We start from the raw sequence: 67,286 nt of genomic DNA on the forward strand, positions 1-67,286 counted from the left end.
AAATCTATCCTCTTTCTCAGATAAAATATTGTATACATGAAACAAGAACAGGATGCCATTAAAAAGTGACAAGCAGAAAATACAATAGAACTCTTGAGAAATAAAAATAAAAGAGCACAGATAAAATTCTCACTAGAAGAGTTGGAAAAGTTCAGAAAACCAGAGAACCACCCAGAAGGTGTAATATCTGAACAATAAGAGTTCCCCCACCTCAAGAAAAAGAGGGAAGGAAATATCAAATAATTACAAAAAACCTCCCAGAACTGAGGGACAAGCTTTTTTTTTTTTTTTTTTTCTGATTGGAGGGGCCCACCCACTGCTCAGCATAGTGGTTAAAAATGAATCCACACCAGAATGAAACTTCAGGACACTGAAGACAAAGAGATGATCTTGAAAGTTCCCAAAGAAAAGAAACAGATCTCTTAAAATGGATCAGGACAGAATGTAACATAGATGAAAATGGAACAAGTGCCTCAGAAATCCCAAAGAGGGACTTCTTTGGTGGTCCAGTGGGTAAGAATCCATCTTCCAATTCAGGGGATGAGGGTTTGAGCCCTGGTTGGGGAACTAAGATCCCACATGCCGCTTGACTGCAACTAGAGAAAGCCCACACTTTGCACCAAAGATCCAGCACAGCCAAAAAAAATTTTTTTAAGAAAAAAAAGGTAAAAAAAAAAAAAATATGAAGGAAAGATTCCAATCTAGAATTCAACACCAAGCCAAACTACCAGTCAAGTGGGAGGGTAGAATAAAGACATATTCAGACATGTAAGTTCTCCAAATTTTCCATTCTAAGTATCTTTATTCAGGAAGCTACCAGAGGATGTGCTCCATCAAAAAAAAAAAAAAAGGGGGGGGGGGGGGGGTGATGTTGATGGTGGTGGTTTAACCATGAAAGAGTTTAGAAAATACAGGAGAGGGGCGAAGAGACTCCCCAGGATGCTCGAAAAGGGAGATTCCAGGAGGAAAGTGGAGACCAGACTGCTGACTCCCAGCCACCTGTTCATCTTCAGACGTACCCCTTTCCCCCAGCACTTCCCCAGGGCCCAGCACGGCACCCGCCAATGCCCTAGGGGTATATGTGGGAATGAATGAGAGAGGCTTCAGGCCCATGGCAATGTGGTGGCAGAAAAGGCCTTTCACTACCTCCATTGCCATCTGTGCCCACAGAAGCCATAATCAGCCTCCTCCAGCAGGGCCGAAACTGCTACTCTCTCTTCCCCAAGGGGGCGGGGCAGAGAACCCACTGGGGCTCAACCTTATCATTCCAGAAAAGGGCCCTTGGCCCTCCCTCACCCATGCACTTCCCAGGCTCTTCTCCTCCCCAGGCCTCCCTACTGTCTCAGCGCAATGCCCTTGATGGGAAGGGGCTGAAGAGAGCAGTCAGATGTGATTAGAGCCAGTTATTCTGTCAGCCTGACTCTGGTTCCCTGTAAGTCTCAGGGACCAAGGGAAAAGCAGACAGACCTGGGGGCTGTGGCAATACACAGTGGGCGCTCTTCATTCAACCTTAGATGCCTCTGGAAGTAGCAAGGTTACTTCCAGCACTATTTGTCACCAAACTCCTGCAAATAATGTCACTGAATGACCTTTGTGTGTGTGTGCTAAGTCGCTTCAGTCATGTCTGACTCCATGAGACCCTACGGACTGTAACCCACCAGGCTCCTTTGTCCATGGGATTCTCCAGCCAAGAATACTGGAGTGGGTTGCCATGCCCTCCTTCAGGGGATCTTCCCGACCCAAGGATCAAACTGGTTTCTCTTAGATCTTCTGCATTGGTAGGTGGGTTCTTTACCACTAGCACGACCACCAAATGACCTTTTTCATCTTGCAAATTGGAGAGGGAAATGGTAATGATCCTCACTGCTGAAAGAGATGAAATGGTACAGTATTATTCACTACAGTACTGTTGGTATTATCAAAAGAAAGGAAAAAACCTAAGCGCCCATCAACAGGGGCTAAATACATCATTTCTGACACAGAAATGTCATGAGCTATTATGCAGTCATAAAAATGAATGTGGATTGGCAAATCTTTGTGAACTGAAATGGAAGGAGTTAAGATATATGTTAAGTAAAAGGTAGTAAAGTGTGGAACAGTGTATATGGGATGCTACAATTTGATTAAGGGAAACAGCTCTATACTTGCTTGAAAATTATATAGAGAATATTACTAGAAGAAGACGTATGAAGTTGGTAATTTTTTGCCTCTAAGAAGAAAACTGGGGTGGCAAGGGATGGGGAGGGGTAGCATGAGATGACTTTTCGCTAAATTATCTTGACTTTCTAAATTTTGTATCATATGCACATATTAATTCCATATACAAAAATAAGCTGAATTTTAATTTTTTATCTTATTTTTTGGCTTCATCCTTTTTTTTTTAAAATTAAGCTGAATTTTTTAAATGGCATCTACAACTCATGGATCTTGAGGTGTTCCAACTCCCTCCTGGGTTATTTGTTTGTTTGACCCATGCCTCTTGGAATGCAGAATCTTAGCTCCCCAACCAGGGATTGCTTCCCTGCAGTGGAAGCATGGAGTTTTAACCAGTGGATTGTCATAAAGTCCCTCCTTCCTGTTCTATGATGGCTGAAGTTCTCTCCCCTGAGGGCTAAGGAGCTACTGCCACCATAATTTTTGGAAGAGCAGAGAAAAGAACCCAGGAATGCAGCTCCCGAGCCCCTTCCACATGTGGGGTCATATGTCCCTCAGCAGAGACCACTGCAGTACCTTCCTGGGACCTGGCAAGTATAAGCCCCTCCACATCCATGCTGCCTTCAGATGAAGCTTCTGGAATTTCACCTCTGCTCATGCATCTCTCCTACCTAAACCCTTTAATAGCTCCCACTGTCAACCAATTACACTCTGAGGAGTTGGGCCCAGGGATTAGTATTTTTTAATTCTTCAAGTGACACTAATGTACAGCTCAAGTGGGAAGCCATGGCCTTGGAACAGTGCTGTCCTTGGACTGCTGTGATAATGAAAATGTTCTATATTTGTGTTGTCCAGTACAGCCGGCAATAGCCATATGAGGCCACTGAACACTTAAAGAGTGCCTCATATGACTGAGGAAGGGAACATTTAATTTTAATCAATCAAAGTTTAAATAGATATGTGAAAAGAATAGCTTTAGAAAATGAATTCCAATGATTTTCACTTTTAAAAAACAGAATCTAGGTGTTCCCTGGTAGTCTAGTGGTTAGGATCTGGGCTTTCACTGCCATGGCCCAGATTCAGTCCCTGGTTGGGGCACTGAGATCCTGCAAACTGCATGATGGCCACAAAAAATAAAAAAAAATAAACAACAAAAAACAGAATCCTTTTTTAAAAATATTTTTATTATTCTAGATATTAAATGTACAGAAGAGTTATACAACATAAGCATTTTAAAGAAAATAATTAATATAATTAATAATAATACAAATATAATATATTAACAGCTAATATCTGGGATACCTGAATATTCATTGGAAGACTGATGCTGAAGTTGAAACTCCAATACTTTGGCCACCTGATGGGAAGAACTGACTCACTGGAAAAGACCTTGATGCTGGGAAAGATTAAAGGCGGGAGGAGAAGGGGATGACAGAGGATGAGATGGTTGGATGGCATCACTGACTCAATGGGCATGAGTTTGAGTAAACTCTGGGATTTGGTGATGGACAGGGAGGCCTGGTGTGCTGCAGTCCATGGGGTTGCAAAGAGCTGGGCAGGACTGAGTGACTGAACTGACTGAACTGAATACCTGGGAGTTCCCTGGTGGTTAGGGCTCTGCACGGCCACGGTTGACGGCAGGGCTTCAGTCCCTGGCCGGGGAATTAAGATCCCACAAGCCTGTCCTAAGCATTTACGAATATCAACGTATTAATTGATTTATCAACATCCCCCTTTACAGATGTGAAAACTGAGGCCAGAAGGGCTGAGTCACTTGTGGCGGGTCACGCGGTAAGTGAATGGTGGAGTGGGACTCAAATCCAGGTAAACGGGTTTCCAGGCCCATGTGAACACCCACACCTATTGGAGCAGTGCCAGTTTTACCAGTGCATAAGGCTGGTATCTAGAAGCTCACTACAAAGGAACCCATTTTCTTGAACTAAATATTATTCAAAATCTCATAGAAATACAGTGGCAGGTGATTTTATCAAGCACTTACCATGTTCCTGGGCTCTATTCAAAGCACTTTAAAATACATTAAATTCATTCACTCTTCACCACAACTCCTTTTTACAGACCATTTTACAGAGATGCAAACTGAGACTGGGGGCAGTTAAGTAGTTTTCCTAAGACATCGTATGTCACAATGGTGAAACAGGTACTTAGACTTTGTTATCTTGGGCTTTTTTTTTTTTTAATCTCAAGACTCTTAACCACTCTGACTCATTGTAAAATGCATAAAAGCATGGATTTTTTTTTTTTTTTTTACTTTGGGTGGTACCAGTGAGAAGGGGCAACGGAGGCAGTTTTGAAAACCACTGGGCTGAACTATTCATCTTCCTCTCCTCCATTTTCCAGAAGGGGTAACCAGGGCCAAGCAGAGGTAATGGGAGCAGGTCACACAGTGTTGAGGGCTGGGACAGAAGCCAAACCCCTCGACTCTCTTTTAGGAGTTAAAGGGAAGGAAACTGACATTTCCTTTGAACCTAATGAGCAGGTAAGGTTTTCACTCAGATGATCTCCGTTTCTTTTCACAACCACCCCATAAAGGTAGCTATTTGTATTAGTATTTTTGCAGTAGAAGAACATTTTTTTTTTTTTTAAGAAGAACATTTTGTTTAGAAATTCTAGTTAAGTCATTTGTTAAAAGCAAGTCTCAAACCCAGGTCCCTTCACATGCAAAAACAATTTCCCCTAGACCACATTACCTTCCTCTAGTATTCTAAGCTTCACAACCCTACTGTTGTACAGTTCCTCCTTCTGTCTGACATGGTCAAAAATAAGTCCCCCACCATCTCCCTGACTTTGCTCCTCCAGATTCATTTCAGAACTCTAGAGCCAGATCAGCACCCACAAGTCTTCTCTGCCCTAGGGCCCCAAGTCCACTGACTTCTTTCTTGACCTTCCTCCCACACAAATGTAGAACCAAGCACCAGCGTCAAAAGAACCATTTCACGGAGACATCTGTGAACTGGCTCCAAACTGAGCTAGCCATCTGGGGGCCGTGACCCTGTGTTTTGGACCTTACTAATCAAACAGAGGTTTAAACCAGCAGCAGCACCTGGGGTGATGAAACAGAAATGCAGGCAACCCCAAACCTACCTAGTTAGAATCTGCTTTTTAAGAGGCTCCCCAGGTGATTCATTTGCACGTTGAATTCTGCAAAGCACTAAGTTAGACCTGAATCCCAGGGGATGCAGGCTTACACCCGCCCCTGTAACTGACCCTCTTCAGCTCTTGGCTTGGTTGTTAGAGGCAGCTGTGAATTGGTTGATGATGTTATTGTAAGGAGAACTTGGATATTAAATTGCAACCAAGGCCTGGGAGATTATTGCAACAAAGGGAACTCTGGTTGTTTTATTTCAACCAGCATCTGCATGGTGGGCTGAATAACAGGCCCAAGAGATTTGCTGCAGAATAAGAATTTAAGAAGCCTTATTGCTATCTCCACACAACAAAGTGGAGAAATGGATAGGAGTCTGGCTTGAACTAAACTGGGGTGAGCTAAATTGGAAAATAGTTTAAAAACGCATTGGTTGCACTGAAACAGCATATTTATAATACTGGCCTGGACACTAAAAGGAAACCAACTGTGACACTGGATTTACTGAAATATCTCTAAGAACTTGTGACAAGATTCTCTTCTAATAACAATAAGAATAACAAAGAAAGGTATTAGACTGACAGAATCTGGCCTATCACACTGACTGCATTTCAAACTGGAATGCATGGTAGAGTAAACACTAACTGGGACCTAGCTGCTCTGTTGCAACAAGTTTGGATTTGCTATTGAAACAAATCGACAAGTCTGTGGGCCCTGGAATGCCTGTGGACAGGGCCTGGGGGACTCCTATCATAAGGGTGGATTATGCTGAGAGGCCATACTTCATAAAGGCAAAACTTGTGAAATGCATTGTATAAGGACAACCAACTGATAGGAAGGACCACAGGGAACAAGGTCAGGCCTTGGCTAATGATAAGCAGCCATCCCATGTCAGTGAGTTGGCAGGAAAGTAATGTGATCCCATCTCAAGTTGAGGAAACTGAGGCTTAGGGAGATGTTCAGAGGGTAGCACAATTCTCACTGCTAGTGAACAGCATGATAGGATGTGGCCCTGGACCTGGGCCTTTTGGCTTCATCTTGCAGTTCTTTATCAGGGAGATTCTGCATATGCTTTGAAGTAGGATCAGGAAATTGTGGGAAGAAAAACTCACATATTTTCTCTCTTCAAACCTATAATATTTTGTTGCAAAATTTTAAGAATCTAGACAATACTATAAGATCCAAATATCTTATTTCTAAGTTACCACAGGTGTCTGGGATTTCGGCAAATCCAAGATCAATACAGTGACAGCAAAATAAAGATGTAATTATGGCAAAATCTTGTTTGGTTTAATGATAAAACCCGAATCCAAGTCTTGGCTCTGTCATTTCTTAATATATAACTTAAGCTGAAATGTAGTCTCTGGAATCCAGCAAAATCACTCTTGTCCTTTAAGGCCCAACTCAAAGTCAACACCTTTGTAAAACCTTCGCAGATTCTCCCAGACTCTCACCTCCACCTGCGCCTCCCCAAGAGAGGTAGTGACTTCACGCTTCATCGAAGTGGGATTGGGATTTATTGGCATTCTACTGTCTATTCCCACTAGAACGGAGCTCATCTTTGCAGGTTCAGCTGGTGGTGAAGCCCAGATCTCTTTTGCCAGAAAGTACATAAAGAACAGAGTTCTATCTAACGCACACGGAACGTGGCCACTTTGCGCCACAAGCGCTCCGAAATCTCCTTGCTAACAAATTCCACAAAGGCCGTGGTAGGGCGCAATGCCCGACATTTCAGGGGACACCCCGCTGACTGTAAGCCCGTCGAGGCCCAGGCCGAACTTCTCTGAGCTCAGTGGCGCCGTACCTAGCCCTCGCCCCAGCGCCCAGCATGCAGCCACGCAGCGGGTACGGAGCTAACAGTCACCGATAGGGATGGAGCTGAGGGAGAAGAGGCACGACGCCTAAACTTGGCTGCGCTGAAGCCGCGGTTGGGAGCGCCCCGTGGGCCCGGGGGAGGGGCGCCAGGCCGCTCCGTCCAGCCGGGCGCCAGCTCCTCCCGGGCGCGCGGGCGGGCCGGCACCCACCGACAGCGGGCACACAAAGCCTACTCGGCTCGCTCGGCGATCGGCTCCTCACGCCTGTGCCGCCGCGCGCCGCCAGGCGGCTCCAGGTTGGGCGGCGGGCAGTGGCAGGCACAGGGCGTCTAGAAGCTGCACGCATCAAACCACCGCGGGAGGGAGCGCGGAGGGGGGAGGAGGAGGAGTGGGAAAAGGAGGAGGGAGGAGGAGTGGGGACCGGGCGGGGGGTGGAGGAAGAGGCCTCGCGCAGCGGAGGGAGCAATTGAATTTCAAACACAAACAACTGCACAAGCGCGCACCCTTCGTACCGGAGCGTTGCCCCAGATCCGCGCCCGCCCCGTCCGTGCGGCGCGCGGGCGGAGTCGCCGTGGCCGCGCCGGAGCCCGGGCCGGGGGCCACCATCGAGGCGGGGGCCGCGCGAGGGCCGGAGCGGAGCGGCGCCGCTACCGCCGCACGCGCAAACTTGGGCTCGCGCTTTCCGGCCCGGCGCGGAGCCCGGGGCGCCCGGAGCCCCGCCATGTCGCGATCCAACCGGCAGAAGGAGTACAAATGCGGGGACCTGGTGTTCGCCAAGATGAAGGGCTACCCACACTGGCCGGCCCGGGTGAGCAGCGCGGCCCGCCGCCTCCTATCCACCTCCAGGCTTGGGTTGCATAACACCCGGGAGGGCACGAGCGCTCCGCGCGGAGGGGTTGGGAGTGGGGGCAGGGGGCTTCTGAGTCCCGGAGTCTTGGCCAAGCGACTCCAAACCCACCCGCCGGTTATATAATGGTGGAGGCGGGGTGGTGGGGCGGCGGCGGCGGCGGCGAACACCTGGCCACACGGCGTCCGCGCGTAGTGGCGTGTGCGCGGCGTGGGGAACCGAGAGCGCCGGTCACTTTCCGGCCCCCGGCTCCGCGTGCTCAGTTCCGCCCCCAGCCCCCATACTCCCAGCGGTTTCGGGCGCGCTGCACGGGCCAGTCGTGTAACTCCTCCCACCCCCCCAAGCGCCGCCGCTACCCCCCTCAGGGACCCCCTTAGAGACCCCCAGTTTCTTCACTGATTGTTACCCCTGGTTCAAACTCTCCTCTTCCTAGATTAGATGGTTAAGCAGGATCTCAGCCCAGAAAAGGATAAACGGAGGCGGAGTTCGCTTCTACAAAACTTTGGTTTGGGGCATCCGTAAGAGATCTGAAGCTGAGAGGGTCGAGGAATCGTTGTGGCGGGGGCGGAAGAAGAGGGAATCTGTCTGGTTTGGAAATCACCCGCTAGTACCCTTCACTCCTCACCCCACGAAAATACTCCTTCGTGTGCTGCCAACTCAAGACTTGGTGTTGAGGGTGGCAGGGCCCTTGTGGGATTGAGAAGTCCAGCCCGGGCTGCCCTCCCTGTGAGTGGAGGTGGAGGGAACCCGAGTTGCTTCTCCTCCCCATTTCTTAAGCCTCTCCCGCCAGAACGGTCCAGTCTGCCATGTGGTTGATTCTGCCCGCCAATATGAGGCGCCCCACCACCTCCGCCCAGCACCTGGCCAGGTGGGAGGGTGGGGCCCAAAAGCCCAGCCTGGTGCATTCATCATGTTTCCCCTAAGAACTGAGACAGGTGAAGTAATAGTATGGGAGGTTGCCAGAGGTTGTTGGAGGAGGTTGGGGGTGTCACAAGGGACAGTGCCTCCGGAAACTTATTTCAAAGTTGGTGTAGGGCCTTTGGGTTTGGTCCTAGAGTATAGGACTCCTGAAGAGTGAAATCCAAGGGTAGAGAGAAGTAGAGGGAAGGAGTCTTCGGGGTGAGGGGGCCAAGTGCAGAGCTGTGTTATTGGCTGTGGGTTGCTCTTTTCTGTGTGAGTCTGTCTCCATTTGGGCCAGACCCTGCTCTGAGGAAAGTTGGTCCAGGCCCCCCTGGGTCCTGTTCAGAGTGTGCAGACCAGCTTTGGGGCCAGTCTGAGAAAATCCAGGAGACCCTCACTCTGTACCCTCTCCTCAGGAATGTGCCTAATCCCATTATGCCTTGAGCTCCTTGTTCCTGGAAACTTCTGGATGTCTGGCCTCTGGAGTGGGAGTGAAGTCCAGAGTGAAGCAGGGCTCTCCCAACTTCCAAGGCCTCCTAGGGGACTTGGGTGGTGGCGGCGGCGGGGGTTAGTGTGAGCAAGTAGCCACGGCCAGCTGTGTGTGCATGTCTGTGTGTGGTGTGTGAACACTCATGTACTTTACCCTGCACCTTTGATCCATCTGGCTTCTTGGTTCAGATGCCAGGGTCCTGATGAGCAGGGCAAGAACTGAACCCAGGTCTCTACTGCTCCTACCTCCTGGGGTAGAGCCCAGAGACTGGGGAGGGGGCTCAGCTGGAATGTGGGTTGCAGAGGACCCCTTGCTGCAAAGAGGGGAGGGCCCCATATGGACACATACTGGCCCATATGAAGAAGACCTTCGGGTTTCTGGTGGCCTTGGAGTAAGGGCAGCACCTGGGGCTGGGAATGCTATTTCTTCTTCATCCCGGGCCTCTAGGACAGGGGGGCAGCCTGTTGCTCTGTTGAGGGCTGGACCCTTTAGATAAAGTTAGTGTTGGAGGGAGACCAGACTGGATCCTAAAGAGATAGGACCCCACCCTTTGCCTGTGCTCTGGGTCTTGATTATGAAAATTAGAGGGAGTGGTACATCCAAGGTTGTTATGTTCCAAATACATTCTCCTTGAATGCCAAAAGAGCAGACAAATTGGAGTCTCCTTACCATCCTTGGATGCTGTCTTAGTCTATAGAGTGGCAGAGCCTGAAGGGGGTCTGGCTCTTCCTGAGATGGTGGAGGAATAGAGGAGCCTTGCTAACCGTTCCATATAATAGGCAACCAGCGCCCTCAGCCATAGTGAAGGCAACTGTGTGGACTTTTCTTAGGCCCTGCTTCTGGGGAGGGTGACTGACTCTGGGTGAGACTGGAACAGCCCAGTGCTTGCAGAGTCCAGCCAGAGGGACCACGTGGCAGGCAAGACCTGCCTGGAAGGATGGTGTGACTCCATCTTAACCTTCTCCTTTCCTCTTCCTTCTGCCTAACTTCCCCAGGGGATCTCCAAGCACTTAACAATTAACCTCCAAGACTCAGGGATTTTTCCCCTTAGGTTCCTTCCTCCTTTCTCCACTTCCTGTTTCACAGTCCCGGAAAACCTGCGCAGCCAGAGGGCCTCACCCATCTTTCCTCCCTCTGCCCCTCCCCCACGTCCAGGCACCACCTTTTTTTCTGCCTCTCCAGCTTGCCACACTTTCCTGGCCCCAACTGTCTCCTGCCCCAGGTTTTCCGGTTCCTGGGTCAGGTCAGGCCTGGGCCCTGGGTGTGGTGGTCAGAACCCTGGGTGGCAGTCAGTGTGGGCTTAGCCTTCTCTGCTGCCTTCCTGTGTGCTGAGCCGGGCGCCCCTGGGCCTGGATTGCGTATGAGGCTGGGGGAGAAAAAGTGGTTAATCTTTTCTCACCACTCCTCACCTGGGAACTTAAGACCTTAGAAGGTGTCCATGGGCTCTGGCAGGATGGGACTTCCGTGCGCAGGCCCGTCTGTAGGAGCCAGGCAGAGGCAGTAGGCAGGCATGGGAGTGGAAGAGCCCCAGGCAGGGGGAAGTAACTTGCCAGGATTCCTAGAATGGCTGGGAAGGAGCAGAGCCCCCTCCCCTGTTGGCCAGGGGAGGAGGTGCAGTGGGGTCTCCAGCACTTCTCTGGCCCCACCCTGACCCACTTAGCCTTGACTCACTTGTTCTGAGTCACAGTCTGGATATAAAGGCACCGCCTGGGAGACACATGTCTATACTGGGGGTACAGGCCTCCCCTGAGACCTCATATCCTCTATGTTGTGGATGAAGAACTGCCTTTCACTTCCAAATGCAAGATAAGACATTTCCTTTGTGGCTTGAAGGATGAAGGGTCCACTGGAGAAGGAATGTCTCCCCTTTTGGGGGTGAGGGGTTGGAAATTCCATTAAGTGAAAAGAGCACTGCTCTCCTGGCCCTTCCCCACAGGTGCCTACTCTCAAGGTCAGATGGGGTGGGGGTGGCATTACCCTTTTGGGGGTAGATGCCCATCTGCCCAGGTCCTTGACCTCCCTCTTTCCTCTCAACCCACCCTTTATTTTGCTAGAAGTCAGCAGGGTGGGTATATGTGGTGTGTCTCATTCTATTTTTAATTCCCATCCATTCTTTTGTTTCTCCCCCGCCCCTGAGGCTGGGCAGCTGGTGGCCTCCTGGATCCCATCACAGTGTTCGGCTACCTCTCTCTTTGAGTTTGTTTCCCACGGGAAAGAGACTGAAGGTCGGAGCGCCGCTTTGCCTGGTCTCAGCTCCTTGAGAGAACCTCGTGGGTGTCTCCTGTTTCTGACCCCTTTGCTCACCCGACCCCCTTTCCTGGGCCTCAGTTTCTCCCCTTTCATCACATGTTTCCTATGAGCCTGTTACTGCCTAGCTCAAGTGTGGTGCTGAAAACATGGAGCCCAGATGAGTTCCTAACTGGGACCCTTAGATATCCCCCATCCCCCACCCCAAGTTCTCTTTCCTGATGCACAAAGATCCACGGAGAAGAGGCCTAGGAAAGGGCTTCTGTTATTATTGTCTTATGCCTGTCTCCTGGGATTTCTGAGCCCTGGAGCCTCTCATTTTATTTTTTGTTCCCCCCTCTGAGAGGAGGGTGGGGAACTAGCTGGCAACAGGACCCAGGTGTCCTGGTGGAGGCAGCTCCTCCTCCGCCCACACCCCAGCTCTGGCTTCCTGAGCAGGGCCCCGGCCCTCAGCCCTGACTGGGGTTTCAGGCACAGCCAGGGACCCAGGTGCCAGACTCCAGGCTTGGGGGTGGGGTGTGAGTTAGTGTCCCCTCCTGCCCAATCTGGAGAGAGGGCCTGGGGGGGGAGGAGCAGTCACATTCCTGGTTGCTGAGTGGCCCCGGGGGCGGGGTTGGGTTGTCATGGCGATGGGGATTGAGCTGGGGTGGGGGGACAGCATGCCTTTCCACCCCCTGCTCTCCCACCCCTGTGTGTCTGGGTGGCGGGGAGGGCGCAGCTTGTGCTGGGCCTTCCTGGGGGGGGAGGGGCTGGACCTCTGTCCCCAGAGGCCACAGGGCAAGGGGGGAGGTGCTCAGGAGCCTGAAGACTCCATGTCTGGAGCAAGATGCCCCTCAGACTCTTGCCCAGCTTCCACCCCCTCTCCTGGGTGTGTGTCAGCTTATTTCCATCCCCCCAGCCTCCCTGTCTCCCCAAGCCCCTAGTCAGACACACTGTTCTACTCTCTGAGTGTTTAATCACTGCCTTGGCCTTTCTCTCTTTCCTATCTGCGCCTGGGGCCCCAGTCAACATGGCCACCTGGCCTCTGTCCGGCGGGAAGCCAGGCCGCTGGGGCCGCTGCAAGTGTTGCTGGGAGTTGTAGTTCTCCTCTCCCAACTCAGCTTGGCCTGGGCTTCTAGGGCCTGATCGGGGAGAAGCTGTGTAGGCCACCGCATCTCACTATTTCCCTGGCCTTCTCCGTCATTCTGCACCTTCTCCATCACAGCATCCCTCACCCCCTAGGGACATTTGAGGCAGAGGATCAAGTCAGGAGCTCTGTTTCTGAAATCTGGCCCTCCCTAACTTGTCCTGTCATTTTGGGTAAATCACTTTTCTGAGCTTCAGTTTCCTTGTCTGTAAAATGAGAGTCTGTATCACGCGACTTTCAAAAAGAGTTGCCCAGCATTCTTTGGGGGAGCTGTTACTGCTGGGTAATACTAAGTAGGCAGCCTCTTGGCCTCACCGCTTCACTTTCAGTCAGAGCAGTCTGTTTTTTGTCTGTTTCATAGTCATCCAGTGACTCTATTGTGTACCCACTGTGTGCTAGGCGCTGTGCTGGACACATGAACAGACTTCTCTGATCTTGGGGAAGGTATAGTCCACATAGACATTAATATTGGAATTGTAAAAAGCACTGTGAAGGAGACGTGCTGAGAGTTTTATCTGGGAAACCGAACAGATTGGGAGAGATGGGGAAGCTTTCTGGAGGAAGTGATGATGGGCCTGAGGTCGGAAGGCTGATCAGGAGTTAGTATAGACGACTGAGATCAGTGTGGCTGGAGCAGAGAGCAGGATGACAGTGTTCTGGGAGAAGATGATGATAGCAAACATATACGTGGGACAGACCACTTTATGGTCATTTAAGCCTTACAGCCCTTGGACTGTGACACTCTCCATTTTACAGATGAGAAAACTGAGGTTCTGTAAGTTGCCCAAGGTCATACAAATACTAGTGGCAGCACTGGAATTCAGACCTTGACATTATGGATAATGGTGAACGGGTGGTCCCTAGAATCCTGAAAAGCCACTAGCAGGGAGAAAGAATGCTCAGACTCGCACTTGGAAAGGCTCCCCCTGGTGGCAGCATGGAGAATGGGTTGTAGTGAGCCAAGAATGGAGGCTGTGGTTTCCGTCCAGGCCAGAGGCGTGACAGTGGGTGGACCGGCCAGGGTGATGGCAGAGACATGGAGCCTTCTGGACGGGATCTGTTGAGGGATGCTGTTTGGTTTGTGAAGGAGAGGGAGGATTTCTGCTGGCCTTTTGTGTCTGACTTCCTCTGAACAAAGTCCCACTGCTAAAAATGGTTTAGAAACCCCCTTGGTGAACTCCTGGGTCCCTCTCAGTCTGATTTTTCACATATGTGCCTTAGAGGTCAGCCCCCGCAGCCTATCCTCTGGCCCCCAGTTCTTGACCGTAGGACTCCAGCTCATGCTCCCTTTCCTCATTTTGCTCTCAGATTGACGAGATGCCGGAGGCTGCCGTGAAATCAACAGCCAACAAATACCAAGTCTTTTTTTTCGGGACCCACGAGACGTGAGTGAGGGGGCAGAAATGGTAGGGAGGGCCGGCTGGGGGGAAGAGCGGTGGTGACACCACCCCTTGCCTGTGGGGCTGCACAGCTCAGATGCAGTGAGGGGCTCGAGAGCACAGTCTCCCATCTCTCACCAGGGCATTCCTGGGCCCCAAAGACCTCTTCCCTTACGAGGAGTCCAAGGAGAAGTTTGGCAAGCCCAACAAGAGGAAAGGGTTCAGCGAGGGGCTGTGGGAGATCGAGAACAACCCCACCGTCAAGGCTTCTGGCTACCAGGTGAGCTGCCGGCCGCCCCCAGAGACCCCCCCCCGCTCTTTGGAAAGCAGGTGTGGCCATAGGTGTGATCACACAGGACCCACGTGTGATGCTTAGTCTTCATGAACAGGGGGACTCAGAAACCAACACCAGGGCTTTCAGAGTAGGCGCTCATGGGGTGAGGGGTGGGGGGCTTCCTGCAAGAGGGCATGGGGCTATGGGTGTGCGATGTAGCTGTGGTGAGGGGCCACTTGTTAGACAGCGCCTGGGAGGGGCAAGAACAGGACCGAGGCGGTAAGTGGGGGCAGGCCTTCGGCGGGCCCAGAGTCAGTAAAAGACGTGGCCTTAACTCTTTCCACAAAGGCTTCCAGGAGGAGGTGCTCGTGAGCCGGGCAGGATGAGGCGGGAGGGTGGGGGGCGGGGGTTGGCGGGGAAAGGGTCCCAGCTCCCTTTGGGAGAAGTTGACCCGAGGTTTTGCCTCCTGCTCCAGCCCTCCCCCCTCCTGCACAGAGCCCTGCCTGCCCGGCCAGTGGGTTTACCCCGGGGCTAATCCGACAGAGGTGGGTCTCAAATCACTTGTGAGACTGGGCACCTGGGTGGGGGCGGGGGAGAGGCGGGCGAAGGAAGGAGTGAGTGGCCGAGGGAGGGGTCTGGGGAGGGGGCCCTGCGCGGCAGCCGCTGGTGCCACTCAGCCTGCGCCGTCTCCACCGCAGTCCTCCCAGAAAAAGAGCTGTGTGGAAGAGCCCGAAGCCGAGCCCGAAGCCACTGAGGGTGACGGCGACAAGAAGGGGAACGCCGAGGGAAGCAGCGATGAGGAAGGGAAGCTAGTCATTGACGAGCCAACCAAGGAGAAGAACGAGAAGGGAGCGCTGAAGAGGAGAGCGGGGGACCTGCTGGAGGTAACTGCCCCCTACCTGGGCTCCCAGAAGCAAGGCTCCTAGTCTTGAGGAGAGAAGTTACTGCTTTCTCAGGGAGTGTCCAGTCTGAGAGACTCAGCCCCTAGTCCTGGGGGGGAGTCCCTCCTGAGAAGATGGGCTGCAGGAGACAGTAGAGCTGGCAGAGTGCTGGGCTGCCCGGGAAGGAGCCTCTGGGGAAAGGGGGGAGGCTGGCATTCTCCCCGCCTTGCCTCAGCCGTCCCTCATCTCTGCCTATCTGGCGCAGGACTCCCCCAAACGTCCTAAGGAAGCAGAAGACCCTGAAGGCGAGGAGAAGGAGGGGGCCGCCTTGGAGGGTGAGAGGCCCCTCCCAGTGGAGGCAGAGAAGAACAGTACCCCATCTGAGCCCGGCTCTGGCCGGGGGCCTCCTCCGGAGGAAGAAGAGGAGGAAGAAGAGGAAGAGGCTGCCAAGGAAGACTCGGAGGCCCCGGGCATGAGAGATCACGAGAGGTGAGTGAGCCCCCTGCCCCTTGGCAGCTGGGCTGGGAGGGCCCAGCCCTCTGCTGAGAGGAGGAGGAGGAGGGCTTGCAGCAGTCAGCCTCTCGGGAGGCAGGGCGGGGCTCTCCCAGGAGAATGGCGCTGGCTGGGGCCTGGCCAGGCCAAGGCCACACCATTAACCCTTCTCCCCTCCAACCCTCCCCCGCAGCCTGTAGCCACCAATGTTTCAAGAGGAGCCCCCGCCCCGTTCCTGCTGCTGTCTGGGTGCTACTGGGGAAACTGGCCATGGCCTCCAAACTGGGAACCCCTTCCCCACCCCAATCCACTTTCCTTTTCCCACTCACTCTCCCCTTCTGAGCTCAGACCCTGGAGATTGACCCCGATGGGACAGGCCACATGGCTCTCACCTCAGTGTCCCCACACACCTGTGACCTGAGTCAGGTCCATGTCTTCTGCTCTGTGGGATGAGATGAGGCCATTGTGTCCCTCCCTGCCTGGAGTTGTTTCCCAGTATACTTGTTAGGGCCTGGACCGGCTATTTCCATCTCCTGACACCCCTCGCCCCCTTCCCCGGGCATTCTAGATGTCTAGGTTGGCTGGGATCAGGGCTATGAATGGAAGGGATGGAGAATAAATAGCAGGGTGGGCTTCTGGGGTCTGGGAGGGGCAATCTTCAAATTGGGGTGGGGGGTTGGGTAAGAGGATGACATCTCCCTGAGCTCCTGTCCCTTCCTCCCACACCTATTATCCCAGCTGCCTGGATTCAGGGAAAGTGGGACAGCTGGGGTGGGGGTGGGGGGTGTGGGGAGTGGGAGAGGCGCTCCCTTCCGTAAATCTTTGATTGACAGTGCCCAATTGTCTCACTTATGCAGACCCCAGGTGTTATGGGAGTTACAGTTTATCATCAAAAGATTTGGGGTCTTCCAAGTTCTTTGGGTCAAGGACCTGAGATCTGAAGGACTGACTTCACCTAGCTTGGGTGGGAGTGTTGAGGAGTATCCATCCCCCTTTAGATCTCAGGCCAGAGATGGGATGCCCTGGGGAGACCCTTAGCTACCCTTTCCCTCTTCTCACAGTGCTCAAGGCCAGCCTACAGTCACACACGTCACCCAGACATAAAGGAAAAGACACATTTTTTAGGAAATGTTTTTAATAAAAGAAAATTAAAAAAAAAAATTTTAAAGACCCCCCCATCCCTTTGTGTGCCCCCCACTCTTGCCCCCATTTCTGAGGTGCACTGGGAGGCTCCCCTTCTGTTTGGGGCTTGATGACTTTTCTTGTTGTAGTTGGAGCTTTGGTGTTCCTGCTGATGTCATTTCCCATCCACACACCCCCGACCTGGTCCACTCAGTGTTGTCACCAGATCCGATTTGTAACCCACTGAGAGGCCAGAGGGAAATAATCGCCCTCTCCCAACCTCTTTCTAGTGGTTTCTTTGCCTCTTTGGTTTCTTGTCTCTTTCACCCTTGCCCCTCTCCCTTGGGCTCTGATGAAAAATTGCTGACTGTAGCTTTGGAAGTTTAGCTCTGAAAACCGTAGATGATTTCAGTTCTAGGAAAATAAAACCCATTGATTACTACATTGGATTTTGACTGGTTCTTTGGAGGTGTGTGGGTTAACTGATGGTGCAGGGGAGTGGGGAAAGAGACTACAAATGGTTTCCAAATTCACTTCTCAGATTCAGGTAAGGGGTGCCAGCTTCCTCCATCCTCAGTCTGTTAGAAATACCTAAAATTCACATAGAATTTCACTCTTGAGAGTCTGGAGATCAAACCAGTCAATCCTAAAGGAAATCAACCCTGAATATTCATTGGAAAAGACGCTGATGCTGGGAAAGATTGAAGGCAAAAGGAGAAGGGCATGAGTATGAGATGGTTAGGTAGCATCACTGACTCAGTGAACATGCATTTGAGCAAACTCTGGGAGATAGTGGAGGACAGAGGATCCTGGCATGCTATAGTCCGTGGGGTCGCAGAGTCAGACATGACTTGAGACTGAACAACAGCGAAATTTCCACATGAGGGCAAAGTCACAGAATACTGCGCCCAGTACTCTGGTTCTGCCCAGCCAGTTTAACATAGTTTCCCCCTAAGCACCTGGGAAAGTTTTTTTTAAGTTTGCACAAGAAGTGGGTTCACAATGGCCAGGAAAGGGAGGGTTGAGTCTGGTTGTAGAAACAACTTGGACGCTCAAGGGCAAAGCTAGGGATGCCTGCTACCGATAACTGTTGAAGGATGAGGAGGTCCACAGCATGGAATCCTCCCAATACTCCTGAATTAAGTGGAATGGCTGGATTTCATCCTCTCTGTTTCTTCCAGTCTGACATTTTGTGACTAGTTCATCCACTGGCACCGAAAGGCCCAGGTTTCATCCCTTTAGAAAGCCTATGACAACTTTGGTCCTCTTCCTTGGCCGCCTGCAGCAGAGAAGGGCGGGCGGGGAGAGTACTGACTGTGGTCTCACTAGAAGGGGAGGCCCTCTGCTTTGAAGAAGCCGCAATCACCTAGAAAATGGAGCCACGGTCCCTGGTAACTACAATTCCCAGCGGCCTCCACATAGAGCACGTGCAGGAATGTGCCTGGCGCCGCAGCCTATCCGACTTTGCCTTCAACTCCCGACGTGCTTCACGGTGCTCTTACGCTTCCTCGATTTCCTACCCGGTCAAATTTCCTGCTTCCCGCTTGCTTCGTAGCGGTGGACTACAACTCCCAGCATGCAGAGAGGCTAGATTGGTTGTTGAGCGTCCATTGTACAATTAGACTACGGTTCCCAGAAATCTGAGGGCTGGAGTTGGGCGGGGCGTAGGTCCCACGTGCCTACGGGACCCGCGGAGGCCCGCGGATCAGCGGGAAGCGGAGGTGAGGATTTCGTGAACCAGAGGTTTCGGCATCTCTGGGCTGTTCGGGGAGGTGGGAACGGGATGGTCCTTTGCCCCGGCATGGCTCAATTGCTTCGTCTGGGGTCTCCAAACATCGGAAGCTCGGAGCGGCTGGGTGCTGAAGACCTCTGGGGGCTGATCATTACCCGCACCTAGGATGGGATTGGCGGTGGAAGCAGTCTTTAGAGCTGGGGCCTGAGGGATCACTACCTACACAACAGTTCCCCCTAGAGCGTGCAGTGGAATTCCCACTGCGGAAGGTCACCAGCCTCTCCAGGGCTTGGAGAGAAAGAAGGAAAAGACCTAAGGGGGCTGGCTTCTGGGATCGCCTCTCTGAGCTTCAGATCTAGAACGGCTGAGACTAAGGGACGTCTTGTGGCAATCACGCAGGAGACTCAGGTCTTGAGATTCGCGCTGCTACTATCAAGCTGTGTGAACTAGGTCAAGTCACCAGCTCGCAGGGCCTTGGTTTCCTCGTCTCTTGTCAACCTCCCCCAAACAGCAGTATGACGATCAAATGCCAGGAATAGTAAGGTTCCTAACCTTAGATCTGTCACGTAGTGGTGCTCCCTAAGCATTTTTTTATTTTGAATGAACGAACCCTGCGGCCTTTAACTTCAGTTCAGTTCAGTCGCTCAGTCGTGTCCGACTCTTTGCGACCCCATGAGGTGGCACGTTAGGTCTCCCTGTCCGTCACCAACTCCCGGAGTTTACCCAAACTCATGTCCATTGAGTCAGTGATGTCATCTAACCATCTCATCCTCTGTCGTCCCCTTCTCCTCCTGCCTTCAATTTTTCCCAACATCGGGGTCTTTTCAAATGAGTCAGCTCTTCGCATCAAGTGGCCAAAATATTGGAGTTTCAGCTTCTACATCAGTCCTTCTGATGAACACCCAGGACTGATTTCCTTTAGGTTGGCATGGTTGGATCTCCTTGTAGTCCAAGGGACTTGCCGGAGTCTTCTCCAACACCAAAGTTCAAAAGCATCAATTCTTCTGAGCTCATCTTACTTTATAGCCCAACTCTCACATCCATACCTGACTACTAGAAAAACCATAGCCTTGACTAGACGAACCTTTGTCGACAAAGCAATGTCTCTGCTTTTTAATATGCTGTCTAAGTTGGTCATAACTTTCCTTCCAAGGAGTAAATGTCTTTTAGTTTCATGGCTGCAGTCACCATCTGCAGGGATTTTGGAGCCCAAGAAAATTAAGTCTCTCACTGTTTCCACTGTTTCCCCATCTAATTGCCATGAAGTGATGGGTCCAGATGCCATGATCTTAGTTTTCTGAATGTTAAGCTTTAAGCCAACTTTTTCACTCTCCTCTTTCACTTTCATCAAGAGGCGCTTTAGTTCTTCTTCACTTTCTGCCATAAGGGTAGTGTCATCTGCATATCTGAGGTTATTGATATTTCTCCTGGCAATCTTGATTCCAGCTTGTGCTTCATCCAGCCCAGTGTTTCTCATGATGTACTCTGCATATAAGTTAAATAAGCAGGGTGACAATATACAGCCTTGATGTACTCCTTTCCTGATTTGGAACCAGTCTGTTGTTCCGTGTCCAGTTCTAACTGTTGCTTCCTGACCTGCATACAGGTTTCTCAAGAGGCAGGTCAGGTGGTCTGGTATTCCCATCTCTTTCAGAATTTTCCACAGTTTATTGTGATCCACACAGTCAAAGGCTTTGGCATAGTCAATAAAGCAGAAATAGATGTTTTTCTGGAACTCTCTTGCTTTCTCGATGATCCAGCAAATGTTGGCAATTTGGTCTCTGGTTCCTCTGCCTTTTCTAAAACCAGTTTGAACATCTGGAAGTTCACGTTTCACGTATTGCTGAAGCCTGGCTTGGAGAATTTTGAGCATTACTTTACTAGCGTGTGAGATGAGTGCAATTGTGCGGTAGTTTGAGCATTCTTTGGCATTGCCTTTCTTTGGAATTGGAATGAAAACTGACCTTTTCCAGTCCTGTGGCCTCTGCTTTATCCAGCATTAATTAAAAACAGTATTAGGTCTTTTGTTTACCATATTGAGAAGTATAGAGAAGAAAAATGACCCAATATCTCAGTATTCAGATAAACCAGTTGATATATATTTTTAAATGTATGTAGTTAGAAAATGCAAATGTTTTGGAAAGGAACAGCCCTCCCAAACTGCCTCTTCCCTGTTTCCTTCTGGTAAATATTTATGCCTATGTCAGAATATGTATTTTTAAATTTACCCAGAAAGGATAATACTATCCACATAATTCTGTCTTGCTTTCTTAAAATATTAGAAGTAACTTGAATGACAGAAACAGCTCTGTAAAATTTTATGGATAATGGAACTGAAGCTCAGAAGACAAGGGTCCCAGAATGAGTTGATGGTGGAGCAGAGACTAGATCTCAGGTCCTCTGACTACCCAGTCCAGAGCTTTTAATGTCGTCGTAGTGAACTCTAATGGTTCTTTGAGTTAGGCTTCATTCTTAGCTATGGAGCAAGGTTAATGGTACCTCCTTTGTCAGTTGTCCTTGGGGTTAAATGAGATGACACATGAACACACTTAGCATGGCCACTGGAAGGTAGCAGGTGCCCACTGGGTTAGTCCATTTTCCTTCAAGAACTGGGAAGCTTAGAGTTCATACTCAGTTTGAAATTGTAGGTCTCCGACAGTCTTGCTCTGGATCTTTTTCCTTTAGAAAAGAAACTATCTCAGGGGGAAGTGATTGTTTCCTGATTGAGATTAGGAACTGGAAGTCTTATAGGGCCAGGGGAGCCCGGCAGCTTACAGTCTATGGGGTTGCAAAGAGTTTGGACATGACTGAGCAACTGTGCATGCACATAGGGACATCTTAATCCCAATTTTTATCTCTACTACCTGTTTGTCTTACCCTATAATTGCCTGGTTTTTGGACTTATGCCAGTGTTTTCTTTACATCTTGCTGTTGGTGTATTTATTGAAAGACTTTTTATTGAGCACCTAATACTTGCCAAGGGTTTCCCAGGTGGTTCAGTGGTAAAGAATCCACCTGCCAATGCAGGAGACTCGGGTTCAATCCCTGGGTCAGAAAGATTCCCCTGGAGAAGGAAATGGCAACCCACTCTAGTATTCTTACCTGGGAAATCCCATGGACAGAGGATCTTGGCTGGCTACAATCCATGGGGTCACAAGAGTCAGACACAACTGAGCGACTAAACAATAGGTGCCAGACCCTACTAGGATCTTCTAGATTGAGGGGCGATCTAGATAACATGGTCCTGGCCTCAGTGAACTTTTTTGGACTTTGAAGTCAGGTATCTGTGGGTTTGAATGCCGATTCTCCCACATAGTAACTTTATGACCATTGACAAGTCACTTAATTATCTGAGTCTATATCATCATCTGTAATAGTGAAGATAGAATCTTATGAGGATTCAGTAGGATGAAGTCCATTGAGCCATGGAATAGGTGCTTAAAAAGATGTTTCTTCCCTTGTTTCTTTGCCCTCTTTTTTTTTTTTCTTTGCCCTCTTGTTTCTGTCTACCTCAGAGCTGACTAGGAAGATTTCTGGGTCTTTCGCTGGCCAGGGGACTTCTCACAGCCTCCAGCCATGCGGCTCTCTGCTCTGCTGGCCTTGGCATCTAAGGTCACCCTGCCTCCCAACTACCGCTATGGGATGAGCCGCCCAGGCTCCTTGGCAGATAAAAGGAAGAACCCTCCAGGGACCAGGCGGCGCCGGGTGGCTGTGGAGCCCATCCCTGAGGAAGACTGGCATCTGTTCTGTGGAGACAGGGTGAGAGTCTCAGACAGGGTTGGGTGGTGGAGTGCTCCCGGGCAAGGATCTCCCTCCCTACCCTCGTTATCTTCCCACAGGTAGAGATCCTAGAAGGCAAGGACGCCGGGAAGCAAGGCAAAGTGGTTCAAGTTATCCGGCAGCGAAACTGGGTGGTTGTCGAGGGACTGAATACAGTAAGTAAAGAGTGAGGGTGGTGATGCTCAGGAAGCCTGTGCCATCCGTCCATCTATTAAAAGCGGCACGGGGAGGGCGGAGACTGGCTGAGGGGATGGTGCGACAACCGAGCCTCTGAACCTTTTTTTCACCTTGAACTGAATGCTCTGAGTTGTGGTAGACAAACCGCCTTCACATCCCTTGGTTTCTGATAGCCACCCTCCCCCGCTCTTTTGGACAGCATTACCGCTATGTTGGCAAGACTGTGGATTTCCGGGGAACCATGGTCCCCAGCGAAGCACCCTTGCTCCACAACCAAGTCAAACTTGTGGATCCTATGGACAGGCAAGCATAAGGGGCTCTGGTCAGAGGGTTTCCTGCCTTCTGTTGGCAAGTTGTTGGCCATATTTATCCAAAGGGAATGGTGGGTTGGATGTGCTGGAAATTGAGAGGGGCCATCTCATGGACATGACCCCCTGTAGGAAGCCCCAATCGGGGGGTAGCAGAGAAATAAGATGGTGACTTTGGGGCTGGAAGATAACAGGGAGACCTGCTCCCTGGAGGTCTCACTTCTTCTATCTACTAGGAAACCCACTGAAGTGGAGTGGAGATTCACTGAGGCAGGAGAGCGAGTACGAGTGTCCACAAGATCAGGAAGGATCATCCCGAAACCTGATGTTCCCAGAGCTGATGGCATCGTCCCTGAAACATGGATTGGTGAGGCTGGGTGAGGGGCAGGAAAAAGAGTGGGAGTGGGAGTAAGAGATGTTAAGAAGCCCACCCATCTTCCTTCCTCCGGTTCAACAGATGGCCCCAAAGACACATCAGTAGAAGATGCTCTAGAAAAAACCTATGTGCCTCGTCTAAAGACACTGGAGGAGGAGGTGATGGAGGCGATGGGGATCCAGGAGACTCGGAGACACAAGAAAGTCTATTGGTATTGAGTCTGGGGGAGCCACTTCTCTCCTCCTTGTCTTAGCCTTGAACGTTGTGACCACCTCTTCTTCAGACGCTAATAAAGAGCCTTGGGTCCTCTGTCTTCTGGTAAGACTTGCACCCCGACCCCTGTTTCAGGGGCTGAAGGAGGGAGCGTCTGTCCTGATGTCATGACAAAACCTGGATGGAAGTTAACAATCTTAAGGGGGTCCTCCCACAGGGCAGGGCCTGCAGATTTCTCGGATGGAGATCGAAGGGCGAGAGCTTCCCCTCACAGAGACCTCTGAATAACAGGGCGCTGCCTATTAGGAAGACCGCAGGGACTGGGAGCATGAGACCTAAATTAGAACCTCAGCAGGATTCAGTAGGGAGGGTGCTGGTCTGTCCTGTATACCTAATAAAATGGTAGACAAGCACAGACTTCAATTTTTTAATAAGTTGAAAATAAACTTCTGCATAATATTATATAACATACACAGGGAGAGAAAGGTTATGACGCTGGTTTGTAGGGAACCCAGATGCCAGGGAGGATGCAGGATGCTGGTTCTCTGGCTGAGGAGGCGAAGACTGACTCCCAGCGTGGTGCCTGGCAGTTTCAGATGGGGTCTGAGATGCGCCCTTCCTCTGGCTGCGTCAGCTGTCTTCAGTCTCCAGAAGAGAGAAGGCCTCACCTAGAGGCCCTTTGGTGGCCACCAGAACCAGGTTTCTTGGCGAGAGTTCGGGACTGAAGATGGGCAGGAGCTCAGCGTGGAAGCCTGTGAGAAAGGCAGGGCTACTCATGAGAGAAATGAAACAAACTCGTAGCCACTTCCTGCCTAACCTGTACACATAGCTCTCCGCATAGGAGAGGCCCAGGAGGATCTAAGGAAACCCCGCTTTCTACCAGGAAATGAGTGCCCGAGATGCTGACTTGGGAGGAGGCAAGCCTCAGCACATTGTAGGGATGCTGGCTTAAGATGCACCTCAGGGATGTATCACCTATCCTATGGTAATAGGCATCCAGATTCAGCAGGAATTTGCATTAACAGGCCCTCCCTCCCCCTGTCTGATGCTGAAACAGCTGTTGGCCCTAGAATCACCATGGTGATGGGCCAAGTCCCAGCAGGTGTAGGGGCGGGGACCTGAAGGAGACCCCTAGAGCTCTAGCCCTGGGTCCCTGGTGTGGCCCCCCTCACCCTGCTCCTGAAGGTAGAGCAGCCGGTCCAGTAGAATCAGAGTCTCCACCAGTGGGGCCAGCAGCAGGGCTAGGCTGAAGAAGGCCACCACACGGTTCTCCTGGGCCTGGTGAGCTCGAAGGACAGCCACATTCAGTGGCAGGTGGGGGTCCAGCCCCACCCGCTGTAGCCCCCGCTGCACATATCTGTGGGGTCAGTCATAGACAGCAGTCAGCTTAGAAAGCCACTCCTCCATTCAAACTGTCCGTTTCTAATTCAATTCCAGCTCTGCTTTTCTACCTTAAGGGCATTTAAAAGTATATATTTATTTGGCTGTGCTGGGTCTTGGTTGTGGCATGTGGGATCTAGTTTCCTTACCAGGGATCGAACCTGGGGCCCCTACATTGAAGCCACTGGAACACCAAAGAAGTCCCTTAAGATGAGTTTTTATTTACAGAGTTTTCTGGCTGTGAACTGTCTGTTCAATAGCAAATCAATCCAAAAATTTATTTTTAGACAAACCTGTCCAATTATTTGGGCTTCCCAGGTGGCGCTAGTGGTAAAGAACCCGCCTGCCAGTGCAGGAGACTAAGAGACGTGGGGTTCGATCCCTGAGTCAGGAAGATCCCCTGGAGGATGGCATGGCAACCCACTCCAGTATTCTTGCCTGGAGAATCCCATGGACAGGAGCCTGGTGGGCTACAGTCCATAGCATTGCAAAAAGTCAGACATGAGGCGACTTAGCATGCACACATGTCCAATTATTTAGCCATATTTTTATCATTTCAAAAATTTGATAAAAGAGTGACAACTACCTTTTAAAGAAAATGTGAAGCTGTCTCAGAACTCAGTCACTACCCCCTCCCCCAACCCAGCACATCTAGATTTTCTTTAGGACATGCTAACAAGTGAGGGTGGGAGGGGAATCATACCCCCAGTAGGTGATGCCCCCCATCTCACCGCCCCCAGGCCCCCAGCCTCACTCTTCAATCTTGAGCTCGTGGACCCTGGGAATCCCCTGCACGCCTGGCCGCCGGAGCTCAGGCTGGGCACACCGGATGACGGTCTCCAGTGCTGCGCGGTAGCAGTGGGTTCGGAGGCTGGGGCCTGCTTTCTGTAGCCGCTCAGCATATTCCTCCAGGGCGTGGCAGGCCCCCTCCCGAAGCCTGTAGGGCAGTTCACAGCCGGGCAGCCCAGCCACCCACTGACTGAGTGGGTAGCCGCCAGGGTCACTCAGCTTCATGTAGCAGCAGCCCACTGAAGCCAGGGCCACCACCTCAGGGCAGCAGGAGAAGTGCCTCAGCAAGGCGACACTCAGGTCCCCGCAGGCGTGGAGGCCCGTCAGCAGCAGGCGGGCCCCGCTCTGAGGCGAGGTCTCCAGTGGAAGCAGGAGCTCCTCGCACAGGGCCGTGGGGTCTACCCACCTAACCACGTGGTGTGGGGGGTGACGGGGGCCAGTGTGGACCACCTGTGGAGGTAGGACAGAACAGAGGCAGATGGGAGGCCTGTTTCCTGTCCTCACACCACCTCAGGCCACAGGAAGGGATCTGTCCTGAGTTCCTTCCCAAGGAGGAAGGTGGGAGAGCAACTGGGGCAGAGGAAATGGGATAGATTCTGCATTTGTCATTACTAACTGCAAATCTTTTCATCTCTGAGCCCCCGCTTCCTCATTTGTAATGAGGCTGATACCTGATTGGCCACTTTGTACAGGTGGCTGTGAGAAGGAAGAAAGCAGTGTAGAAAGCAGTTTTTAACTAGAAAGTGCCTTTAAGATGAGGCTTTGGTGAAGGAGGGATCTTGGGAAAGAGGTAGCAGAAACAGACACCATCTCGAGCTGAGACACTTAAAAGAGAGAATTCAGCCTTGGTGCCTAGTTTCAGCCAAGTGGATCCTGCTCTCATGGTCCTGGCTGCAGGAAGGGCTGGTCTACCTTTGGGTTCCTCTTCTCCTCTTTCTCCAGAGTCTGTAGGAGCTCCTGGTCTAGGCGCTGGGCTCTCTCCACCAGTCTCTGATCCCCTTCAATGCTCTTTACCGTCAGCCCCAGCCCCAGGGACATGAAGCGGGAGAGATGGCCCTGGAGTCAAGAGAAGAGGGATAAAGAGCCCTGTTCAGGGTCCCCTACCCAGTCCCCATCCCTACCTATGGTTTGGACACTTGGGTACCAGGCCCCCAGAGGCTTAAATTCTGTGCCGCTTACTTCCTGCGCTCCTTATTATCTGCCCCTCTGGGCATGTGGCCTGATAACCCGCCTTCTAGTTGTTCTATCCCCATGACAAAAAAACCCACAAAAAACAAAAGCAGATTATTATGGGTCTGGCTCACCTGGCCTGAGCCTACATCCACAACCTGGGTGCAGCCTGTGAGGTCACTCAGCTTCTTCACCAGCTGAAAGGAGAGGGAACAAAGGTCCCCTGGCCATTGGGTGTTGGCTCCCAGGACAAACACTCATAATGAGAGCGGAGAGGAGCTGAGGATGGCAGAGGAAGATGGGTAGGGGGTGCCATGGAGGAGACAAGAGACATGGAGACCTAAATAGGGTGTGCTGACCCCCTGGCTCAGGCTACTGTCTTTGCTCCTCTCAGGACAGTGATTCAGTCCCCACAGAACAAGAGCCCTGCTGTGACGCCATGAGCAGATTGTGAAGATTATCAGAACAAGAATAAGACAGTGATTCAACTATAGCCACCAACCAACCCAGCAAAAGGATGAATATAGGATTATAGTATACTTGCCAAGGAAGGGACCATCTAGGGCCTCTGGTCCTATAGGTGATAAAAGGTGCCCAAACCTTAGTAACCCCTAGGCTTAAGGAGTCCCCAAGGCCCCCAGATACCACCTGTACCCCAGCCATCTCCTCACCTCTCCCAGCCTCCGAATCTCATGCTGCTTCTTGGGCCTGACATGTTTCCGGAATGGAGCTGTCAGCCGGGAACTCTGGCTGGGATTCTCCAGGAACTCTGAGGGGGTCTGAAACCCAGGCGTCCGGGTAAAGGCCAGGGCATAGGCTGTGGACTTCAGGGCCAGCAGGGTGAGTGGCCACACCGACCTGTACCTGAGATAGCCCGCCCAGGCCCCCTGTGAATAGTCCCATTGCATCCTGAGTGTGCCAGCTTACAGCCCAGGAAGCCCTTGTGAGACTGAGCAATGGCTCCCTGCGGGGCTCGGCTCCGAGTCCCCCAGCGCGGGGTCCCTCTTGCCCATACCTGGCCACTTCCCCTTCTCTGGGCATCCCCAGCAGCAGCGTGGCCAGCTGTGGCGGGTTCAGTCCATCCAGTGCTTCCTGCCATGAGGAAGGGAGTGTGCCCCACAGGTTGTCTGTGAAAAATTCCTGTAGGGGAAAGGGAGAAGCAATCAACAGGCTACTTCCCCTCCCATTCTTCCCTACCCATACAACACACGGCCACCAGCTACAACTAGCAGGAACCTCTCCTCATCGGAGTTACTTCTCTGAAGTCTGCTCTAACCTTCCCCTCCTTCCTGAGCCCAAATTGCATTCTGGACACACTTCTTTTAGAAATGTCCCCCTTATTTATATGCGTGTCCTCCACTCAACTGAACTTAGGGGCGTGTATGGTAGCTTTGCACCTGCCTCCTTAACACAGCAGTGACTAACACACACTATTAGTATGTTACCATCTAGTAACCTACTGTTACATGCGCCAGACACCATAGATGCCAGACATTATATATGCCAAAACGTTTGTTTTTGTTTTTATTTTTGGTCACCACATGTGACATGTGGGATCCTAGTTCCCTGACCAGGGGCCGAACCTGGGCTCTCTGCAGTGAAAACACCACTAACCACTGGACCGCCAGGGGTTCCCCGGCAGAATGTATTTTTATTCATTTATTTGTTCAACACAAATTCTGGAGCTTTGCTTAGGCATCAAGTTCTGTCCTAAGCTCAGGGGATACAAACAATGAAACAGACAGACAAGATCCCTGATCTTGCAGAGTTTACATTGAAAGAAATTATTTCAAGTAACATCAAGGGCCACGCAGACAAGAAAACACTAATGAGACAGTAACATAATGGAAAGTTTGAGAGTGTACTCTTAAGATAGAGTAATACAGCACGTGTGAAACACTGCATGCATTGGCTGCCCAGAGGCAGGGGTGGGGGTAAGTAAAATAGGTGAGGAGGGTCAAAAAGTACAAACCTCCAGTTACAATGTAAATGTCATGGAGATGTATAGTACGGTGACTGTTGTAAATACTACTATATTGTATGTCTGAAAGTTGCTGAGAGTAGATCTTAAAAGTTCTCATCATAAGAAAAAAATTAACTATGTACAGTGATGGATATTAACTGATGCAAGAGATGGTTAGATAGCATCACTGAGTCAACAGACATGAATTTGAACAAACTCTGGGAGACAGTGGTGGACAGGGAAGCCTGGTGTGCTGCAGTCCATGGGGTCACAAAGAGTCAGACACAACTTAGCCACTGAACAACAATTATTTCATAATATATACAAATAGGAATCATTACGTTACACACCTAAAACTAAAATGTTACATGTCAATTCTATCACAACTTTTAAAAATTCAGGTAGTAGCAAACACAGAATATTTTAATATGCCAGATACTGTCTGAAACATTTTATATATGTTAATGCATTTCATTAATCTGTCCAAGTCAAGAAGCTAGTAAGTAGTGCAGCTGGAATCTGAAACCAATTCAACCCTAGAGTTTTGCTCTTAACCACCCTACTCAATTGCCTTTCTGTTGAGAAAAAACATTCCAGGCAGATCAGTAAGTGCAAAGGCCCTGATCAGGCCAGTGTAAATGTAGTATAGTGAATGTGGGAGAGAATGAAATGTGATCCAGTTTAAAAGGGAGCTTGTAGGTAATGGTAGTTACCACTACCTATACTTAGGATCCAGGCAAGAATACTGGAATGGGTTGCCATTTCCTACTCCAGGGGATCTTGTCAACCCAGGAATTGAACCCATGTCTCTTGGGTCTCCTGCATTGGCACGCAAATTCTTTACCACTAGCGCCACCTAGAAAATCCCAGAGTACCTAGGAAGCAAGAAATGTCATGATCAGATTTACATTTTTAGAACAAACAGTCTGCCTGTTTTGTGAAGAACTGGGTATGGAAGGGAGGAAGCAAATACAGAAATCAGTTAGGAAGTAGACCAGAAGAGAGATGATGTTGGCTTGGCCTAGGGTGGTAGCAGTGTCAATGGAGACACATGGGTGAATTTGGTATCTATTCTGGAGGTTGAATCAACAGACTTGTTGAAAGAGCTGAATCAGAAAAAGCTGAATCAAGGATGGCTTCTGGGTTTGGGAAGTGAATAATTCATTGGATGCTGGTGGCATTTATACATCATCTCATTTATTCTTCACAATGATCCTTCAAAACGGGATCCATTTTGCAGCTGAGGACCTGGGGCTAGGAGGAATTTTTTTTTTTTTAATGCCTAATGTTAACATGATAGGGAAGGCGGGATTCTAGTCGGACTCTGTCAACTTCCAAGTTGGAATTGTCCATTACACGGAAAAACCAGGAATTTATTCAAAACCTGAATGAACGAACATGTGTGTTCTTGAAAACACCTCACATGTTCCTGGGATAGTTCAACACTGCCGCAGAAGCATGGCTCAAATGTCCATGCGCTTTATTACTCTGGACACCAGAAAGTTAGAAAAACACCCTAGATGCTAGAAATATTAATATTTAGGTCATCTGGGAAAAAAAAGAATCGGGGGTTTTGCCCAGCTTTAACCCTTTCTTGTACAGACAAAAGACTGGAAAAACCTATTAGAAAAAAAGATCAGACGCTAACTCTCCAGATTCTCCCCTAGTCGTGGCTAGGTAGCCAATCACACAACCAGGAGCACCCCACCCACATCCCTGTGGCCTCACGATGATGTAGGCGTCCAGGATGGAACGGTAGAGCGTCACGACCCGGGTGAGATTCACCGCTAGCTGTCTCCTCTCTTCGTGAGAGAGGTGCCGGGCGGAGACCCCGGGCATTCCGGGGCCCAGGCGGTGGCGCGGGGAGCGAGAAAGCAATGAGGAGAGAACCAGGGTTAGGACCACGCGGGTCCGGGATCCCGGTCGGGTTCAGCACTTCGGGTGGCCTCAGAAGAAAAAGTGTTGGGAATCTGGTCCCCGACGCTGCCTTTCCGGGATTCCAGGCTGGGGTTGAAGACTTCAGGCGCGCTCCTGACGTCACAGGTCGCGGCGTCCCACTGCGCCAAGGTGTCTACGTCTGAGACTAGCGGGGCGGGGTGCCTGCGCAGTGACGCCATAGAGGCGTGGCGCAGTGCCCAGCTCACGAATAGGGGCGGGCCATGTCCCAGGTCCCGCCTCCAGATCCCGCCCCTTCCCGTACACTTCTCTCCTCTCCGGAAGTGAGGCCGGGGTAGGGGGGGGGGGTCAGGCGCGTTGCAGTTCCCGTTAGTCGCGGCTTCCCCACACCTTCGAGTTGTACCTCCACGGGGCTAGAGGGGCCGGGGAGCGCATCCCGCCCCCGCCCCCACCCACACCGCCCCCTCCTCCGCCGCCGCTGCCGCTGCCCACACACTCAGAATCCCTGGCCTCGCTCCCGGAGGCGGGGGCCGTGCGGGTACGCGGGCGCCGGCCTCCGGCGCGTTCCAACCCGCGGGCCTGCCGGCCCGGGCATCGCCGACGCGCGCCAATTTCCGCATCCGGCTCCTGCCGCTTCCGGTCTTAGCGGGCCCATCTAGGAGGTAGGTGAGTGAGCGTGCGAGGCTGGCTCCGCTTCGTGGATGGCAGAAGTGTGCAGTCCCTTAGACTCGGTTCCTTCCCCTCCCAATGTGTGTTGTCAAAAGTCCTTTCGTGAGACAAAGATTTGAGTGAGATGCATGTGGAGATTTCCCCCACCTGGAAACGAGGGAGATGAGTGCCTGAATTTGTATGTCTACTCCTGGGATCCGCGTGGGGATGCTAGGGTAATCCAGAGGTCAACTTTGCCAAACCTGTCACTGCCTTTGAGCATAGTTAGACGTTCCCTCCCTGGGCAGATGATGGAGTTCACCTATTCTGGCGTTGTAGATCGCAGTTACAGCTAGTTGGCCCTGCGACCCCCTAAGTTTACAAATGAGACTGAGATCTAGAGAGGAGACATGGCCTTCCTAATACCATACAGCTGGTGAATTGTGGAGCTTTCTAGAATCCAGGCTTCCTGGTTCAGAATGAAGTTCTCCTTCCGTCATTTCACATTTGAGAGGTTACTCTGATGTCTTTCCTCTCTCTTAAGTCCTGCAAAGATGGGTCTTATTGATTCCCAAGTCTATGGGCTCTGTTATCAGGATCACTTTCTTCCCTAGGGTATGCTGCAAACCTCCAGATGCTGGTCTGTGGGATTCAGCAGATGAGTCTTCTATCCTCCTCTCATCTGTAAGCTGTTCTTCCCAACTGTTCTCTCAACATTCCAGTGTCATCATGTCTACCTTACTCCTCAATCTGGATTTTGGCGAGCCTCCCCCCAAAAAGGCATTAGAGGGAAATGCCAAGCACCGAAAATTTGTCAAGAAGCGGCGACTCTTGGAACGGAAAGGCTTCCTCAATAAGAAGAAGCAGCCCCCTAGCAAGGTGCCTAAGTTGCACTCAGAACCTTCAAAGAAAGGGGAAACTCCCAGGGTAGATGGGACTTGGAAGGCCGCTCCCCTTCCAAAGAAGAAGACAACAGCTGCCTCCAGCAGTGGGTCAGAGCAGTCCCTGGACAAGAAAACTGCAGTGCCTTGGCTGACCCCTGCCCCTTCACAGAAGGCTGGTTCTGTTGTGGCTAAAGTAGATTTGCTAGGGGAGTTCCAGAGCGCCCTACCAAAGATTAAGAGCCACCCAACTCACCCCCAGAAGAAGGGCTCCCAGAAGAATCCTCCACCCAAGAATGGCCCACAGAACTCCACCCAAACACATTCAGAGAGTAAATACTCTGGGGCATCCCAGAAGATACCAGGGAAGATGGTGGCAATTGACTGTGAGATGGTGGGTACTGGACCCAAGGGGCATGTCAGTTCCTTGGCTCGATGTAGCATTGTCAACTACGACGGAGATGTGCTTTATGATGAGTACATCCTCCCCCCCTGCCACATTGTGGACTACCGGACCAGATGGAGTGGTATCCGGAAGCAGCACATGGTAAATGCTACACCCTTCAAGATTGCTCGGAACCAGGTAAGAGGCATGAGGGATGGTGGTAGCAGCGAAGCAGACGGAGCGAAGTCCAAATCATTTTTCAGCACAGGATATCACTCTGGGAAGGCCCCAAAGGATTGTGGAGGGAGGGTTGGGGTGTATGGAGTAGCAGATAAAGAAAGCTTTTCTTTTGGGATGAAGAGTGGTAAGAACCTGGAAACTTACAAGTAGCTGGTGTAATAAACTGTATTAGATCTGTTTTAGATCCCAAGTGGAATCCTCATGTGAATAATTGGGACTCTGCTAGAAAAAGAGCAACCTGTGATGGACAGAGTAGCAGGCATGAGTGCCAGGGGGAAAGGGCTCAATCTGAGAATACCTTGTAGAGGTGGGGCTAGGGTTGAGAACAGAGGTAGAGAGCGCTTCCCGAGCAAGAAGTGGCCCGTGGCAGTGTGGAAAGTTGGTGGATAACTGGAACAGGCAGCCTGCAATGAAGGGGGTAAAAGACACAGGGCTGATATGTTGGGGTTCTCATCTCATTCACTGAGCAATCCTAGCCACTGTAAGCTCTATGCTGAAAACTGGAGGCATGCTGAATGAACAGGAAAGGGGGATGAGCTAATAGAGGGGAAGGGGAAAGGAGCCTGCTGGTCTTGGAAGGCCTCCAGAGGGCACCCTTGGTCCACTTTGTAATTTCAGCTCCACGTTCTTTGTCTTGTCTAGACACACTGTTCCAGTAATTTCTCATATGCCAGAGCAGTCAGTTGGAGGAATTTCATCAGAGGTAGAACAGCTGGATTTTAGAAAGAACATGAAGAGTTGAAGAACATCCTGTGCACCCTCAGGGGCATAGCTGAGCAAAGGCTCAGGAGAGTTAGGAGATGGGGTGGGTCTGAAACAGCACATCCACTTAGCTTTAATGAAGGCTGTGTGTTGAAATTAATGCGAAGTAAAGGTATTAGTGGTCAGTAAACTGTAGGGGCAACTAAATGCCAAATTGATTAGACTATATCTGGTTTTCATCATAAAAATCACTGCCCAAGCTGGGGTGTGAGACTAAGGTACATTCAGATGAGTCTGTACCCTTCCAAGGGGTCCCATTGGGAGGCCAGGCATTGATTCCAGGCCTGTTAACTCTTTCACAATCTGTTTGGAACGCCATTTTGGTAATGGCCCTCAGAGTTCATGGCATATTCTTTAGTTGTCCTCATTGGAAGTGTGTCTTTTTCTTTTTTAGGGGGTGGGGCATACCTCGAGGCTTGTGAGATCTTTGTTCTGGAACCAGGGATCAAACCTGGTCCCCCTGGCAGGGAGAGTGCTGAGTCCTAACCACTGGACTGCCGATTCTTAATTCCCAATTTTTAATTTTTTATAGCTTGTAGGCCCTTTGAGAGTCTGATGAAAGCCATCGATTCCCTCCCAAAAAACAAACACAGAAACATATGCATATCAATTTGCATATAATTTGGGGCTTCCATTACCTCCCTGGAGCCCATCTTTACAGTATTTGTCCCAGCCTGTATCTAAGGCCAACGTAACAATTATCATGGTTAAAGAACTTCAGGTATCAAGCCAGGACTGAGCTAGGTAATTACATGAACATCACATTGAGGTAGAAATTAATGCAACGATAAGGAACCACTGGCTAGGTACATCCAAACAGGGTTACACCATAAAAAATACTTACTTTTACCTCAGGGAGAGGAGATGGATTTCAGGTGAAAGAAAACTTGTGGGAGAAGGCATTTCGAGGATGAGGCAGGTGAGCAAGTGGTGAAAAGAGCCTAGAAGGACTTACAGCTATGTTGGGCTTTTAAAATGCAGAGACTGCATCTATGAATCGTGCTCCTCACCACCTCCTCTTCCATGTCTGTTTCAGATCTTGAAGATTCTTACAGGGAAGATAGTGGTGGGGCATGCCATCCACAACGACTTCAAAGCCCTTCAGTACATTCATCCCAAGTCCCTCACCCGAGACACCTCTCATATCCCCCTCCTCAACCGTAAGGCTGACTGCCCAGAGAATGCCACCATGTCTCTGAAGAGTCTCACCAAGAAGCTGTTGAACCGGGACATCCAGGTAGTGTCTCCCCAAATGCTGCCAGACCCCTGGCTTGGACAGGAAAGGCCCGCCTGCTGCCTGTCTCCATGCTCTGACACTCAGATTCCTCTGATTGTAGAGTGATCCAAGGGGAGATGCTCTGATGGGAAGAGCTTTGGGCAGAGAGGTCTATCTCTACTTAGGAATAATAGTTCTTGTTTCCTGCCTCCCAGAGTGTTCCACAGGGTACTTGGAAAAGGAAAAAAGCCTGAAAGTGGGGCTAAAACCCTAAGTAAGAAAAGTGGGAAGCAGGTAGTTGTGGTGGCCTAAATTACCAGATAGTGGCTTCAAGGGCCTCTTATGTATTTCATATGTTTGACAGTCAAAGAGGGGGTGGTCTGCCTGGCATGAGGGTATAGACACATGTCATTCATAGATTACTTAAGGAGCTAGGGAAGATGGAAGACTCAGAAGGTCTGTCTATGATCTGGTCTGTTCTGCTTCTCCAGAAGAGTGCAGAACAACATGGTGTGTACTTGTGGGCACAGAAAGGGCTGAGGCAGACAGTAGTATGAGTTGGACCCCTGAAATTAGATGATGAGTGGGGCCCCACCAGAGGTCTGCCTTTGTCGCCTGCTAACTGCAGAAGCAGCAGCATCATTGAGGTTGGAGAGAACCAGTTGGGAAGGGAGGAAACGGTCTCTTGTAGCCTCATGCTCTTTTCTTCCTCCCTTGTTCAGGCTGGGAAAAGTGGACATTCCTCAGTGGAAGATGCTCAGGCCACCATGGAGCTGTACAAGTTGGTTGAAGTTGAATGGGAACAGCACCTGGCCCAGAATCCCCCTAAAGACTAGTACCAGTGGGGACACTGGTGATGCGGGCAGGCAGAAACAGCATCACGCCCAGGAGAGCAGGGCAGCGGGCCAATGGACAGCTCCACCAGCCCCACACCTTTGGAAGCTAGGGTTTCTGGGGAGAGGGAGGCTACACCCCAGACTTAACATCCATTGAAATTTCACTTCAGGTGTTCTGTTGTGTGTCTGGTTAACCGTTCCATGGAAGGAGGACGCCTCCATGTCAGAACCCGGCCCTAGGCCGTTTACCTCTTAAATGGTGCTAACCATGTGTTCCAAGGTGCTTTGCTTCTGGGAAAGTCTTTTGACTTTCAAAGGGCACGGCAAACCGGGAAATGTCTTTTCCCAAACTGCCTTATCACTCGGGTGGTCATGTGTCTCATTTTATGCCTTTCCTTTCAAGCAATTAACAGCATCCTCTTTCACTCTCAGAAGTATCCTGTTGGATGATAATTTGTGTGATCACAATGCATTTCTCAGACTCTGCTTTCTGCTCAGAGTCTACATCTGGTTTGTGTTGGGATATATCCACCTGTTCTTTCCACCTTGAATTCCAGAGGAGCCATTCCTGGTGAGGTTTAGTTCTCCTTAGGGTTATGGGCAGTAGAGGTAAGAGAAGACTTGGAAATCAGTTTTTCTGATTTAGGAAAGCAGTCTCCTAAAGTGATAGAGAAATTTATTTAATTTAAACCCCGCTTGCTAGGTTAAAGAAGAATTATAAAGTGTTTCAATGAGTTTTAGTCTTTTACTTTGCTAAACCAAGCCTCTGAAAACACAAATTATTCCCTTGATAAATTTTTTTATAAAGGAAAAACAGTTGTGTGGTGTTTTCTTTATAACTTCACATTAAATAACTGTGTCACAGACTCCTTAGAGCTGTAATTCTGCTAGGGGGGTTAGGGTCTCTGTGGATGACACTGAATGGACCCTGGTTTGCTGGAAGTCATCAAGAAGCGCTGACCAAGCCTTTGTATGTAACCCATGTGCTCTGCTGCCTTCTCGTCCCTACCGCTAATCAACAAGCACACCTAAAATGACACTTCAAGCCGCGCAAACACCCTCACACAGGGTATGTGACCAGGAGGGTGACTCAGAGTGGGCATGTGGGAGGGATGCAGCGGGGGAGGAACGGTGCTCGGTGACGCCAGCCTGGTTGCTCCTGCCAGCTCTTCCTTGGTGGTACACACCCTGATGTTGGGAAAGTGAGTCACAGGTCTGACCTTGTGGCTGGGATCACTGTCTGCGCTCTTGTCTTGAGAGAATGCAGACTCCGTGTATACACCGAGACTCGTGCCCTCTTGAGTGGCTATTTTGGCTCCAGAGGCCAGAGTCACAGTGTGGCTGCCTCGAGAAGGGGATTTGCTGCAGCCAGATGAGACCGCGGACGTGGTCTTGCTGCTGTGTCCTGCACTGCGGCATCTGCTTGAACGGGCAGCTGTTCAGCTCTGAGCAAGTTGGTTCCTGTTGAACCCAACATAAGCAATGTCCATGACACTTCACAAAGGCGCTAGGCGTTCTCACACACCTGTAAGTGGGAATAATGTAGGAAGGCCACACCAAAAACTGGGGTTACAAGTCTTAATTGAAATGAAGGTGAGTCTTAATTACATTGCAATCGGGAAACTGGAAACTAAGTGGAAAGTTCTTTGAGTTCAGGTTTTAGGGTACCTGGCTTTGTAATTTATTTTATGAAGTATACTGTTGATTTACAATATTGTTTCTGATGTACAACAAAGTGACTCAGTTATATGTAACAATCATATAGTCTTTTTCATGTTGTTTTCCATTGTGATTTATCATATGTTGAATATAGCTCCCTGTGCTATATAGTAGGACCTTGTTTGTTCATTCTATATAGAATAGTTTGCATCTGCTAACCCCACACTCCCAATCCATCCCTCCCCACCTCCCTCCTTGGCAACCACATATCTGTTCTCTGTGAGTCTGTTTCTGTTTCACAGATAAGTTCATTTGTGTCATATTTTAGATTCCACATATAAGTGATATCATATGGTATTTGTCTTTCTCTTATTGACTTACTTCACTTAGTATGATAATCTCTAGTTGCAGTTGGCTTTTATGCTCTACTTCACCCCCCTCCCCCCACTCAGGCGCCCTCAGTCCAGCATTGGGAACGGCTAAGTCTCACTTTTGCTCACCAAAAGGAACCTGGAGACCAGAGGACCTTGCAACCATTTTCTTACTCTTTTCTCATATCATACTTCCTGGTCAGAGCCCAACTCACCCTGCAGGGTGCCTGGGGATCCTTGTACTTGAATCCCCTTCTTTCTCTGCCCCTTTGTTCGCAGGCTTCATCCAGTTGATGACAGATAAGCCCCATTGCAGATTGCTACCTAAATACCAATCAGCAAGTCCTGGTTTGCCTTAGGTTTGAGGCCCTTTAGAGTGGAGCATGTGCACAATAAAACAAATGTTCTTGTGATAATCTGTTTCCATGTCTTGGTATTTTCTAATGCTGAACCCCCTTCTGCAGGTGAGAATGATAAAGGGCAAAAGAGTGTGAGAAGTATATCCTGCCAAACATACTGATCTTTTAAAATTTCATATAGTAAAGTGATTCTTGGAAGGGGAAGTGTATTTTGAAATTTCAGGTCATAGTGCTGCCATTCTCTCTACCCTTAAAAGCCACTGATTGAGGGAATTCCTTGGGAATCCAGTGGTTAGGACTCCATAGTCTCACTGTAGAGGGCCCAGGTTCAATCCCGGGTCAGGGAACTAAGATCCCACAAGCCATGTGGTACAGCAAAAAAAAAAAACTGATTGAATCAAGACTCTAACAAGGAATCATTTGATTCCTCGTTTAACAGATGATTACAGCTGACAGTAGGAAAGATGAACAGTACTATAATTATGAACTTGCCCCAAGGCACATTAGCTCAAGTCCAAGTTTAGAGACACAAATTCCCATGTGTGCAAGTGTGCTATGCCAAGTGCATTTATGAATATCCTGCATTACAGTCTGTGTATTGTTCACAGTGCAGTTTGGTTTACTCCGTAACATAGGGCAAGTCCACCAAACAGTTGATAGCAGAAGAGCATTTTATTGCTGTGTAGATACTAGGCATCAATTTTGATTTTGCCACTTACTCCATTTGTGCTGGTAAATCAGTTTGCTTCTTGGGAGCCTCAGTGGTTCTAGCGTTTAAATCCTGGGATTCTTTTCTCCTCCAACTAATAAAAATAAATGAAAAAAATAAGTAAATAAAAAATAAATAAAATTGTCATTTCCTTGACAACTAGAAAAATAAATAAAAATAAAAAATAAATCCTGGGATTCTTTTCTAACTTTGAAGTCTAGCTGATGGTTGCTGTCATTCATAATAATAATGGCAACCACTGAGTGCTTCTCTGTGTCAGGTACTGTGCTGAGTCCTTTAGGAGCATGGTCCTATTCTCTGTAAGGGAGACAGTAGTATTCCAATTGAACAGTTGAGGAAACTGAAGCTGACAAAAAGTAAGAAAACTTCCCTAGGCTAAATAGCTGGAAGTTGGCAGTGCTGGCACTCAGACCTGCCAGGTCTGTCTGTCTGGAGCCTCAGCTCTTAAGCACTCTCCGACTTGGTTGGTAACACAGCCAGGCAGCATCTGGTGAGGCTGGAATCCTGCCACTCAAATGTTTATTATTAAATACTTGCTATGTGCCAGGCATTGTGCTAGGCACAGAGAAATGGCATGTGCCCCCAGTTGCTTACAGTGATCTGAAGAAGAGAGACCAGTAAACTAATATCAGTGCCCTGTGGCAAGTACTGTCTAGAGTCACTGAAGAATTTAAAATAGGGGAGTGATGTGATCAGATTTCAGTTTTAGGATAACAATGCTGGCAGCCAAATGGAAGCAGGATTGGAGTAGGGCCAGAACATGAGTTCTTCTGTTTGAGTAATCTGATGAGCAATGATGTAGTCCTGAATTAATGAAGTGGGAAGCTGCATATGAGCATCACTGAGGAGGTAGAATCGATAAAACTTAGAGATCAGAGCAAGGGGATTAAAGGTTGCCTTGATATTTCTGAACTACAGTAAATAGACAGCAGTGGTGTCTATTTGGTGTCTAACCAAGACAGAGTATATGGTGGGCAGGAGAGCAGGTTTTTGAGGAAGATGACTTGGGTATTGATTGGGTTGACTGTGAGCTTCTTGAAGATACCCAGGTGTAGATGTCCAGCCAGCAGTTGGATGTACCAGACTGGAGTTTAGCAAAGTAAATGAGATCTGGGGCTGGAAACTAAAATGTAAGAGACAAGAGTATAACAGTGAGACAGAAGCCTTGGATTGGACTGAAGCCTTTATATATAAAGGTATATAAAGAGCAGGTCAAAATCAGAGTCTCAGGAAGTACCCATCCTCATAAGCTGCTGGAGGAAGAGAGGTCTGAGAGAGGACTATCCGGTAAGAGGACAGCTAAGGAGACTCTCCCCAGGAGGGAGGAGGTAGCATTAACAGCATGGACAGCCAGTCCGCTGAGAGCAATCAAGAGGGTCTATTTTGTAGCACTCTGGTGCCCTTCATCTGAGCAATGTCTGAAGAGGGCAGCAGAAGCTCAGCTGAGGTGGGCTGGAGAATAAACTGGAGGCGAGGAAGGAGAGGAGTGACTGTGGGCTGTTCTTTCTTGGCTCTGAAGAGAAGCAGATGAGGGTTGCTGTAGGAGCGTGAAGTCTGAAGGTGCCAATAGATAAAGCCAGCAGAGTGTAACTTGGCTGCGAAAGGGCAGGTGAATTAAGCTGTGGTGGATCCTGGAAGAGTAGAGGGGAGGGATGCCAAGCTTAGCCTTGGCCAGCAATCAGGATTCATTGTCTGCTGGGTCAGAAAGGAAAGAGGAAAGGGTAAGGCAGATGGCAGATGGAGATGGTTGGTTTTTTGTTTTGTTTTGTTGGGTGCTTTTTGGCCACATGGCAGCTTGTGCAGTCCTAGTTCCTTGACCAGGGATTGAACCCAGGCCCTTGGTGTTAAGAGCGCAGAGTCCTAACCACTTGACTGCAAGGTAATTCTTAGAGCTGGCTTGGGATGATGGTGGAATAAAGTGATTAGGATCTGGTGACCTTTCTTGCTCATTAAATTGGAGGCAGAGTAGTCGGCTGAGTATGAGGGGGAATCCAAGGTACAGAAACTTAGAATAAAGATAGTGTGGAGCAGCCACTAAGGAGACAGGAGAGTGAGCTGACAGAATACAAGGAAGGACCTCTGAGCCACGGCAGCATTCCTGACGGAGGTCAGAGACGGAGTTTGCAGGGCCCCTGCAGACTGCTTGTCACATTTTTCTCCTAGCATCATTCAGCAACCCAAACAGAGAAGTGAAGGGTTTAAATGCTCACAGCTGACAGTGTGTGGTCCCCGAGGCAAGTGCCTGAACCGAGATGGAGATGAGGTTGATGGAGTCTGTGGAGTCAAGGACCTGAGATGCTGACCCATTGAGTAAGTGCTGGAAGCCCCCAGGGGCCCACAGGATTTCATATATATATACATATATATATATATATATGTATATATATAGTGGGGGGAGAGGTTGGGGGGGGGGTGCCACGCAGCGTGTGGGGATCTTAGTTCCCCGATTAGGGATGGAACCCATGTGCCCTGCAGTGGAAGCCCGGAGTCTTAACCACTGGACCACCAGGGAACTCCCCAGCCTCAGGACTAGAAACAGGAGGATGGGGAGCTTGAGCTAGATCGTCAGGGACCTGAGGCGGACAGATGCTGCAAACAAGGAGTTGAAGACCTAATAAACACACGGTGAACTGGGTCGTGTGATTTAATGAGCTGGGTCAGGATTTCTAAGAGGACAGCTGAGGCATCATGGAGAAGCATGAAGAGTTCTGAACTCTCCAAGCCAGTGGGCATGGGCTCCCGAATGGCTGTATCCCTCACATTTTCATACCTGATTTTTATCAGAGTACCTCTTTCATGCACCTATGAGTTCAGTTCAGTCGGTCAGTCATGTCCGACTCTTTGCAACTCCATGGACCGCAGCAAGCCAGGCCTCCCTGTCCATCACCAACTTCCACAGTTTACCCAAACTCATGTCCACTGAGTCAGTGATGCCATCCAACCATCTCATCCTCTGTCGTCCCCTTCTCCTCCTGCCTTCAATCTTCAAGGACAGTCAAATAAATGATTAAATCAAGAACAAGTGTACTAATGAAAGACAGATATTTTTTTCAGTAGTCATTGCTTTTGGCTGAAGTCATTCATTTTTCATCCATTTGTTCAAGAAATATTTACTGAGCACAAGCCAGGTGCTGTTGTAGGCCAGTGAATTCTGCACTGACCTCCCTTGTAGTGGGGGTGATGAGTAATACGAAGAAAAGTAAGGGGATAAGGCAGATATGTGTACATAAAATTTTAGATGGTTTGTTTAGAGAAGGCATCTTTGAGGAAGTGACATTTGAGAAGACCTGAAAGAAGTGAAGGAGCAAGTCAAGTAAATATCTGGGGGAAGAATATTCCAGAGAAAGAGATCAGTGCAAAGGCGGAGTAATGCTTGATATATTTAGGGAGCAGCAAGGCTGGAACAGGGGAAGCCAAGGGGAAGGGGGTAGGGGCTGGGGGGTCAGTGAGCAGGGGGAGATATAGGCCCATAATACAGACCCCTGTAGGCCATTGTAAGGACTGGGACTTAATATCTGCATGAAATGGGCCCCAGTGCAGGGTTTTGAACAATGGTGTGAACTGACTCAGGATTTAAAGGACTCTCCCTGGCTGCGGTGACTGGAAGAGAGTGGGAACAGAAAACCAAAGCGGAGGTTCTTGCTGTAATCTAGGCAAGAGATGACGGGAGTTGAGGCCAATGAGGTGGTAAGTAGCCTTATCTGAAACTGCTTAACTTTGCACACATAGACGATCTCTTGTGCAAGGTTGATGCTGAATGGATGTTTAAGCCAAGACTGGCATCTTTGGCCTTTCAACCCTCACCCAAGCTCCTGTACATACTAGCCCACCAGATAGCTCAGGAAGTGCACGCACCCTCACCAGTAGGGGATCCAAGTGTGGTCAGGGGTGGAGGTTTGCCACCGTTTCTGGGTGGACAGTCAGGTTGTACCACCTCCTCCAGGCAGTGACTAAATGGGTGAGTGACATCTGGTGGCACTGCTGAGCTCAGGCAGGGGTCCTGGTGAGCCCTGGCCCCCCCAGCCCCTGGTCTCTGGGAATTGCTGCGCAGGTTTTTGTCCGCTCTGCTCTCTACCCTCCTCCCGCTTCACTGTGCTGACTTTGCTGGTTTTGTTTCTTTCTTTAATATGTGAGGCTCCTAGCCTTATTTAGGGATACCATCAACTCCGTGCTTTCTTTGAAAGAGTGTATATAATGCATAGGATTTGGAGAGATGTGGGGGTGGAGGGAGAGGCAGAGAAAGAAGATATTTTTAAGAATTTGGCATGGAAAGACAAGCACATCTTAATCCTCTCCCAGGCTTAACCAGATTCCATTCTGAAGTGTTTAAGAGCAAGCTTTGGAATCAGACCCAAGGCAGCGCAGACAAAGTTCTTGCACAGTGGTGGGCTCAGAGCCACTCTTCTCCCAGACCTGGGCACTGAGGATTGGGCCCTTGCCCGTGACCCTGACCCTCCTGTCCCAGTGCAACACCAGGAACCTAAACTGTCTGGCATCCCCAGACCAGAGGCAGTTTCACCTAAAGTCCAGGTCCTTCACTCCCTTCTATCTTGTGGAATCCTACTCAGTCCCTCTTTGGAAAGACTCCATGAGATGGATCCAAACCATAACCAAAGGAGGGAGAAGGCAGACTGCCTCTGCCCTCAGAGCTGAGGAGGAGATGGAGCCCACGCCCAGGACCAACGGGAAGTCAGAGGCAGATAATCCAACCTGGCAGCTGGAGGCCTCAGGCTGGGGCTGGGGTGCTGGGCTGGGCTGGCAGAGTGGGTAGGTCTGGGAAGTTTTCCTGAAGGCTGGGAGGGTGGATCTGGGGTCTGATCAAAGAAGCCTGGGCTAGAGCAAGGGTAGAGTGTTCTGTTGCCTTCCTGCTAGGTTAGAAGCCACCCCCATGCCCACTCTCCACTCCAAGGCAGGAACTGCCTCCTCCCAGCTTTGAAGTCAATTCCCTGGGACTCCTAGGAACCTAGTACCAGGGGGTCTGGAAGCTCATCAGAGGAGACTTGGCCCACGGAGACCACACTGCCCCCAGTCAGGGAGAAAGGCACACCCTGTGTGTCCTCGACTCAGGATGGCACCCTCTCTATGCCAGTTACTGCAAGCTCAGCTGGAAGGCTAACAAGAAATCCAGATCATCTGGAAACCTGGAAATGTGTAGCCAACAGTCCCAGAGCGCTGGAATTCAAGAGGCGTGAGACCGTAGTGAGGAGGTTGGCAATTGTGAAATCCAGGATCTGCTGGCTCTTTCGACCTCCCAGGGACATGTCCCTGAGGATCCCCAAGTGCCAAAGCTCCTGTCTGATGTCTTTCCCAGGTTGGTGGAGAAGATGCAGGCAGGGAGAGATGGGGGCTTCATCCAGACAGTGTGCGTCCTCAGCCTAGTGAACTGAAATTCACAGGCACGAGCCAGCCTGGTGCCCCCTGGGAATCTGCGCAGGCAGTGGGAGGGGGGTGCTGGTGGATGGGGAGGGGTGAAGGGGTACTGGGCTGAGGGAGGCAGGGGGACTATACAGTCTCTCTTTGACAGCTAACATTTTCCAGAGCTGGCGCCCGCAGGGGAAAGGAAATCAGAGCTTCCCACCTCACACATCTTTTTCCCATTTTGTTCATGCTGCCCAGGGAAAGCCATTAGGGCTAGGTCAGTCTGGGGCCTCCCCTACCCGCCCATGTCTCCAGCCCTACTATGAGGAGGGGTTGGTTGGTGGGGTCACTGGAAGGACAAGGCCCTAGCCTGGTGAAGGGGCCAGACTCTGAACTCTTGTATCCCTTCTTAATTCCCTGCCTGCTCAAGATGAGAGGATGGGGGCAGGGAACAGGAATCTGGGCTCCTGGGGCCCACCCTTATTCTGCACAAATCCCCCTGCAGCTCTGATTCTACCTCTGGGGAGTCTGGCCCACTCTCCTGGGCTTTGTCTGCAGCAAGAAGGGCCCTGGGGTTGGGGAAGCTGGTCCTTATTACCCAGGTCCTGGGGTTCCAGCCTCCTCCCTGGAGCCATTAGCACAGCCAGCTTCCATAGGAGCCCTGCTGGGGGCCAAATTACCAGGTCTTATCTGGAGACAGTAGTGGCATCTGGGGGGCTAGAGAAGGAGGGAAATGGGCACGCTAAGGAGCTTTGAAGAGGTGCTCCCCCCAAGCTGGCCGACGTTCCTGAATCTGATCCATCAGCCCCCCTTACCCTGCACCCCAGGGACAGTGGGTCCAATACCCTCTTTCTATCTCCATACAGAACCTCAAAGCCTAGACCTAGGGCCCCCTCAGTCTCTTCTCTGGGATCTCACCCTTCTCCCCCCACCCCCACCCCACTTCTTTCCTCTTCAATCTCAGGTTCTGATTATCTGGCCCAGTGCCCACCTTCCGCAGTTTGGGCCAGAGGAGGAATGTAGCCCTGACTCAGCCTGCCCCTGACGACTTCTTTCTTCCCCCAGAAACTCCAGATCGCCTCAATGGACAGAGGGGTTCTGTGGAGCCCTGGCTCTTCCATTTCTCATCCCCAGAGAGTGGGAGAGGAGATATCTGGGAGGGGGCTTGAGATCCCCAGAAAAAGTGTTGGGCTGCACCGCAGGCTGTTCATCTTTTCCAGGGTTAGCCACTGTCCCCAGGTGCCATGCAAACCCAAGGTCCACTCTGCCAAGCTTGTCATAGCTACAGCCTTCTCCCTCCTGCCTTGGGTTGCCAGGGGTTAATGGGCCAGTGCGAGAGTGGAAATGGCAGAGGGGTCTGGCCCTAGTCACTGCATCATAAAAGCCAAGAAGAGTTTAACAGCAGGTCACAGGGCTGACTGTCTTCTTCATCCAGCAGTGCTGCCCTGGGGGGATTCCTTCTGGAACGGGGAAGGGGCCACGGTTGGCCAGAGTCAGGGCCAGGGCCACGTGGCTTCAGATGTTGGCAGCTGCCACCAACAATCCCGGCCACACTGAATCCCCACCTCAGCCTGGAGGTTCTCTGAGAAGCAAGGAGGCTCTAGGGGAAGGGGAATCAAATGTGATGGTTTTCATTGCAGTAGGAGAGAAAATGGAGCAGGGAAAAAAATAAATAAAAAACAAAAAACAAAAAAATATAAATAAAAGAAAAAATAAAAAAATGGAGCAGGGGCCTACATGGGGGAAGGGACTGAGCTACCACGGTGGACTGGCAAGAAGCACAGTCTGGGCGGTGGAGGCAGGGCAGAGGAACAGACGAACAAAGAGCCCATGCCTCGTTTCCAGGCTCTTCGGTGACTGCCCACACCTCTGTGCCTGCCCCTGAAGAGGAGAACAGAGCCAGGGGCCCCTCTCAGGGGACAGAGATTCGATCTCCCGACACGTCTTCCGCCAGTGCATCCCCACCTCCTCCTTCCCCCCTCCATTGCTCAGCCTGCCCGGCTCATGCACCCAGCCCAGCCCTGAGGAGAGCGTTGGCAGCTGGAGCTGGGAACCAGGTAGCAGAGCCAAAAACAACAGAGGAGCCGCCTGGCTGCCCGGGTGCCTGCAGATTCCCCTGGCCTCACTGTGATCCCTCCTGTCACAGGCAGCCCCCTCCTCCCATGCTGTGCTTCTGACCCCACCCGCCTCCCCCTTTGCCAGGGCCCCAGGGCTGGCTCCGGAGGCCGCTGTCATACCCTTCCTTTGAGTCTGGCTGCCCCTTCCCCCATCATTCAGATTCTCTGACCACACCTTCCCTAGTTCCGAAGATTTCTCTCCTGTGCCCAGATGTTCCTGGGAATGAGTTGCCTCCTTTCTACTCTCTGACTCCCAGCTTACACTTTAGCTTGCTGGAAGCTCTTTTTTTGGTCTTGCATCTATCCTGTTGCAATGGCAATTTCATTTGGGGAGGACCAGAGCCGGGTCTTAGCAGATTTGAAAAAAGGCTGGATCCTTAAGCCCAGGGAGACACACGAATAGAACATTTCCTTCAATATCAAGGATTAGAGCAGATTTAGAGGCAGGATGCTTAAGTCTATGCTCGGTGCTGCATGGAATCCTGAGGGCTCAGGGAGGCCAGGAGATACAGTGGTCCTGCCCAGGGGAACACCCAGCTCCTCTCTTCTACTCTTCCCCTTCCCACCCTCTATAGAATTCCTGCTTCCTTTGCGGCCCCTACCCTGAATGGCAGAGACCCAGGTGTCCAGCCCCACCTGGGTTTAATTTCTACATGACTCTCCGCCAACAAACTCTCTGATCCAGCAGATGCAATAACACTGCGCAGGGTGAGGCCCTTCTACAAGTGCTGCATTTGGCTGGAGAATCTCCCCATCCCCGTTGGGGGTGAGGGTGAGGGGTTCACAACACTCCCACTCTTTCCATCACTCTCCCCCACTCAGCCTCAAGGGATGATGGAGAGAGGTGGGGCAGCTTCCTCTTCCCAAGCCCCCAGACCCTTCAATTGTGCACCCATCTACATCCACTCACACCCACACTCTTGCAACCATTCAGGAGCCTGCCCATCTGCATTCCTTCTGCAAAACTAGCCACTTTCCACATAGCCACACTGCCATGAGGACAAAGCTCCAGAATGTGTCTTTTCTAACTCTAGCTTGTCTGTTTCTTCCTCACCCCTATCCTGCCTCTGCTCCCCCACCTTGTCTCACCAATCTGGCCCCCACCCGCCGCACACTTGAGTCTCCAAATTCCTGGGGGAGCCCCAAGAGAGGCATGACCCAGGCTCTTAGAAAGGGGAACACATTGCCCCAGGCAGATCTGCAGCAGATTTGGTCATAATTAAAAGGCCAGCGACACTAGGAAATTCCTTCTACTTATGGATCCCCGGCGGGAAATTAAAGCCAGTTGTTTGTGACTGAGTGACTGATGCTGGCTAAGCTCCTCCCCATCACCTGGTTCCAGGGCTCTAGCCACTACCCCTTGCCCCTAGGTTCCCCCAGCTTCCTCTGTTAGCCCCCTTTCCCAGTCCCCCAGCCCTCTCATCCCACTGCTCCCCGACCTCATGCCCCCCAACCCCCTTCCCCTGCATTTTTTCCTAAGTACCCCTTACACATGTGCCTCCATGCTCCTATGGTAATAGGGCTGCCGGAGGCTGAAACCTCTAGCCTGACTGCTTAGCACCATGCTCTGGACCCTCTGCCCAAACTCTCTCAGCCAGGGTTGGGGTGCAGGGGCTGGAGCTCAGGCCAAGAGCTGCCAAACCACAAACACTCACATCTGGAAAAAATTCTCCTCCCAGCCCAACTTCCCTTTGTCTTACTTCTGTCTCTTTGGTAATTCTGGCTGCCTGGCCAGTGGCGGGGATGGGGGTGGGGGTGGGGGGAGTGAGGAAGTGAAGGGAGGGGAGTGGGCCCAGGCTGGCCTGCCTCCACCCCAGGGAGCCCCCACCTCCAGCCCCTCTGTTTCCCTCAGCCAGACCACATCCCTCCTCTGTGCTCCTGTAGCTCCAGGCCCCCCTCATCCTGGTGACCATCTTTTGGGTGAGGTTTCTACATCCTTAGTCACAAGCTTGAGGAGAGGGTCAGCCCTGGCCCTTCTTTTTTTGCTGTAGGAGAGATGCCTACTGAGGAGGAGACTGGCTAGGGGCTCAAGAAGGTTGGATCGGAGACAGACAGGCGGCCTGGATGGAAGAGGCAGGGGGCAGTGAGAGGGAAGGAGAGGCAGCAGGAGTCTGGTGTCTGCCCTGTTCCCTCCCCCAGCCTCTCCTCATCCCTTTGGCTGGGAGCCTGATTTCACTGTCAAAGCCTAATCCCCCTCCCTTTACCTACAGCGAAGCTGCAGCCGGTTGATGGGGGAGGAGCAGTGCCTCAACCCCAGGTCCTAAGCACCCCGCAGGGACCACCCCTTCCCTCCATCTCTGCTTTTGTCTCTCCATCTTCCCAGAGCCCTTCCACCCGCTGCCCCCTCACTTGCAGAAGACCAGGCCAACCCCCACCCCGCTCCCTGCAATTAAACTCTCCTACACAAAACCTGGCACCCTAAAACCAGGCTGAAGCCTCCAGCTCCTCTTTCAGAATTGACATTTTATTGGTTATTGGGGGAGGGGGGGCGTCAAAAAGCCCTTTCTACAGTCTAATCTCCATCCTTCCGGTGCCAGAGTCACCCTAGTTGCATTATTTTCCCTACACACCCATTATTCAGAGGTTTCCCTCTTTACAGCACAGAGGCTGGACCTCCAGTGTGTTTGTTCTCCAGCCCCTTTCTGCAGGCTCTCCTCCTCCGGGGTCCTCCCCAACTAAGGCCCCTAACCTCCTAGACTGTTCCAGGGCTCTAAAGGAAAGGGCCCAGAATCTCGCAGAGCTGGTCCTCCGCTCCACCCTTGGCCACGCTGGCAGGGTGGGGCCAGGGCAGGAACCCAGGGCTGGGACCAGATGTGGGGATTTTTCTCCCCGCCTCGGAAGAAGCTGGAAGGACAGCTCCGGGTGGATGGCGGGGCTGGGGGTGCGTTAAGGGCATCGGGACCACGTGCACCGGTCCGCCGGGGGCAGCGGGGCCGCAGCGTCCCTCCACGCGGAACCGCCCCCGGGCTCAGCTCGTTCAGGAGTGCCGTATTCCCCACGCCCGACCCCGCTCCTCTGCGGTCGGCGGTCTGCGGCCTCCTGGCCTGTCTCCGAAGCTCCTGCCTGACTTCATTTTTGTTTGTCTCCTGGCCCCCTCCCTCAGGGTCTCGCCCACTCCCACTTGGGTCTCCGCGAGCAGCCGTGCCCTGCCCCCCTCCTTTGATCTCCCACTTCAAAGCCGCTCGCCGAGGGGCTGCCGCTCCTTCCGCCGTTTTACGGCTCAGGATGGTGACACCTGAGACCCTGCTCCTCCCCTTCCCCGGGCACCCAGCCCCCGCTCCCCCCCCACCCGGAGGTGGCAGCTCGGCGCGCCTGGGGCTCAGAGCCTCTGTCCCCGCCTCCCCTCCCTGCCGCGCACTGCGATCCCCTCGGGGGTCTGGGGAGCGGAGCGACAGAGAAAGCGCCTTAATAAAGAGCTCGTGTCAAGTGATTGGCTGTGACCTCTGCCCTCCCCAGCCTCGCGCTCAAGGCTCCTGTTTAACCCTTCGACGCCCGCCCAATTCTTTAAGAGGACTGAGTCTCCCTGCGCCAACTTTCAGCCCACCGGTCACCACTGGAGCCCGAAACCCGGGTGGGGAGTCTCGGGCGGGGGGCGGGGGTGAACCCCCTCCCAGCGCCTTCGAGTTGTTCCAGCAGGGGGCGCCGTTGCCTCACTTAGGTGCCTGGTCCCTGCACCCCAGGACTCCCCAGCCTCTCTCGAGTTTGCAGCGGTCACCCTGGATCCAGCTCCAGCTTCAGCGGAGCGGAGCTCGGCCGCCCCAGCTCCGACTCGCGAGGAGTGGTTTGCCAGCTGGTGGTGTCGCCGGGTGTCCGGCGCCGAGGAGCAGAGTGCACAGTGCAAGGTTGGGGAGGGATGGGGAACAGGCGAGATGCGACCCTGCCCCTCGGACTGCAGACGTGAGACCCCAGCCTCTGTGCCCGGGACCCGGCGCCCTCTCGATTGAGAGCCCAGTCCTAGGGCTCGCCCTCCGTCCGCCTCCTCATCCACCCACGGGCGCGGGAGCCAGCAATCTCGGGCCCCCTCGGCGAATTTTGGACCCGAGCATGGGTCTAGATCCAGAGGCCGTAGTGGGGGTGGGGGTGGGACGGTAATGAAGGGACGGGGCTCAAGGCCCCCACAGGTGGGGAGAGGGGCGGGACGGGAGGCGGGGCCACCTCGTTCTTGGGCAAGGGCGGGTCCGCGAAGGGTATAAAAGCTGTCCGCGCGGGAGCCCAGGCCGGCTTTAGGGTTGTCCTCGGACGTTCCCCGTTTCCTGAGTCCCGCAAGGCGGCGGAGACATCTCTTTTGACTAAAAGACTCAGCGTCCAGTGCTCCAGTGGAAAGATCTAAGGGGCCCGCCACTAGCGCCGCCACCATGCCCAACTTCTCTGGTAACTGGAAGATCATCCGATCGGAGAACTTCGAGGATTTGCTCAAAGTTCTGGGTAAGGAGATTTTTGATCGCCGGGGAGGGGAGAGGGCGTGCCGAGGCATCGGAGGTGGGTATGAGAAAGAAAGGGAAGCTGGAACCAGGGCGTGGGAAGCTGAGCGCCTACATTCCCAAGAATAGGGGCCAGACGCCTGGGTCCTGGGGCGCTGGGCCCGAATACCTAAATCCTTCTTTCTCCGGCGGGGCGCCCACCAGTGCCAGCTGCTGCAGTGACTCAGCCTCTGAATCAAGTAGAAACCAGAAGCACGAGGTCGGTATCTCTTGGGGTGAGGCAAGGGGGTTCTCCGCTGTTCAGAAGCTGCACACACTGCGTCCAGCCTGAGAGCCTGGGTCTCTACCCAACCGAACCCCCCGGAGGCAATCCTGCCTCCTTCCCCTTTGCCCCCTGCAGGTAACCCCATCTCCGCGGGCAGATTCCTTACCTCTTTGCCGCGGGTTCCGCCCACTAGGTGATCCCTCACAGCAGGGCCCCTAGATTCCCTTTTCTTAGCCTTTGAGAACTTTTCCACTGTGCTCCCCCCACCCTCCATCTGTGAGACAAATGCTTTCCTACAGCGAGCGACTAGAGTCCTAAAATCGTTCTGGATAATTATCACTTTCTTAGATTTCAACAAATGGCTTGTGTGAAACCCCAGCCACCCCCTCCTTTTCGGAAAATCCGAGTTCTCCTCTCCCTCCCTCCCTCCCTGGAGAGCCGGGCTGCAGCCCAGCCGGTTGAAGGTGGAAGAAGTTGAACCTACTCAGACTGCCTGTCCCAACTCCTGGGTGCCCTTCGGTGTCTGGGGAGTTGGGGGGTGGGGTGGGGCAGAGAAAGCCTGGACTGGCTGGGGAGAGGGTTTTGAAGAGAGATGGAGATTAGTCAAGAATTCAGCCACTTGGAAGCCACCTGGAAACCCTGGAGCCCTCCATTTCGGCCTGAACAGAGAGACTCTGGCTGGACTGGGCAGAGGGCACCCTGCGTGGGGCAGGGAGCTGAAGAAATAAGTTAGGAATGAGGAAAGGTCTGGAATGCTGTGAGGAAAGCAAGGATTTCCACACCCTACCTTACTGTTAGTTTTTCTTGCAATCTGACCACAGTATTTCTCAGAGTTCTGTCAGCCTTTCTTGCTCTACCCTTGTTGAAAGGAAAGGAGAAAAGTTTTCCCTTCGGAAAGCCTGGAGGCCATTCCCTCCCCCATCATCTCTGGATGCTGGCCCCTCTCCCTAGTGAACGAGGCAGTGACCTAGCGCACCCCCAGGCCCCAGCTGGAGGATTAGATCCTAAGCCCAACCCTGTTGTCTGTCTGTCTTCAGTCTGTTTGTCCTCTCTGTGGGGTCTCTCAGAGCCACGTGCCCTCCTCAGGGCTTGCTGAGGGGACAGACCGAAAACAGACCCGTTAGACAAACACAGTCCTGAGTCAGCCAAGGTCAGCTGAGCCTGGCCCCAGCGCCACAGGCACCAGAGGCGACGGGAGGGGTGTCCCCTCTGAACCGAGCCTTGCTTCCACAGGAACCTCAGTCCCTTCCTACTCCTCTTGTCCTATTCAGGGGTCTCTCTCCTGGGGAGGGATGCTCAGGTATTTGGAGGATACCCGTCCCTTCCCTTATGGCTCAGCTGGTAAAGAATCTGCCTGCAATGCAGGAGACCTGGGTTTGATCCCTGGGTTGTGAAGATCCCCTGAAGAAGGGGAAGGCTACCCACTCCAGTATTCTGGCCTGGAAAATTGTATGGACTGTAGAGTCCATGGGGTCACAAAGAGTCTGAGACGACTTTCACGTCTAACTCACTTCACTTCTTTGTCCCATCCAGTATGATGGTCATGGCACGTAGCTTCCCAGGTGGCGCTAGCGGTAAAGAACCCGACTGTCAATGCAAGAGGTGTAAAAGATGCAGGTTCGATCCCTGGGTTGGGAGGATCCCCTGGAGGAGGGCATGGCAACCCACTCCAGTGTTCTTACCTAGAGAATCTTGTGGACAGAGGAGCCTGCGGGTGATGATCCATAGGGTCACAAAGAGTTGGACACGACTTAACACACATGCACAGCACATAGCGAGCAGCTCCTGTTTCTGTAACGGGAAAGATAATTGTTAGATAGCAGGATGGACTTCCCAGGTAGCACCAGAGAGTGAAGCAGTCTGTTTGTTCAAGGATTTGGAGCAGGATGTGTCTCTTTTACCAGGTCAATTTGTCTTAGGAACCTCAGTCATTGCTTCCTGGTCCCAAGAGATCAGCAACCTGGGTCCCTGGGCTCCTGAGGGACAGGCCTTCCTCTTACTCCCTTCTGCCTGCAGTAGAGTGGGTCTGTGCTGGTGCCAAGGGGAAACGGAATGTGTTTCTCTAGGGATCCAGGTCTAGAGGAGAGCCGGGGGTCTGGCCTGCATCAGGGGAATCCCAGGCCACTCACCTGGCCCAGCCCAGTTTGGCCCCTCATCCTCACCCACTGTTTCCCGGAATGGTTCTGCTCCAGTTCAGGGCCGGAGGCCAGGCCAGGTGAAGCAGTGCACGGCTTGGACCTGGGCCCCGACTAGAGGTGCCTCCCAGCCTGCTTGACTTCCTGGCAGAGGGCTGCTCTCTCTGGCTACCCCATTCCTTTTAAATAGCTAGGGAGCGGAGAGAAGGAGTCCAGTCTGGGAAAGGACAGGGGGACAGGCACAGGGACTGTGAACCCACAGAAGCTGAATGAGAAGAGCTGGGCCCTGCAGTAGGGTGGGTGATCCTGGAGTCGGGGCACATCACGGGAGGGGAGGCGAGTGTCCCTCTCTGTCCCTTGAGAGGAGAGGGACGTAGATGTCTCCCAGGAGGGCAGGCGAACAGCACTCTGATGCATGGAACTTTGAGCCCCAACTCTGGCTTTTTATCTGCCTTCCTTTAGTCAGTAAAAACAACAACAGTAAGAGGAGCTACTGTTTGAAAACTTAAAGATGTGCCTGGTACTGTGTGTGCTCCGGCCTAAACACACATCGTCCCATTTGCTAGGCTCTTGAAGGAACTATTGTCTCCATTTTACAATTGAGAAATCTAAGGCTCAGAGAGGTTAAGCCATTAGCCCAGGGTCACCCAGCCTGAAAGGGAGGGTGAGCCAGGTGGAAATCATGGCCTAATGGATCTTATTTCACAGCCTGTGGCTTCCCCAGGCTATAGACCATTCTGTAGGGGGACACAGCTGCCACACCCCTTCCCCTGTTGAGAATCCCTGTTCCTTCTCATCCTGGGAGGGACAGAGACTCAGCAAATCAAGGCCACCAGACAGGGGAGGTGAGTAGGCAAAGAGCGAAGTGGCCCCTACTTCAGGACATGAGTAGTGAGGGCTGGCTGAGGAGGGTCTGCCCTGCACATGGGTGGGGGTGCAGACACAGTGACTCTGATGAGCCCACCCCAGCTGATGGTCTCAAGCAAGGTGAACAGAGGACCAAAAGTGATGTGAATGGAGCCAAGGGGAGCTGTAGCAGGATGAAGGGACCGGAGAGAACTGAGTGCAAAGCTGAGACTTGGGGATCCCAATCCAGGGCTGCTGACTCATCCAGGCTAGAAGCAGAACTCCCAGGGGAGGGCGCTGCCTCTCTGCCCCTCCTCCCTGACCCCCCAGGCCATCAGGGCTGCACCACCTGCCCTCCTTTCAAGACGCTTTTTGGAAGGCAGCTATGCTCACCACTATACCACCAACGTTGCATTCAAGACGCTTTTTGGACACCCAGGAAGCCTCCCTCTCGTCCCATTCGACTCACAGTTCAGCCTGCTCCTGCTGTCCCCTGGGGAGGGTATGAGGCAGGTGCCTGGAGCGTCCATCCTCTCCCCTCCCTACAGGGGTGAATGTGATGCTGAGGAAGATCGCAGTGGCTGCAGCGTCCAAGCCAGCAGTGGAGATCAAACAGGAGGGGGACACTTTCTACATCAAGACCTCTACCACTGTGCGTACCACGGAGATCAACTTCAAGATCGGAGAGGAGTTTGAAGAGCAGACTGTGGATGGGAGACCCTGTAAGGTGCGTGCAGGGGTGGGGTCCCTCAGGGTCATGGGATCCATCGCCTGGTGTCTCACCATGACATTTTCCAATCTTTTCCTCGAGTCTTTCCTCCAGTTCCAGTGGGGACAGCCCCTAGGTAGTGTTGGTGGGTAGAAAGGTGGCGCTTCCTTTGTCCCTCTCACGGCCTTGTCCCAGCTGCGGGCCCAACTCACCTGGCCACCCTCTCGTGCAGAGCCTGGTGAAATGGGAGAGTGAGAACAAAATGGTCTGCGAGCAGAGGCTGTTGAAGGGAGAGGGTCCCAAGACCTCCTGGACCAGAGAACTGACCAACGATGGAGAGCTGATCCTGGTGAGGCTTTTTCCTGCTTTTCTCCTAGCTCAGACAGAGCAAGCCCAGTGCTACCTTCAGAGATTTTCCAGGTCATTCCACAGTACAGGAAATTTAAGAACAACGGTGGCTGGTCTCTCTGTCTCCTGATGGAGCTGCTGGGGCAGAACTAGGCTGTCTCTGTCCCATGCAGTACCCTCGTGCAAATGCAAAAGGGTGTCCCTTCCGTGTGGAGCAAAGGACTTGCTCTGAAAGGCCCCAGCAGTTCTCTGGGGGGATCTTCCTGGCTTGGGGAAGGGAGACGTAGAATGGACCCTGGGCCTCTATTGTCCTCCATCACATGATGCCCAGGCATTTTGTGAACCATCCTGAGCCAAGAAGTAGGTTTGGACGTGGCGGCCAAGCAGAGTACTTCCACGCAGCCCTCCTGCTCCCAAGCACAGGAACCAGGGGCCTCCCAGGCTAACAGTGACTCCTCTCCTTTCAGACCATGACGGCGGATGACATCGTGTGCACCAGGGTCTATGTCCGGGAGTAAGCGGCTGTGGCCCGAGAACCGCCAGAGCCACCGCCGGTCCTTGCTCCCTGCGTCCTGCCCCTCCCCCACCCCTTCCTCTAGGCTAGCTCTCCCCTCACCCCAGTCACTTCTGGGGGTTCTGGGTTGCCTTCTGCAGGGGCTCTCCTTTTATTGACCCCTCCTCTCCTCCCATATATCAACACGATGGATGGAGCCCAGATCACCGATTCCAGGATCACTCCCCCGCCCCCCGCCCCAGTCCTAGCCCCGAACCGCTCATAGCACCATCTCTCTCCTTTTCTGCAAGGGGACCCGAGGGCCTAAGTAGGAGAGACCAGCCCTCTGTCTGCCACTCTTTGTCCCTGTAGCCCATACAGTGTAGAATATTTATTGGTTAATTTTATTAAAATGTTTTAGGAAATAAAACCTGTCTCTGGCTCATTGGGAAGGGGCTGGGTAAGTCACCTGAGTCCAGCTTGGCCTTTGAGAGGCAGTGTGAGACAGTCCGATGTTTCAGCAGCACTGGTGCAGGGTTCACGAGGGGGAGGGAACCACCTGACCTTCCCCCTCCTCCTCACCTCCCCTTCCTTTGCTGCGGAATCCAGGGGGTCCCATCACCTCCACTCCCCCTCCCCCAGCCTCCTTGGTCCCAGCTCTGGCTTCCAAAGTTTCTAAGGCCTCATCCTCTGACTCTCAGCAGATGCTGAACAGCCGACTCCCACCTTCTCCTGTGACGGTGACATAGCTCCCTCCTCCTCCTCCGACTGTTCCTTCTCTCTCCTCCAGCGCCAATCTGTGGGCGACCCCAGGCCTGGCCTTGGCCTCCCACGTGGCTCCCGATGACTCATCGCCGCCCACGGGATGGCCTTGCTCTTGCCCACGTCTCCGTGTCTGAGACAAGCCTATCTCTGCCTCGAGATCTCTCACTCTGCCCCGTCTGCCCCGGCTCTTGGATCTTCCAGGCTCCTTAGGTCCTCCTCCCACGCACCTCCCTAGGCCTGCACACTCAGTTCTCTGTCTTCCCAAATTCCATCACAATCTCTTTCACACACCACTGCACTAGACCCTGCTTTCTCATTGCTCACCTGGTTTATTCAGCAGCAGCTCCTAACTGGTTTGCCTGTTTGCAATTCATGTTATCATGATGTGATTGGGGCCAAGTGAGCACAAGTGATAAGAGAGGTTCAGATCCTGGTTCTGCCATTTGCTAGTTGTGACTTCAGAAAAGTTACCTAGTTTCCCTGAGCCTCAGTTATCTGGGTCATTGTTTTTAATTGAAGTATAGCTGATTTTGGCACTGGCAGGCAGATTCTTTACCACTGCGCTAGGGACGAGCCCCTGAAGTAGGAAATGACAACCCACTCCAGTATTTCTTGCCTGGAAACTTCTGTGGACAGAGGAGCCTGGGGGGCTACAGTTCATGGGGTCGCAAAGAGTTGGACACAGCTGTGCGCGCACACTCGTAGTTGATTTACAATATTGTGTTAGTTTCAGGTATATAGCAAAGTGATTATTTTTCAATTCTTTTCCATTACATGCTACTACAAGATAGTGAATATACAGTAAATCCTTGTTTATGTTATATATGTTAGTGTGTATCTATTAACATCATTGGAGAAGGAAATGGCAACCCACTCCAGTATTCTTGCCTGGAGAATCCCATGCACAGAAGAGCCTGGTGGACTGCAATCCATGGGGTCACTAAGAGTCGGACACGACTGAGCACCTAACGCACATTAATATACTCGTCATTTATCCCTCTCCCACCCCTTTCCCCTTTGGTGACCATAAATTTGTTTCCTATGTCTGTGAGTCTATTTCTGTTTTGTAAACAAGTTCATTTGTTTTTGTTTGTTTTCTGCCACACTTTGTGACTTATGGATCTTAGTTTCCGGACCAACCAGGGATCTAACTCTGGCCCCTGCAGTAGAAGTGCCCAGTCCTAACCACTAGACCACCAGGAAATTTCCTATATTACTGTTTAGACTCCACATATAAGTGATATATAATATTTTTCTTTGTCTGACTTACTTCACTTAGAATGATAATCTCTGTATCCATCCACGTTGCTGCAAATAATAATACTTCATTCTTTTTTGTGGCTGAGTAATAGTCCAGTATATATATATACCATCTTCTTAGGCCAGTTGTCCGTTAATGGGTTCTTGGGTTTTTTCCATGTCTTGTCTATTGTGAATAGTGCTGCTCTGAACATGGTAGGGGGTACATGTATATTTTTGAAATGTGTATATTTTCAAACTAGAGTTTTCATCTTTTCTGGATGTATAGGATTGTGGGGTTGTGGAATCAGTTATTTGGCTTTTTAAAAACACAAAACAATGTAATTGAAAGGCTTATGTACCGGGACTGGGAAGCTTCAGTTGGGTCTAACTTCAGGTGTGGCTAAATCCAGGGACTCAAACACCTACATCCGCCTCTCCCTTTGCTTCCACATCCTGCGCATCTGTTTCTTGGTGCATTGGTCACCTTCGATCTTGTCACATAGAAATGACCTCTAAGTCATAGGAAATGGGTTTCATACGCCTCCAGCTTACATGGTTACAGCTTGAGATCCAAAAAGAAGTGGGACTCTCTCCCAGAGTCTTTATCTTGAACATCCCAGGATTCAGTTTGCTTCTGCTTATGTCACATGACCATCTCTTGGCCCCTTGGACTAGTTGCTGTTGTCAGGGCAAGGGGCCCACTGATTGGCCAGGCCTGGACCTCACACCACACCCATGGCCAAGGAACAGGTTTGGCAAGGTGATTAACCATCCCATCAGGATCCCATGGGATGGGAAGGAGCGCTTATCCAGTGAAGAGGGCTGCTATGAGTCTGAGGCTTCTAATCTAGAAAACAGCAATTATATATAACATCGACCTCACAAGGATGTTGTAATAGCTAAATAAAATAAATCTCATTAAGTATATAGCACTTAGCAATAGTAAACTCTTGGTGTCTCTGATGTATCCTTCACAATGCTGCCAGGGGATCCTTCAAAACCAGGGCACTTCCCTGGTGGTCTAGTGGTTAAGAATCTACCCGCCAGCGCAGGGGACATGGGTTCAATCCCTGGCCCAGGAAAGTAGGACATGCAGTGGGGCAACAAAGCCTGTGCACTACTGAACTTGCACTCGCGTGCCTGTGCTCTGCAACAAGGGAGCTACAGAAAAAAGAGAAGCGAGCACATCGCAACTGCAGAGTAGCCCCTGCTCCCCACAACCAGAGAAAGCTTGTACATAGCAATGAGGACTCAACGCAACCATAAATACATAAACTTTAAAAACCCCACACCCCCCAAAAAAATTGAGATGGCTAAAAAGTTCATTTGAGTTTCCTCTAACATTGAACAAACTTTTTGGCCAACCCAATATGTTTTCTGTCAGCCTCCTGTTAAAAGGGCTTCCCAGGTGGCACCTGTGGTAAAGAACCCGCCTTCCAACGCAGGAGACGTGAGAGACACGGGTTCGATCCCTGGATGGGAAAGATCCCCTGGAGGAGGGCGTGGTAACCCGCTCCAGTATTCTTGCCTGCAGAATCCCATAGCCAGAGAAGCCTGGTGGGCTACAGTCCATAGAGTCGCAAAGGTCGGACACGACTGAAGTGACTCAGAGCGCACGACCTGTTTAAAAAACAATAAAACAAGGTACAAAATCCCCTTAGCTGCCGCCCTTCGTTTTGTCCAAAATAAAGTCCGAACAGGTATTAGAAGCCTTTCAAGACATGACCTCTGCTTTTTCCTGTGTGTGCTCTTCAGGGCAGGCCTCTGCTCCCACCTCGCCTGGATATGTATGCCACCCTCTCAACCGGCCGTAGGCACCCAGATGCTTCTTCAAAGCTTAGCACCTCACATAGCCTGAAGCAGCCTCTCCCATCAGTGCTGACACTCAGCGGCCACGCTTCAGAGACTCTGTGTTGGCTGCGGAGCCTCCTCTGACTACAAGAGCAGGGTGCCCTGGGGCCAGGGCCTCCTGCTACAGCCCCGTTAGAGGCCACAGGCTGCAGCTGAGGGCAGAGGATCAGAGCCAGGGAGCAGGGAAACAGTGTGCAGAGTCCCTGGGCCAGTGAGTCCCCTCTCCTAGTGTGGGGAGGGGGAGGGGAGGGGCCCGTTCATTTATTCATCCAACTATTGTTTCCTGAGAGTCTCCTGGGAGCTGGGCACTCTACTAGATGCTGAGAACACAGAAATGAATAAAATGGGCAAGATTTCTGCCCTTATGGGGCATGTGGGGGGTAGGGGGAGTAGATCTCAAGTAGGATAAGATGATTTAAAATAAGTGCACCGATAAATACATATAAATGCACCAATAAATATGCAATCACCTGTTGTGGTAAGTGCTATGAAGGAGAAGGGGAGAGGAGGAAGAGAGTGCCATAGAGAAGACCTCACTTAGAATGGGAGTGGGTAGAGTGTCAGAAGAGCAGGTGTTTTGGAGGACAAAGCACTTAGGGATGCCCTGGAGGACTCAGTGGGGTAGAGAAGAGGAGAAGGTGCTCTAGGCAGAAAGAATCACAGGGTAAAGGCCCTAAGGACAGTTCGGGCAGCTCAAGGTCTTATAATTGGAGTGCAGGGCAGCAGGGGGCCATCGGTGACACGATTGTGGAGAACCTGAAGGACATGAGGGCCACAGTAAGTATTTCTTTTTCTTTTTTTTGGCTGAGACTTGCAGCTTGTGGGATCTTAGTTCCTGACCAGGGATTGAACGCCGGTCCTCAGCAGTGAGAACTTGGAGTCCTAACGACTGGACGGCCAGGGAATTCCCAGTATTTCTGCCCCCCCCCCCCACCCAGTATCTCTTACTTTAAGAGCCATGAGAAGTCACTGAAGGACTTTTTAAAGGGAATGGCATTCCATTTGTGTTTTAAGGAGCTTCTTCTAGCAGCCAGGTATATAGATCAGAGAAACAGGGGAGTGAAGGAAAGCCATCAGGAGACAGATGAGATACTCAGGCAGAAGGTGGAGAGAAATTCAGTGGAGGGCGCAGATTGTGGGGCGTTAGAAAGGGGGAAGAAAAAGGAAGGTGTAAAGAATGGCTGTCTGGGGACTTCCCTGGTGGTCCAGTGGCTAAGACTCTGCACTCCCAAGGCAAGGGTTCAGTCCCTGGTCAAGGAAATAGACCCCACTTGCTGCAACTAAGAGTTCCCATGCTGAAACTAAAACCCGGTACACAGCCAAATAAATAATGCCTTTTTTTAAGGTACTGCTAAAAAAACAAACAAACAAAAAAAGAATGGCTGTCTGGCTTTGGTTGCTGCTTGTGCTGGTTTCAGAAATGGAAAAATGAGGGACTTCTCTGGTAGTAGAGTGGATAAGAATCTGCCTGTCAATGCAGGGGGCATGGGTTCGATCCCTGGTACGGGAAGATTCCACATGCCACAGAGCAACTAAGCCTGTAAGTCACAAATACTGAAGTCCGTGTGCGCTCGGGCCTGAGAGCCGCAGCCGCTGAGCCTGTGTGCCACAAGAGAGGCCACTGCAGTGAGAAGCCCGCACACCGAAATGAAGAGTAGCCCCCACTCACCACAACTAGAGAAAGCCCACGCAAAGCAACAAAGCCCCAGAGCAGCCAAAAATTAAAAAAAAGAAGAAGAAGAAATGGAAACTGAATCAGGCTGGGCCTTCTGGATACTAGTTTTGTGCTTGGTTTCATCCAGAAGAGCCCTAACTCGTCAGCCTGAGCCCTTCCTTTATCTTCTTTCCGCATCACCTCCTCCCCTCCCACCCCATCCTTGACTCTGGCTCTGTCTGACCTGCATCCAGTTGCTGGCTCCCCAGCCTACCCATCCTTCCTCAACCTGACTGCTCATTCCCACCCTGGAGAGACCTTTCTTCAGGCCTTTCCTGCACCTTTCCCAGGCCCTTGTGGCTGGCGCTCCGTCTGTTTGGGGCATCTGCTCTTGTTTCTCTGCCTGGTTTGTCTCTGAATACAGCTGTTGAAAATGGCAGTGAGAAGACACATTTCTTTTTCCCAGAAGATCTCGGAGGGCAGGGGCTGGGTCTCCCCCCTCAGAATGGGGGTTCTCTGAAAACAGTAGCTATTTGTCTACCCTGAGACGGGGGCCCCACTTTGGGCGGGCCCTTCCTCCTGGCTCTGCTTCTCCAGTACTTCCCTGCCTGCCAGCCTGAGATGACAAGGAAGTTTTAGCCCTGGACACAGGAGATTGGATCAGGGAGTGGCCACCTCACCCATCTGGCCCAGCCCAACCTGTGAGAAAGTTCCTCTAGCTTCCCCTCCCACACCAAGGGCCTCTTGGGCTCCTCTTCCGTTACCTACCCGTATTAGTGGTGCATCTGAGGGAAAAGGCATAGGAGCCCCCACCTCCTGCCTGTATCCTTAAAACTCTGTGAAATCTCTGTGGGCAGAGTCTTCTCGAGAGTCCAAGCTTCTCAGAGGGGAAGGAGAGGGTGAAACCTCTGAGGCAGCAACAGAGGGGCCTGCCTGGGTCACCGAGCCCCCGCAAGGGTCAGGACAAGCAGGGCCCAAGAGGAAAGGAAGGCAAAGACACGTGTGATTCTCTCCTGGGGTCGGGGCTGTGCTCAACGCGCCAGGGGCGCTGATAGGCACCAAGGCAGTCTACACCAACATCTCAGGGAAAGTGAGGTACATGCACACACAGACACACACGCATACACCAAGAAACAGGAGCATGGAGCTGAGAAGAAGGCCTAGAAAAGCCTCAAAACCAAGACAGTCAGGGCACAGCTGAGACCAGAGAGGAGAAAGCTCGGAGGAAGCCAGGGCCTGGGGTACCACCGAGGCCCCCAGAACCTAAGGGCAGCTCTGTGCCCAGGTGTGCCAGGAGGAGCCCAGTTACTTGAACCCACATGGGAGGGTCTGGCAGCAGTGGGGCCACAGACAGGAAGCCCCGAGAGAGGAGCAGGGAGGAGGGGAGAGGGAGAGGAAGAGAGGGAGAGAGAAGGAGGGAAGGGAGGAGACCAGGGGAGGGGAAGACGGAAGAAGGCAGCGGGCAGGGATAGGAGGAGAGCTAGGCTGGAGAGGCTGAGATGCTCAGGCGGAGGGGAAGAGGCCGGGAAGAAAGGGCCCCAGGGCTGGGGGTCAGAGGAGAGGAGGCATGCTGGTCAGGGCCTCTGACCCCAGGTCCCAACAAAGGTCTGCATGAGGACCACCACAGGCACAAGATGGACGGGACTGTAGCCTCCAGGCCCTTTGTGGCGGAGGATTAAAGGGAGCAGGCTCTGAGCAGAGTCCTCCAGAGTCCCCCACCTCTTGTGGGCTCCCCTACCCCTCTCCACAGTGACCTCAGGACCCTTCAAGGGTCAGCGGAAAGGGAGAGACTGGAGTGGCAAGGTGGGGGAGAGGAGTCCAACCAGGTATTTCTCTTGGCTGGGCCAGCCATACCTGAAAAAGATGAGGGACAGGGTAGCCGGACAGCCAGGGGACCTGGGAAAGTCCTTCGGCCCGTCTAGACTCTCCCTGACCCAGGTATGGAACCTGGGTCTCCTGCACTGCAGGCAGATTCTTTACCATCTGAGCCACCAGGGAAGCCCAGAAAGTGAATCCATCATGTGCGAATAAGAGGCAAAAGCGATGCCTACGGAGGCGCCAGGAGGCGTCAGGAGGGTAAGACGGCTGCTGTAGCGAAGCTCAAGGGTCCCCGGGCCAGGTCTTCCCACCTCTCCTTCAGACCTGCCGCTGCCCTCCTGACCTCTTGGCTTCTTCCTGTCCTTGTACCCCTTGGCGCTGCCAGTCGAGAAACCAGTTCTGTTCCTGCCCTGGATAAAGATCTCTGGGCTGGGCTCTTCCCAGGCAGAGGCAGAAACCTGGCCGGCTGACAGCACCCCCACTCCTAGCCTGGGCTGTTAAGAGCTCCCCACCCCAGGCCCACCTGAGGTCGGCCTGGCCTTTCCTCACCATCCTTCCCACAGTCCAGCCCCACCTTCCTTCCCAGCCCCATACCCACTCAAAAAAATTCTCAGAGTGGGAGCTTGTAGGGGGCAGGGTCCCTCCTTTGCCTTCTTCCTTGGGTCTCCCAGGAGCCCTCGGGTTCCCCTCCTCCCATCCACACTCCCCGTTCCGTTCGGGTCGGTGGAGTTTGTCTCTACCTCCGTCTTCATCCATGCCCCACCCACTCCCCACTGGACTGTGACAATTGTTCCCTGACAGCAGGGTCAGCCCCTTGCCCGGTCACTGGCACCAAGAGAGGTCGGGTGAGATAGGGTTGACCCCACTTAACCCCAGCCCCTGGTCTCCTGAGCCATCATTCATGTCCCGTGACATTCTCGTCCTTTTCTCATCCCTTGGAGCCTCATGTCCCCGCTCCTCCAACTGGAAGGGACTTTAAAAGGTCATCTCCTCCATTCTTCTGCCTCCTCATCAAACATCTGCCTGACCTCTGCCCCTACCCAGCACTCTAGAAACCCTATTCCTCGTGTCCCAGCCCTCCACAGAGTTGGCCAGACTCTCCCAGCTTCCCCAGGGGATCCAGCCACTTGCAGGGGAGTGGAAGATCAAAAAGGAGAGAAGGCAGTACTGGCAGCCACCGGGGGATCTGGGGACGTCTGGAGGAGACTGGACTCAGGGCTCAGCTCCCACCCCCACTCCTGGAGGTGAGCAGGTGTGTGTCAGGTCAGGCTGGGATTCAGGCTGGTGACTCAAGCTGGAGCGGGCCGACAGCTGCATGGTCCTCGGCGGTGAGCCCTCCCTTCCGGTCGCCCCGAGGTGGAATCTTAGAAGCTGGGAATTCAAGAACCACAGAACAGAGTCCCAGAAGGAAGGGCCTAGGGGATCACGCCTCTCCTTTGTTCAAAAAGAAACTGAAGACCAGAAAGTGGTGTGGCCCACTTGGGGGGGTCACTCAGGCAGCAGGGGAGTTGTTTGGTCCCGGTAACAGGGGGATGCCTGATCTCCACGGATGTCAGCTCGACCCCTCCACACCCTCTTTCTCCACAGCTGGGGACGTGCATGCTCCAGGGTGGAGAGGTGTTAGGCTTCCCCTTTGGCTCTCCTCCATCTTTCACCCATGCGGGGGACAAGCGTCTGCCCCTTGCTGGGCCTCTCCTCTCCTTCTGGGCTGAAGATTATGAGGCCAGGACAGGTGTGGCAGGCCATCAGCCTCAGGTGGGGGATTACGGGCTAAAGTTTCAGCAGGAGCCTAAGGGGAGGGGATCTTCCTGGGCTCAGCTTAGAGCTGCCCGGGGAGGGACAGTCACCTTCCCTTGGCCGGGCTCTGGAACGGGGCACTGGAGCTTCCTCAGAGGTCTGATCATCCAGCTCCAATACATCTCATGCCACCCAGGGGGTTGGACCAAAGTGTAAGGGGACCCATGGGCCAGACAGTCCTCCTGCTGGGTCAACTATGGCACGGGCGTCATCACTGTTTCCGCAGATGCTGACAAAGGCAGGGCCCAGGCCTGGTCTTGGGAAGATGGGCGGCGTTTATTTCCTTGATAAACATTTACGAAACATCAGCTATGTGCCAGACCCCGTGCTGAGCAGGGTCAGTGTAGTCCTGAATTTTCAACCATCCTCTCATCCACTGAGGAACTATTCTCTGACCTCCTCGGAGGTGCCGAGCACATCATTCTGGCTCCTTGTCCTCAGCTCTGCAGCCAGGATGGAACCCCCACAAGGGAGGGCCCTCTCTTCCCGTAGCCAGCCTCTGCCGTCCTTAGGCTGCCCGCGTCTCAGAGCCAGCCCCTTTCCTCGCAGGTGTGTCTAGAAGCTAAATCTTTCAGTAAAACTTTCCTGCAATTGTCCTTCTGTCATCACAGCCCTGACTCAGGAATCAGACAAGGAAACAGAGGCAGAAAGGTGAGGTCATCCTTCCAGTAACCTGTGTCGAGGCAAGAACATGGATCACAACCCAGCTGAGTCCCAGGACTTAACAGAACAGGAGGGAGTCCCCCCTCCCACAATCCTCCTTGGCTCACTCCTTCTCTTGCCCCCATTCCTCCAGGGAAGTCCTTCCCAGAGGCTAACTGAAGTGCCTCCTGCTGTAGCTCCAACTCCTCGCTTCGAGCTGGAACCCAGAGGACAGGCTCCTTTCCTCAAGTGGGCTCAGAGACTGATAGGGGAGCAGTGTGGGCACTCCCCCGTGGGGACACTTTCTCCACCTCTCTCAGCCCTCTTTTCTTCTCTCTTCTCCACCCTGCATCCTCTCCCCTTCCCTCCTCTCTCCTCAGCCCCCGACTCCAGCTCCTGGCTGGGTGCCAGCATTGTTCCTGCCTGGCTCCCCGCTCCCCTCCTCCTTCCCTCCCTGCCCCCTCCAGCCAGCCCAAGGGGCACCAGCCTGCCCAGGCCCGGCCCCCAGTAGTCCCAGGCTAGAGGCTGGGGGTGGGAGGAGACCCTTCTGGTTCCATCCTCTGCTTCCTCATTGCTCTGCGCTTCTAGTCCCCACTGGTGGGCCTCTACTCTGCCATAGAAGCCTGGAGAGCTTGGATTACTCAGGGGCCCTGGTTATTTTTAATGCCCTCTCGGAAGATAAATATACCTCCCCTCCCCCCAGCTGCCCGAGACAGACCATCTCCTCCAGATTCCCTCCTTCTCCCACCATTTATCCAGTCTCCTCAGACTTGATAAATGCCTTCCCCTGACAGTCCCTCTTAGTGGGTCTCCCCAGCCTAGACTCCCAGCAGGAAGACAACTTGACCCCCAAACCCCGTAGATGAGGTGGGAGGTGCTCTGGTGTCCTGGCTCCACCTAGTGCCTTCTTGAGACATCACACCCAGCGCGCCCTCAGGAGGCTGCAGCAGGACTCAGAAAGCCCTGGGAAGGAGGCTCTGGCCAGGAGTCGCTCCTTGGCCCCAGCCTCAGCCCTGGGACCCCTCTTCTACTTGGCCAGGGGAGGGCCCGGTGGCCAAGAGCCCACTGCTTCTTCCTCTCCCTTATCCCACTTCATTTCTGCTTGATCCCACAAGGCAGAAAAGTTCTTCCTGGAATTAACTTCCAGGCCTCTTGCTTTGGCTCAAAGCACCGAACTCTGGCAGGGAGTTCCCTGGTGGTCCAGTGGTTAGGACTCAGCACCCTCACTGCGGCGACCCTAGTTCAATCCCTGGTTGGGGAACTGAAATCTCACAAGCTGCTCAGCACATCCAGAAAAAAAAAAAAAAAGAAAAAGAAAAAACCCACAAAAACCCACCGACAATTGTTCCTGGCTGGAAGTGCAGCTTTCCAGAGAGGACATGGGAGGGGCCCTGGGTTCAAGACAGATTGTTTTTCATACTTGAAGTGTTGCAATCCCCGGGGTTGAAGAAGCCACCAAGGTCCTCTAGGACAGAGCCCAGAATGGATCACCCTAGAGTGTCCTGTCCCCCAGTAACGGGGCTCACACTCCCTCTGGTGGCAACCTCCTCCAGGACAGAAACAAGTCCTGTGGTCACCTCCTTTGTCTGGGCTGGCATCTGGGCCCATAGCTTCTACCCATCAGGTCTTGTTCTCATTTCTGGACCCCCTAAGAAAAGTCTGGTCCCTTTTACCCAAGAGCCCCTCAGCCCCTCACGTACTCCATCAATAAAGAATTACCTTATGCACAGAGGTGTACCTCTGCATTCCCCTTACATCTCCTCCCTCCGCCCCAGAGGGAACTACTATCCTCTGCTTTTTTATTTAAACCGTTACTTTGCCTTTCAAAAATATTTTTACTACATATGTACATAACTCTAAATAACACACTGTTTACTGTGCAGGTTTTACTGCAGCTTGCTTTTTTCTCTTAACAAGATGTTTGTGAGGTTCATCCACGTTTATGCCTTTCCACAGTTGCATTGAATGAACACACCTCACAACTGTGAAAAATTTAAAAACCTGATCATACCAAGACAATGTGGAGCAATGGGAATCCTGTACACTGTTGGTGGAGAGTAAGCTAGCATGCCCACTGTAAGAAATGAGGTGGCGGAAAAAAAGAAAAAAAGAAATGAGGTGGCGG

At 52.0% G+C, this 67,286-nt stretch overlaps 5 protein-coding genes across 12 annotated transcripts; 4 read left to right on the forward strand and 1 right to left on the reverse strand.

Annotated features, from left to right (window-relative positions):
- The first annotated feature begins 7,476 nt into the window (after window positions 1-7,476).
- HDGF (heparin binding growth factor) lies at window positions 7,477-17,271 on the forward strand. Its single transcript, XM_043453522.1, has 6 exons — window positions 7,477-7,879; window positions 13,990-14,066; window positions 14,202-14,340; window positions 15,033-15,218; window positions 15,481-15,704; window positions 15,901-17,271. The coding sequence occupies exons 1-6, from the start codon at window positions 7,793-7,795 to the stop codon at window positions 15,905-15,907; spliced, it is 720 nt and encodes a 239-aa protein (XP_043309457.1). The 5' UTR covers window positions 7,477-7,792; the 3' UTR covers window positions 15,908-17,271.
- A 1,133-nt stretch (window positions 17,272-18,404) lies between these two features.
- MRPL24 (mitochondrial ribosomal protein L24) lies at window positions 18,405-23,524 on the forward strand. 2 transcript variants are annotated; one of them, XM_043453597.1, is made up of 6 exons: window positions 18,405-18,550; window positions 22,077-22,320; window positions 22,401-22,496; window positions 22,718-22,821; window positions 23,063-23,193; window positions 23,284-23,524. In XM_043453597.1, exons 2-6 carry the CDS (start codon window positions 22,138-22,140, stop codon window positions 23,418-23,420), a joined length of 651 nt encoding a protein of 216 aa, XP_043309532.1. In that variant the 5' UTR covers window positions 18,405-18,550; window positions 22,077-22,137; the 3' UTR covers window positions 23,421-23,524. The 2 variants fall into 2 exon arrangements, with proteins under 2 accessions (XP_043309532.1, XP_043309539.1); XM_043453604.1 differs by lacking the exon at window positions 18,405-18,550 and adding an exon at window positions 18,948-18,969.
- Window positions 23,525-23,828: 304 nt separating this feature from the next.
- On the reverse strand, window positions 23,829-30,576 carry METTL25B (methyltransferase like 25B). Of its 4 annotated transcripts, none has more exons than XM_043453555.1 (8): window positions 30,446-30,576; window positions 27,770-27,894; window positions 27,426-27,533; window positions 26,889-26,951; window positions 26,497-26,640; window positions 25,550-26,034; window positions 24,588-24,772; window positions 23,829-24,167 (listed from the first exon to the last, which is right to left on the reverse strand). In XM_043453555.1, exons 2-8 carry the CDS (start codon window positions 27,851-27,853, stop codon window positions 24,046-24,048), a joined length of 1,191 nt encoding a protein of 396 aa, XP_043309490.1. In that variant the 5' UTR covers window positions 27,854-27,894; window positions 30,446-30,576; the 3' UTR covers window positions 23,829-24,045. The 4 variants fall into 4 exon arrangements, with proteins under 4 accessions (XP_043309490.1, XP_043309482.1, XP_043309469.1 ...); XM_043453547.1 differs by having other exon boundaries at window positions 27,426-27,578; XM_043453534.1 differs by having other exon boundaries at window positions 27,426-27,618.
- Window positions 30,577-31,142: 566 nt separating this feature from the next.
- On the forward strand, window positions 31,143-36,395 carry ISG20L2 (interferon stimulated exonuclease gene 20 like 2). Of its 4 annotated transcripts, none has more exons than XM_043453592.1 (4): window positions 31,143-31,279; window positions 31,876-32,725; window positions 34,566-34,766; window positions 35,468-36,395. In XM_043453592.1, exons 2-4 carry the CDS (start codon window positions 31,991-31,993, stop codon window positions 35,579-35,581), a joined length of 1,050 nt encoding a protein of 349 aa, XP_043309527.1. In that variant the 5' UTR covers window positions 31,143-31,279; window positions 31,876-31,990; the 3' UTR covers window positions 35,582-36,395. The 4 variants fall into 4 exon arrangements, with proteins under 4 accessions (XP_043309527.1, XP_043309518.1, XP_043309511.1 ...); XM_043453583.1 differs by having other exon boundaries at window positions 31,146-31,275; XM_043453576.1 differs by lacking the exon at window positions 31,143-31,279 and adding an exon at window positions 31,307-31,362.
- A 13,998-nt stretch (window positions 36,396-50,393) lies between these two features.
- On the forward strand, window positions 50,394-55,588 carry CRABP2 (cellular retinoic acid binding protein 2). Its single transcript, XM_043453613.1, has 4 exons — window positions 50,394-50,600; window positions 54,391-54,569; window positions 54,784-54,900; window positions 55,367-55,588. The coding sequence occupies exons 1-4, from the start codon at window positions 50,531-50,533 to the stop codon at window positions 55,415-55,417; spliced, it is 417 nt and encodes a 138-aa protein (XP_043309548.1). The 5' UTR covers window positions 50,394-50,530; the 3' UTR covers window positions 55,418-55,588.
- The last annotated feature ends 11,698 nt before the right edge of the window (window positions 55,589-67,286 follow it).

The sequence above is a fragment of the Cervus canadensis genome, chromosome 2 (genome assembly GCF_019320065.1).
Source record: "Cervus canadensis isolate Bull #8, Minnesota chromosome 2, ASM1932006v1, whole genome shotgun sequence".
In the NCBI taxonomy this organism is placed as follows: Eukaryota; Metazoa; Chordata; class Mammalia; order Artiodactyla; family Cervidae; genus Cervus; species Cervus canadensis.

What these genes read in the sequence shown, in the direction of transcription:
- MRPL24 (XM_043453597.1), top strand. Translation starts at nt 22,138, where the DNA reads ATGCGGCTCTCTGCTCTGCTGGCCTTGGCATCTAAGGTCACCCTGCCT. An exon ending in TTGTCGAGGGACTGAATACA is followed by an intron (nt 22,497 to 22,717) that starts GTAAGTAAAGAG and finishes TCTTTTGGACAG; the next exon opens with CATTACCGCTATGTTGGCAA. An exon ending in CGTCCCTGAAACATGGATTG is followed by an intron (nt 23,194 to 23,283) that starts GTGAGGCTGGGT and finishes CCGGTTCAACAG; the next exon opens with ATGGCCCCAAAGACACATCA.
- CRABP2 (XM_043453613.1), top strand. Translation starts at nt 50,531, where the DNA reads ATGCCCAACTTCTCTGGTAACTGGAAGATCATCCGATCGGAGAACTTC. An exon ending in GGATTTGCTCAAAGTTCTGG is followed by an intron (nt 50,601 to 54,390) that starts GTAAGGAGATTT and finishes CCCTCCCTACAG; the next exon opens with GGGTGAATGTGATGCTGAGG. An exon ending in ACGATGGAGAGCTGATCCTG is followed by an intron (nt 54,901 to 55,366) that starts GTGAGGCTTTTT and finishes CTCTCCTTTCAG; the next exon opens with ACCATGACGGCGGATGACAT.
- METTL25B (XM_043453534.1), bottom strand. Translation starts at nt 30,556, where the DNA reads ATGCCCGGGGTCTCCGCCCGGCACCTCTCTCACGAAGAGAGGAGACAG. An exon ending in TCCTGGACGCCTACATCATC is followed by an intron (nt 27,895 to 30,445) that starts GTGAGGCCACAG and finishes TTTCCCCTACAG; the next exon opens with GAATTTTTCACAGACAACCT. An exon ending in TGGATGTAGGCTCAGGCCAG is followed by an intron (nt 26,641 to 26,888) that starts GTGAGCCAGACC and finishes TCTTGACTCCAG; the next exon opens with GGCCATCTCTCCCGCTTCAT.
- ISG20L2 (XM_043453576.1), top strand. An exon ending in TCAAGATTGCTCGGAACCAG is followed by an intron (nt 32,726 to 34,565) that starts GTAAGAGGCATG and finishes TGTCTGTTTCAG; the next exon opens with ATCTTGAAGATTCTTACAGG. An exon ending in TGTTGAACCGGGACATCCAG is followed by an intron (nt 34,767 to 35,467) that starts GTAGTGTCTCCC and finishes TCCCTTGTTCAG; the next exon opens with GCTGGGAAAAGTGGACATTC.
- HDGF (XM_043453522.1), top strand. Translation starts at nt 7,793, where the DNA reads ATGTCGCGATCCAACCGGCAGAAGGAGTACAAATGCGGGGACCTGGTG. An exon ending in ACCCACACTGGCCGGCCCGG is followed by an intron (nt 7,880 to 13,989) that starts GTGAGCAGCGCG and finishes TTTTGCTCTCAG; the next exon opens with ATTGACGAGATGCCGGAGGC. An exon ending in TCAAGGCTTCTGGCTACCAG is followed by an intron (nt 14,341 to 15,032) that starts GTGAGCTGCCGG and finishes TCTCCACCGCAG; the next exon opens with TCCTCCCAGAAAAAGAGCTG.